This window comes from Helianthus annuus, chromosome 8 (genome assembly GCF_002127325.2).
Source record: "Helianthus annuus cultivar XRQ/B chromosome 8, HanXRQr2.0-SUNRISE, whole genome shotgun sequence".
Classification (NCBI taxonomy): domain Eukaryota; kingdom Viridiplantae; phylum Streptophyta; class Magnoliopsida; order Asterales; family Asteraceae; genus Helianthus; species Helianthus annuus.
This window is the reverse complement of record NC_035440.2, coordinates 144,592,959-144,665,047: the sequence shown is the minus strand read 5'-3', so window position 1 is coordinate 144,665,047 and position 72,089 is coordinate 144,592,959. Positions and strand designations below refer to the sequence as shown.

General features: G+C 38.3%; 1 protein-coding gene across 1 annotated transcript; it reads left to right on the top strand.

The window, feature by feature from the left end:
• Positions 1 to 51,062: 51,062 nt before the first annotated feature.
• LOC110931637 (BCL-6 corepressor-like protein 1) lies at positions 51,063 to 52,469 on the top strand. Its single transcript, XM_022175022.1, has 3 exons — positions 51,063 to 51,590; positions 51,711 to 52,102; positions 52,220 to 52,469. Exons 1-3 carry the CDS (start codon positions 51,063 to 51,065, stop codon positions 52,467 to 52,469), a joined length of 1,170 nt encoding a protein of 389 aa, XP_022030714.1.
• The last annotated feature ends 19,620 nt before the right edge of the window (positions 52,470 to 72,089 follow it).

Below are 72,089 nucleotides of genomic sequence, written 5' to 3'. Positions count from 1 at the left end.
GGGCAAGGTGCCCTGGTATCCTTTAGCTGGAGCGTCATTCATGGCTGCAAGAGCTTTCGTCTCCTGAGGCGGGTTGGGGTCACGCTTCTTGTTGGAACCCTTGTTGTTACGAGTTGCTTGATTCAGGTTTGCATGTTTCCTTTTCTTGTCACCGGACGACTCCGCATGCGTGTCGGTATTTTCCGTTGGGTTTAGTGATAGCTTCTTCATACGAACACAATCTTCAGTAAGGCTGACAGCCAGAGTTACAGCCTCGGTGATTGTTTGGGGTTTGGCTAAAGTTACCATGCCGCGAAACTCTGGGGCCAGTCCCCAAATGTAACGTTCAACTCGCTTAAATTCCGGAGTCACCATGTAGGGAATCACCCTAGACAAATCATGGAACCTACGAGTATACCCAGTGATGTCAGCACCTACCATAGTCAAGTGCCAGAACTCCGTCTCCAACCTTTGGAGTTCGGCACGAGAGCAGTACTTCTCTCTCATTTTCTCTTTCAGTTCATCCCAAGTCATGCCATACGCGGCATCATCACCCAAGGTTTGAACTTGCAAGTTCTACCAAGTCAGAGCTTCATCGATAAACTACCCTGTAGTAAAAGTGACTTGTTGGTCCACGGCACATTTGCTCATGCGGATAGTGGCTTCAGTCTTTTCCGTCCAGCGTATAAACGCCACTGCTCCTCCAGTGCCATCGTAGTTCAGGGGTTTGCAGTCGAGGAACTGCTTGAAGGTGCAGCCTGTAATTGATCCAACCAATTCACTTGTGAGCAATCGAAGAAATAATGAAACAAGGACCGTTCATTAATTTCTCCATGCTTAGCAAATTGTCTTAAGGTTACCTTGAGCCGCGTTTCCTCCAGAAGAATCTCCATTCCCGTTGCGCCTAGCATTGCTTAGTCCTCCACTGTCTTGAGTATGGTTCGCCTCGTACTAGGCAATCGCAGCAGAGATCCTTTCTTCCAATAGAGTGTTCAGCTCTTCAGCAGTTCTTGGTAGTGGGGGAGGAGGAGGTTGATCACGAGCGTTCACAGCTTTCCCGGGTGCCATGTTCTGACAGAACATAACGCAACAGGGTTAGACATTTATTTGATATCGTCGTACTAGACAGTAGTATATATATATATATATATTCACAGGTATATACCACATAAGTGACATCAAACAATTATTACTCCAGCAGAGTACTTAGTAGGCTGGGAGAGAGGTATTCACCTTTGACCTTTATTTTTTCACTGGGGGAATCTATACGCGACGAGACTTGCTGTGGTTTCTGTGGATTGAATTCCATAATTATGTATGTATCCATAATTACGTAACTCCTTGCACAGTCCGAAAAGTTCGTTTCGTCCTCGTATCTCTTCCTTCAGTTAGGCCATTGTTTTCAGGTAGGGTCATGCATACTAGTGATATTCTACTTATAGTATATGCTAAATATCACACATAATTGCAAGTAATTTCTCAGTTAAAGACAAGTGCTACTTTTGGGCACCCTAAGTCTCGTAGTGTCTCTTCTTGACTCTTTCTAAACAGTTTCAGGCAGTGGATGTCGCGAGAAGTTTTATGCAATGAAAAACCTTTTTTGAAAATTGTTTTCATGATAGGATCCTAGAGATTGTAGACTAGACTCGAGAAGGAATCTGGTTCACTACAATCGCAGCTCTGATACCAATCTGTCACACCCCTTTCTGCGGCGGAAGCACGAGGTGTGATCATGAAAGGTTCTCATTGCATACGAAAGGCAAACATACTACATGCTCATAAAATAACTTTAAATACCAAACATTTCATACTTTGAAAAACATAAGTTAGCGTTTACATCGCGAGGTAGCATAAAACATTGTCTTAAAAGTTTACAAATTCATTTAAAGATAAACATAAGCGACATCCACAAGCATGAGTAAGGCTGCGCGCACATCCACTTCTAGTTACCTGAAATACATGTGAGTTTTGGAAAAAAACGTCAACATAATGTTGGTGTGAATTCATGCAGTTTTTGTATTGGACGTTTGTATACTTTGTATGAAAAACATGGTATGTATTTTGTTTAAATCACATATTCATGTATAAATCAAGTATGTCTATATGTATCAAGTGTTAATGGGTTGCAAAGTCATTAACATGTGACACGACATAGGAAGTCACCAAACCATAGGCATTTTTCTGTAGTCGATTCACGACTGAGACACAAAAACACTACTTGGTTCTAGTGGTCACCAAGAGTGGGGCTGCCCTGAAACCCATTAGATCTAACCTTTTGTTCTGCGGTCTAAGTATGTACACGATTAATGGTGCTTATGGTACCCTATTCGTGACACGATTTCTCGTATCAATTCTTGGCACTAGTTTTCACCAAGAGTACTTCTCGTTTTAGTACACATCATACCATTTTGTAAATATCGAAGTATTTGTAACATGTATTTCACCCCCGTCGTTATAAAACTGAAAACAGTTAAAAGAAAAAGGGGGAGCATGAACTCACAACTTTGCGTTCCTTGCGTCGCAAACTTCACCGGATTTGCTTATAGTGCGTCGTGACCTAAACGTGTTTTATTATCGTTAGTCACTAGACTTGTATCGTACAAGCACAAGTCACTATCTTTTGTATATGTGTTGTTGTGTTAAAAATATTTTATATTTTTAAATATGTATCTTACTTATATTATTTTCTCAAAATTTAATATAAGTATTTTGTATTTTGTACTTTGCACCCGAATTATGTATTTTGTTCAAAACTTCATTTTATGCCCATAACTTGACCAAGTTATTTATTTCTATCAACTAATATATTTTTCACAAATATATTTTCTTGTATATGTCTAAGTATGTTATATGTGTATTTTTGTGTTTTTACTTCTCAAGAGTATTTTGTGTATTTTCATGTCCTAATACACTAGTACGTATAATACATACTACATACACTTAGCACAAAATTAGGTGGTAAAATAATATATATATATATATATATATATATATTTCTAAAAAATATACACACTTAATACCAATTTTAGTCTTGAAGAAATCATCACTTCTTATCACAAAAATTAGGGAAACCTTGGTAACTTTTCTAGGCACATTTTTAGGAGATAAGTTCCTCAGAACTTATATTTTTCTAAGTGTCAAAATTTATAGAAATTTCGACAGAGTTTCCCCTAAAAATGGAGGTTTCTCATGTGTTCAAAACATGTGTTTATTTTCTTTTAAAATCAACAACCATATCAACAATGTTGGTGCATCCGTCTGTCGTCTTCGTCTTGTTTCGAGTCTTGTATAGAATTGTTTAGATTAGGGCACGAAATGTTGATTTCCCACGAAATGTTGATTTCCCACGAAATGGACATGACATTTTCGTAGGGAATTAGAAAATTGTCATTTCGTGGGGAATCAGAAAGTTGCACTTTCGTGGGGACTCAGAAACACTATAAACAGGGTAGTGATAGTGTCATTTGGTGGGGAATCAGGATTTTGTACCGAGGTGCTGCCAAATTGTCTCCAGCCATTGTATCGTCACGTTTATCAATAAAAGAGACCGTTAAAGTGTATAACAAGCTGAACGAAGATCAAATCTTTGTATTCCGCCTCTGATTTGATCCGAGAACTCTTTTGAACGACTTGTTCGGGTCCGAAATCGATCCTACAAGTGGTATCAGAGCTCAGGAGGAAGAGTTCTTACCGATTTAGCTTGTTTTCACTGAAAATTCTGACTTCTACTCATTCTTTCACGTTTTTAACCGAATTTTTAAAAATTGAACGGGATTTTACGGTCCGAATCGGCTGATTTTTTGATATGTTGTGCGAAAACACCTGATCTATAACCCTACCAAGTTTCAGATCCAAATTCCTAGCTGTTTAGGAGAAATCGAAGGTTTTTGGTCCAATATCACGTGACATCAGTCTGATTCCGCTCGAAAATACTGATTCCGCTTGAGATATACCTGATTCCGCTCGAAAAATCGCTGATTCCGCTTGAAATACACTTATTCCGCTCGAAATTGTCCATCTTAGTTCAAGCGAAATCAGATTTCGCTCCGAACTACACCTTATTCCGCTTGAAAATCAAAACTGTTGATTCCGCTCGAAGTTATTGACTGATTTCTCTTGAGCGTCAGATTCCGCTTGAAACTTTATTGCCAGATTTCGCTTGAGCTCATAATTGCGTGTGTCAGTTCATGTGATTCAAAGATATTGTCCCAATCAGATTTGAGTGAAACTATGGTTGTAAAAGTCCCGCCTAGGCTCCGAGTACTCGCTACAAGGTAGGCTGCCGAGGCCCGAGTACTGCTCACCTAGGCCCATTACTCCCTGATTAATCTCCGCCTAGGCCGAGTACCTCCCGAATACTCCCGAATCCGACTTGGGAGCGCCTAGCGACTTTTGCAACCATGAGTGAAACATCAATGTTGTCGGATTAGTGGGTTTTGTTGGTCCAATAGAATCAGCATATTAAAATCAATCGGTCCAATCAAACTGTAAAAGTAAAGTGTTGACAGTCTACTACATCGAAAACCATGTAAATTCATAAATAGTTCCAAGGAATTTTGAATAATTGAACAAAACTAAGCGGCCCAATCATCAAACAAAGTTTGCATGGCCATTATTATGTTTCAGCATAGTGGAGTTTTTGGTCCAATAAGGTTTTGATTATTGATCTGATCATCACGTGAATGAGACTTGAATTATAGTTTGCATGTGAGCATGTGATTGTCAAGGTGATTGTCAGCCCAATTAAATTGAAAATTAATGATTGTTGGCTATTAAACTCAAGTAATTGCATAAGATTGTTTGCTTTGGGACAATACATCACGTGAACAATTGTTGTCGGCAAAAGTATTTTTAATAAGCAGTTTACATGTGATAGAAATTGCTTAGATATAGGCCAAGTCAAAATATTAGAATCAATATTAACAGCCCACGTGAAACAATTTAGTACACCGGCCCACTTGTTTTAATAGATCCATTTGTGTTGAGTGTTATAATTGCCGGCCACGTGAATTGAATAGGCAGCCCATGTGACTTCATGTGTTAGCGGCCCAATCAAAGTGTTTTAAATTTGAAACTTGTCGACCCAAATTTGAAAATAGTTTGTATGTGGTAGTATTGGGTCAGGCCATTTAAAACTTTTGATTAAAGGCCCAATACTGTTCATTGATTAATCGGTTCTTTCAGTCAGTAATTTTACGTGAACTACATTGAACGAGTCCGCGAATCTTTGACACGGGTCTTAGATTGATTTCACAAACACACACTTTTACGTATTTAGTTCGTTTTGAACTGATCGTTTATTGGTTTGATTGCAGGTGATCCGAGGTGTTAGTCAAGCATTGAATACTCACCCGAGCGAATTCACACTCGATCTGCTGTAGTCAGATTTTTGTCACTAAATCGGATATTCATCTGATTCAGTTGATTAATAAAGTGATTGAACTGATTTTAGTTTGTGTGAATTATCGTATCATTCGAAAACCCGTCTTTGAAAATCTTTTAAAACCGAAACATGGGTTCTGAATTTTATATTGCACGGAATAAGTTTGATAGTTTTACAGGTATCAAGGGAGAGTCTACAAAAGATTTGATCGAGAGGTATGCTAAGTTGTATAGAGAGATGAGAAATTTGAAAATTAACAAAATGAATGAGGAGTGGCTTGATAAGTTGGCGAATGCTTTACCAATTGATGTGTGGGGAATGTATTTGTTAGCTTGGAAGAAGAGCGGAGAATATTGTAGTTTCAATTTGAGCGATTTCGTCAAGAAGATTCAAGCTCAAGAACTTGAGTTCCAAAAGATTAGAAAATTGAAGTTTGATTCAAGAGAGAAGAGTAAAGCAGCAACTAATGAAGTAACAGTCAAATCTAAGGAAATTGTTCAAGAGGTAGAGGAGCAAGTTAAAGAAATTTCAGCTATCAAGGTTGAGAAGAAAGCTGTAAAGATGACCGAGAAGTGCTCAAAATGTGATAAATTTGAATCAGACAATGTCAAACTCTTGAAGGATGTGGAGCGTTTGACATTGGAAATCAAAATTTTGAAAGAAAATGAAAAAGTTTTTAAAGATAAGATAAAATCTTCAGAAAACAAAGATCTTTGGATAAAATTGGAAAACAAAAATCTGAAACAAAATGAAGAAAAATTTCAAGAACATATAAAAGTTTTAGAAAATGAAAAATCTGTTCTTGAAAAGAATATAGTGGAAAATAAAAATGCAATTACTTCTCAGCTTGAAAAAATCTCTCAGCTTGAAAATGAAGCTAAGAGTGCAAGAAATAAAATTGCTGAGTTTGAGAAGAAATTGAAAAGTTTTGTGACCTCTTCAGCAATGATTGATCAACTTTGTCCAAAACCGATCAATGCTATTCCAATAAGTGACAATGTCACAAATTTTGACAAAGTCAAAATTGAAGATTGCGATGATAAAACTGATGATGAAAAAGAGAAAAGGAAAATATTTTTGGAATTAAAAGAAAAATTTAAAGAAACTGTTTTACATTCGACTGAAATAGGTGAATGCTCAAAGCAAAAACCTATAAAGAAGAATGTGGAACAAAAACAAAATGTTAAAAAACCGAAAAATCTTCAAAATTACAATAAAAGCTCATCAGTGCAGTCATCGAATCATTATAAAAAATCACAAAAAGTTGAAAATCAAAACTCCCAAAAAGTTGTTAATAAGTGGTGCAGGTTTGACCACAGTGCTCAAGCATCAAATCAAGCTTATAGGAGAAGTCATGAGTACTACAAATCAAATCAGTGCTATGATTTGAGTGTTTGGATTGATGGAGGAGATTGGTACGATAACAGGGTGTGTTACAACTATGGTTTTCAAGGACACATTGCTGTTAACTACCAGAGACAGAGATTTGAGACAAGAAGATGTTATGAATGCCAAATCAAAGGACATATTGCCAGAGATTGCCCAATGAGATCAAATGAAAGATCAAGGGCTGAATTTCAGAAAATGGCAAAGAAATCAGTCAAAGTCAAAGAGAAGCCCAAGGAACAGAAAGTTCCAGAAATGAAAGTTAAGCTTTCACAAGGGCAAAAAGACAGACTGAGGAAGAAGTGGAAGAAGGCAAGAGAGTATCTGGAAAGGATTTTGTCCTCAGATACAACTGGTAAAACAGATAAAAGATCTGATAAATCGTCTAGCTCGCCAAAGAAAGACAAGTCTAGTAAAACAATTCATCAGATACAAATCTGAGGACAGAAGAGAAAGGGAAGAAAGAGAAAGTGGTTAATCAAAAGATTAACAAAACAAAGAAAGTGAAATTTTTACTTCCTGGTAATGAATTTGTTTCCGCTGAAACAAAAGAGCCAGTTGTTGGCAATGATCTTGACTCAACAAAGTCAAAGGAGCCATGTTCCGGCAATGAATCTAGTTCATTAAAGCCAGAAGAGCCATGTGTTGAGGTAAAAGTTGAGAATTCTGGTTTAATAATGGATGATGCAAATTTTCCATCATTGTTTAACAAGAATTCAAAAATACCCAAGAAAGGTCAGGCTTGGGTAGATCTTTTCAAATGAAAAACCTGACTTGCCGGAACTGTGACAACTGGCACCAAACCGGTAATTTCCGTACACTTTAATTATTACTTAATGACTACAATTATGTGCTTAAACGTCAACTTTGTCTGATAACATACTATACAAGTGAATTCATGCACGTTTTATACTACAAGAATACATTATACATTAAAGAACCGCGTTGCGTCAGAAATACTAGTAAACTCACAAGTAAAACACAGTGTGTCAACAGAACTGCAGAAAGCAGTCAAACATTAGAATTGTGGCCTAAGTGTAGGTCCAATGACAAGAATGCATTAAAACCCAAGTGTACATACAAGGGTTTACATATAGACGCTTCAAAAGCTAAAATACACACTAAAAAGCACCCGAAACGCACTTTAAGTGTAAATTTTATTAAATTCAACTATGATCAACTTTTAAACATATAAATATTATGCAGAATTTACGTTCTATCGTCCAGAATATTTCCCTAAGTGTCGGGAATTGAAAGGGGTGCAAAAGGGTACAAGAAAGACACTAAACGGTGCAATTTAGCACTTTAACGGAGCGGTATCTAACCGAATAACCGGACATTACCCGGGACACTAAATTTTTGCCAAACACATTATTTATTTATTTCTTGGCTAGTCGTGCTCCCCGAACACCCTAACACCCACTACATATCAAATAAATACCATATGTAAGTAACACTTGGATTCTAACTTATCTTTACCATTTGGTCACAAGTTTTACATAACAACCCCCCCCCCCCACTAAACCGATTTTCAGCCATAAGTGGACCCACACATTCACCAACATAACTTCCATAATATTTTTCCCATATTTTAGTTGATATGTTGCTTGTAATCTTGAACATAATATTTGGAAGGAACCTTATAAGTAAGGTGCATGTCCTTTCATATCTTCACACAATCAACACCCCACTCCCTCACATCTCTCCTCTCTCTTTCGGCTCACCCCCAAACAGCCCCCATCACCACCACTAACCCACCATAATCATCCAACTTTGAGCTCCATTCAAGTGTAGAAGGTGGATACAAGAGACTTGCAACTTGTGGTGCTTCAAAAGGGCTTGTTCCTTGCTTAATCTCCATCTTTTTCTCATCATCTTCATCACTAGATCCTACCCTAGCCTTGTGCTAGTAGTAGGTTACTTATACACCCTTGTTCATCTTGTTTTGGGTGATCAAAAATTGTATTTTGATGTTTATGTTTAAATCACAAGAACAAGAACACTAAGATGATGAATATGAAACTTTACATGAAACTTGAACATAAAAGATTATTTGAAGATGAAATCTTGTTGGATAAGGGTTGGGTTAAATCATACATGATATTTGATCGTTGGTTTCTTGATAAACCCGTTATTCGGACATTGGTTGATACGATCTAGTAGCGTTGAAACTCTAAAGAAACATGCTGAACTACATTTTCAGCCAACTTCTAAGGGCTGTAAACCGACCATAATAAATCGAAAAACAGAATTTCTGAAGCCTAAGTTATGAATTTTCCAAAAACAGGTCAAATGGCACAGGAATCGTAATTTTTCGAAGTCGTTTACTATTTTTAAAGGGTCGTTTCGTAACAGCAGCTCAAGCTGCATTTTCCTGCTGAAAATATGTGTTATATTTTTCATCATAACTTGAAACCTGAGTAGAACCAGCCCCTGAAATTCATACAGTAGATGGTCACTGATGTCAGTGTGACCCTCCAACTGGAATTTCGTAAAACGTACTTACGATAAATTTTAAACGAATTATTCCGTAGGCTGTGGTCAGAAAGTAACAAATCTGACCGCAGTTCGGTAAATGATTTTCTATAAAATATTGATGATGATCTGGACCCCGAAATTTTCACACAATGATAATTTGATTCGAAAAAGAAATTCTGTAAAAATTTGGGAATTATTGGAATAAGCTAACCATTTTATTAAAATGTCCGAAAACAGTCCAGTTTTATATATTAAAACTGAAACGACAAAAGTAGTATCTTGCATGTCAGAATGTCGGGTCGACTATTTGAGAACGATCTAAAGTGTTATATGCTAAAGAAAATGATGTGCTACTTAGCATGGACACCTCCATTCACAAAGGAGACCATGGCGAAATTTTCTAAAAATCCTCACACTTAATAAATTTTTTCTAGAAAAATGTTGCTAGTGTGTTCTAAACTATGCTTTTCGAATATAAACCTCGCCATAATTTTTGTAACAAAAACACATATACAACATACAAGAGACATAACTCGGGTGCAAAGTGCAAAATACAAGAAACTTATATTTATTTTCGAGAAAATAATATAAGTAAGACACTTAGTTAAAAATACGAATTATTTTTAACACAAGAAAACATATACATAAAAGACAGTGACTTGTACTTGTACGATACAAGTCTAGTGACTAACGTTAAGAAAACACGTATAGGTCACGATGTTAATTAAGCAAATCCGGTGAAGTTTACGACGCAAGGAACGCAAAGTTGTGAGTTCATGCTCCCCCTTTTCTCTTAACTGTTTTCAGTTTTTATAACTTCGGGGGTGAAATACATGTTACAAATATTACTATGTTTACAAATGGTATGATAACAAGAAGCACACTTGGTGAGAACGAGTACCAAGCGTGATGAGATATAAGAATACAAGAAACGCACTTGGTGAGAACGAGTACCAAGTATGATGCGTTATGAGAAATGATACGAGAAATCGTGTCATGAATAGGGTACCATAAGCACCATTAATCGTGTACATACTAAGACCGCAGAACAAAAGGTTAGATCTAATGGGTTCCAGGGCAGCCCCACTCTTGGTGACAACTAGAACCAAGTAGTGTTTTTGTGTCTCAGTCGTGAATCGACTACAGAAAAATGCCTAAGGTTTGGTGACTTCCTATGTCGTGTCACATGTTAATGGCTTTGCAACCCATTAACACTTGATACATATGGAGATACTTGACTCATACATAAATACGTCATTTGAAACAAAATACATACCATGTTTTTCATACAAAGTATACGAACGTTCAATACAAAAATTCCATGAATTCACACCAACATTATGTTGACGTTTTTCCAAAACTCACATGTATTTCAGGTAACTAGGATAGATGTGCGCGCGTTTTTACTCATGCTCTTGGATGTCGCTATGTTTATCGTTAAATAAAGTTGTAACTTTTAAGACAATATGCTATCACGTGTTGTAAACACTTGACTTATGTTTTCAGTAATGTAATGTTTGAAGTTATTTTTGAGCATGTAGTATGTTTACCTTTCGTATGCAATGAGAACCTTTCATGATCACACCTCGTGCTTCCGCCGCAGAAAGGGGTGTGACAGATTGGTATCAGAGCTGCGATTGTAGTGAACTAGGATTCCTTCTCGAGTCTAGTCTACAATCTCTAGGATCCTTTCACGAAAATGATTTTTCAAAGTGTTTTCATTGCATAAAACTTCCCGCGACATCCACTGCCTGAAACTGTTTACATGAGTCTAGAAAAGACACTACGAGACTTAGGGTGCATAGGAGTAGCACTTGCCTTTAACTGAGAAATTACTTGCAATTATGTGTGGTAATTAGCACGTACATGTACTAGATGTAGAATACCACTAGTATACATGACTTTACCTGAAAACAATGGCCCAACTAAAGGAAGAAATACGAGGATGAAACGAACTGTGCGGACTGTGCAAGGAGTTATGTAATTATGGATGCATACATAATTATGGAACTCAGTGCACAGAAACCACAACAAGCCTTGTCACGTATAGCTTTCCTCAGTACAAGAAAAAGGTCAAACGTACACTCTTTGGACTGATGACTTAGGGTATTAAGACAAGAACCGCCAATGTAAAGTAAGGTGTTTACCTAAATATACATGCCTGTTGCTGTATGAATTGACTTTTGCATTGTGCGGATTGTTTGATGTCACTTATGTGGTATATGCCCGTGTATATATACATACTACTACTGCCTCGTATGACGATATCAAACAAATGTCTAACCCTATTGTGTTGTGTTCTTTCAGAACATGGCACCAAGAAGAGCTGTGAACGCTCGTGATCAACCTCCCCCTCCCCCACTGCCAAAGACTGTTGAAGAGCTGAACGCTCTACTGGAAGAAAGGATCTTTGCTGCTATCACCCAGTATGAGGCGAACTGTACTCAAGACAGTGGAGGACCAAGCAATGCTAGGCGCAACGGGAATGGAGATTCGTCTGGAGGGAACGCAGCTCAAGGCTGCACTTTCAAGCAGTTCCTCGATTGCAAACCGCTGAACTACGATGGCACTGGAGGAGCAGTGGCATTTGTACGATGGACAAAGAAGACTGAAGCCTCTATCCACATGAGCAAGTGTACTGCGGATCAGCAAGTCCCTTTTGCTACTGGGATGTTTGTCGATGAAGCCCTGACTTGGTGGAACTTGCAAGTCCAAACGCTGGTGATGATGCCGCGTATGGCATGACTTGGGATGAACTTAAAGAGAAAATGAGAGAGAAGTACTGCTCTCGTGCCGAACTCCAAAGGTTGGAGACAGAGTTCTGGCACTTGACTATGGTAGATGCTGATATCACTGGGTATACTCGAAGGTTTCATGATTTGTCTAGGGTGATTCCCTACATGGTGACTCCAGAATTCAAGCGCGTTGAACGCTACATTGGGGGACTGGCCCCAGAGTTTCACGGCATGGTAACTTCAGCCAAACCCCAAACAATCACCGAGGCTGTAACTCTGGCTGTCAGCCTTACTGAAGATTGTGTTCGTATGAAGAAGCTATCACTGAACCCAACAGAAAACACTGAGACGCATGCTGAGTCGTCCGGTGAAAAGAAAAGGAAACATGCAAACTTGAATCAAGCAACTCGTAACAACAAGGGTTCCAACAAGAAGCGTGACCCCAACCCGTTTCAGGAGGCGAAATCACTTGCAGCCATGAATGACGCTCCAGCTAATGGATACCTGGGCACCCTGCCCAAATGCAATAGGTGCAAGCGTCATCACGAAGGAGCTTGTCGCGTTCCAAAGTGCGACATGTCACACCCCGGCCGCGTGTAACATGCAACCGTGGCGGAAACGCCGGGGAGTGTTGTGGACAGAATTAATTGTTATACAACCATGGAAATTAAAGTTACATTTTATTTATTGACAAGAGTGTTCCATTGTTTCAAAACAGGAAAATACAAAGTTTATAGCATGATTAAACTAGTCTAGCTTCGTTTTTAGTCTCTAAGGCACGGGTCCGCCCTAGTGTCATGATCATCATCCTATGGAATAGCTCCTGAAAACACATGTGAAAGTAGGTACGTCAGCATAAAAATGCCTGTGAGATACATAGTTTTTGTGAAAATGGGATTCATGACTTGAGCTTAAAGAAATGTTTAATAACAGTCAGTCATGAACCTTGTAATTTGTTTTGCTTTGTAAACCATTTGAAAAACGATAACATCAAACGATATGTATAGATAAGTGCAAGGTTAAATGAATAACTAAGTAAAATGAGTTGAATAAGATAAGTTGTTTGTGAAAATAATGTCTTGTGAAGAATATGTTATTTATGTAAAATGTAATGTGTCTAAACTGAAATGACTTAGATAACGCCACGATATGTAACATTATACAAACATTTATATATAGGAAGTACCAGCGGCGTATCCACCATGTTTGTATCATATTACATATGCCACGTTACTTAAATCATTTACCCAAACCAATCCACCATGTAAATTGTTCATGTGTAAACCAAATGTCAAGTGTTATTGTAAACCATGTCAAATGTTTATGTTCAAATGTAAACCACCAAATGTGTATGTCAATGTCGACGTGTTTATGTTCAATGTAAATCATGTAATGTGCATCCCAAAATGTATCATGTATGGTAAGCGAAATGTATCAACTTAAACCATATGCACAAAACAAGTCGTTGAAGTAAAACGTGGTTTAAATCAACGTTATGTTCTGCGGAAAATGCATGTTCTATTGATATTAACATTTATGCGGTATTGTAAACTATGCATACATCCAAGCCTTGAGACTGCGGCGATAAACCCTTAAACAAATTAAAGGTTTATCTAAGTTATGTATATCGAATTCGGTCATTCCTTCCAGTCCTATCAAACCCAGGACTTCAGGAATGGGAGTTGTCAATTCCTATGGTACCACTACCTACTAACGAACGGCGTAGCTAATGTTAATGAATGTATTGTCCCATGTTAAACAAACCAAATGTCATAACAAAATGAAGGCATGTGATGTAAACAATTGTACTAAGTATGCTGAGTAAACATACGAAGCAGAAATGTTCATGTAAATCAATGTGTCCATATGCTGAGTAAACATATGCAACAGAAATGTTTATGTAAATCAATGTGTCCATATGCTGAGTAAACATATGCAACAGAAATGTTCATGTAAATCAATGTGTCCATATGCTGAGTAAACATATGCAACAGAAATGTTCATGTAAATCAATGTGTCCATATGCTGAGTAAACATATGCAACAGAAATGTTCATGTAAATCGATGTGCCCATATGCTGAGTAAACATATGCAGCAAAAATGTTATGTAAATCAATGTACTAAGTACGCACACAATGGGCATACATAGCATAAATTGTAATGAAATCATGTACTATAATGTACTAATGAGCATAGCAGATATACGATGTGAAAACATGGAAAGCATGAAAGTAACAGATAGGCACATGTGTTTCACCCCAAAACAGTTTAGAAAACAGTAAAAGAGGGGTTCTATGTACTCACCTGAGATTGCTTTGAGTTCCTTGTATAATAATCAGATAGTGATAAAGATCACGGAATATCAACGGCACCTAATAGGTAGCTTATGTTAATATACCGGACCAAATCGGAAGGATCGGACAGTACGCGGGTTCGAAAACCAAACGAGTATGGAGACTCGAGTAATATGGTTTAACAAAGCCTACATACTAAAATGAAACTTAACCTAAGTGCTTACGGTCCATCACGACCCGTTTAGGTAGCTTACGCTACCCTAACGCGTCGTTCGCGTAGAACGCGTCTGGAACGCCTAACATCGTGACCACAAGGTATAACCTCGGAAGGTTATAGCTATGGTCACCTAATGTGTTTGGTCAGGTCCTAATGACCGACCAAATGGGTCGGGTTCGAAAGCATAAGCGATGGTTTAGATCGCTTACCTTACGACCCTATATAAGCACTAAACTTAAAAGTGACGAGCTAAGCATGTTAGAACATGCTTAACTAAGTTTAGAAACAGGTTTGACATCAAAACAAACGGCTTTGATGCCCACGAGTAGTTTGGTTACAAAATATGCAAGAATGCACATTTTGGCCGAAACTACGACTCGTCACCGAGCCTAGATAACGTGGTGATCAGTAGGTATGGTCACTACGGACCATGACCATCGTGATCACGCTCACGTTATGAAGTTCCATGAACTTCGCATCGACCATAAGCTGGTCAATGCAGAAAGTCAACAAAACGTTGACTTTCGCACTCGAAAAGCGAATAAAAGAGCGAAAGAAGACTTACGGAGGGTCCCCGAGTGCAAATCAAGACCAAATAGCTCAGGTATGAAACAATGGTTTCAACTTAGAGCTCTAGATCTGATTTTGTGGGTTTTTACTAAAATGGGGGGGGGTATTTATAGGAAAAGTGGAACCGTTAGGATCGTTTTATCGAATATCGTGCCTTGATCTCGTGCGTACATGTGTCCAGGGGTTAAATTCAGTGAACTTGACCCTTGGCCCTTCATTTGGGTGAAAAGGCATCGCCCTTTGATCGAACGAAAGGCCAGATTCTGCATTAAATGCAAAATCTTCTGTCAGACATGTTCACGCGGCCCGCCTAAAGATTTGGCAAATCTTTACGCGCCCCGCCTAAGGTTCCCAGACCAGAATTTTCAATTTTGGTCCCTGCACTTCAGAAACACGTATTTTGGCCCATTTTTGGCACGTTTAAGCCCCGTTAACCTCATTTCAAGGCTCTAAGATGAAGTTAAAGTGTAGGGGACTTGAAATATGCTCAAAAATATTCCGGATGTCGGTTCGTTTGGCCGTACGATCGCGATGTTCGCTTAATTACGACGGAATGCGCATAAGCGTGAAAGACGATCCAAATGACGCGACGAATGGATTTTTCTTATGCCAAACACTAAGGCATAATACAAGGATGCTTACATAAATTTTTTGGATGTCCGGATGTATTCAGAACGTAAGTTATGCGCGAAAGTGCAAACTTAGGCACTTTTTGACACTTTTAGTCCCTGAATGATCCAAAAGTTTGTTTTAGCATACCAAACCTCTCAAAGCCTATTTCTAAGCTATGTAAAGGATATTTATGGTATGTTTAACTTATGGACATGTTCCGGAATGTTCGTTACAGTTCAAATTGGCATACTTTTACAGTTTGTCAAGTTTAGTCCCTGTAAGCGAATTAACTTGTTTTTGCCATACCAAAGCCTTTAAAACTTATTTCTAAGTTATGTAAAGGTTATTTAAGGTATGTTGAGTATATGTTGATGTTCCGGAGTATTTGTCGCATTAAACTGAGTATGTTTACGCACTAGTTAACGTATAACTCTCCAGAAAGCGATGTAGAGTTTGAAATTGAACAAAAGTCAAAACACGAAAAATGTAAAACACAATGAAACAAACATTGGGATCAAATAACATTATTTTATTGATAATTGAACTGTTCATGATGATTACAAGCACAAATGTTACAGTCTCCCCTACTTGTGGAAATTTCGTCCCGAAATTTATTTAGAGGAAACTGATTGAAAAAGATGCGGATATTTTGCCTTCATTTGATCTTCACGTTCCCAAGTAAACTCGGGTCCACGCTTAGATTCCCAACGAACCTTGACCAAAGGAATGCGCTTGCGTTTGAGCCACTTGACTTCACGTTCCATGATTTCTACCGGTTTCTCAACAAATTTCAGTGTTTCATCAACACGAATTTCGTCAAGCGGTATGTGGAGGTTTTCATCAGCTAAACACCTCTTGAGATTGGACATGTGAAAGGTTGGATGAACATTTCCAAGTTCAGGAGGTAACTCAAGTCTGTAGGCTACCTTACCGATTCTTTCGACGATCTTGAATGGTCCAACATATCTAGGTGCAAGTTTTCCTTTCTTTCCGAATCTGATCACACCTTTCCAAGGTGAGACCTTAAGTAATACACGATCACCGACTTGAAAATCCAAGGGTTTGTGTTTTAGGTCCGCGTAACTCTTTTGACGGCTTCTAGCTGTCTGAAGGTTATCACGAACTTTCTTTACCTTTTCTGTTGTCTCTAAAATGAGGGCAGGTCCAGTAAGTTGAGCCTCACCGATCTCATTCCAGCAGACTGGTGAACGACATTTTCGACCATAGAGAGCCTCGAAAGGAGCCATGTTGATGCTGGAGTGATAACTGTTGTTGTAGGAGAATTCAATCAATGGAAGATGTGAATCCCAACTACCACCAAAGTCGATCACACAAGCTCTAAGCATATCCTCCAGTGTCTGGATTGTTCTTTCAGATTGACCATCCGTTTGCGGATGATAAGCTGTGCTCAGATTAAGTTGGGACCCCATAGCGGATTGCATGGTTCTCCAAAAATGAGAAGTGAAACGAGCATCTCTGTCAGAAATGATGCTCAAAGGAACACCATGTCTAGCTACAATTTCATCTACGTAGATTTGAGCAAGTCTGTCAGCTGAATAATCCTCACGGATTGGCAAGAAATGTGCTGACTTGGTAAGACGATCAACGACTACCCAGATGGCATCGTGACCTTTCTTTGTGCGCGGGAGTTTAGTAATGAGATCCATAGTAATGTTTTCCCATTTCCAAACTGGGATCTCTGGTTGTTCCAATAAGCCAGAAGGACGCTGATGTTCAGCCTTAACCTTAAGACAAGTAAGGCATTTTGATACGTATAAGGCAATGTCTTTCTTCATACCAGGCCACCAATACTGAATACGAAGATCCTTATACATCTTATCTGAGCCAGGATGAATGGAATAACGAGACTTATGGGCTTCATCCATAAGCAAGGTACGAAGATCATCTTGGCTTGGGACCCACAAACGGTCCATGAAATAGTACGATCCATTGTCTTTCAATTCAAGAGCAGGTGTTATGTGATAAGGGAATTCCTTATCCATTAAACCTTGTGAAACACAAGCTTGTTGAGCCTGAGAAATACGTGCTTGGATATCGGTTTGAACAACAGATTGGACACGTACACAATGAAGTTTAATACGTTCCTTGCGACTCAATGCATCGGCTACGACATTCGCCTTACCAGGATGGTAGCGAATCTCGCAGTCGTAGTCGTTTAGAAGTTCAACCCAACGCCGTTGTCTCATGTTGAGCTCTTTTTGATTGAAGATATGCTGAAGACTTTTGTGGTCTGTGAAAACCACACATTTTGTACCGTACAAGTAGTGTCTCCAAATTTTGAGAGCGAAGACAACTGCACCTAACTCAAGATCATGAGTGGTGTAGTTTTTCTCATGTACCTTCAACTGCCTTGATGCGTATGCTATGACTTTGTTTCTTTGCATTAGGACGCAGCCAAGTCCTAATTTAGATGCGTCGCAATAAACGACGAAATCATCGTTGCCCTCAGGCAATGTTAGGACAGGCGCGTCGCAAAGCTTTTGTTTCAAAGTCTGAAACGCTTCCTCTTGTTTGACTCCCCAATCAAATGGCTTGTTCTTCTGAGTTAGAGCAGTTAGAGGAACTGCAATCTTCGAGAAATTTTCTATGAAGCGGCGGTAATAACCCGCTAGACCAAGAAAAGAACGAACTTCAGTAGGGGTAGTAGGTGTATCCCAATCCTTAATCGCACTAATCTTGGAGGGATCTACATGAATACCTTGTTCGTTGACAATATGTCCTAAGAATTGAACCTCTTTAAGCCAGAATTCACACTTGGAGAATTTGGCGAAAAGTTGTTCTTTCTTTAGGAGTTCCAAAGTAAGACGGAGATGTTGCTCATGATCAGCTCGCGTCTTAGAATATATCAAAATGTCGTCAATGAAAACAATGATGAACTTATCTAAATAAGGCTTGCAGACCCTATTCATTAAGTCCATGAAAACAGCAGGAGCATTAGTCAAACCGAATGGCATGACTGTGAACTCGTAATGTCCATAACGAGTACGGAACGCTGTCTTTGGAATATCTTCTTCATGCACACGGAGCTGATGATACCCAGATCGAAGATCAATCTTCGAAAAATAAGAAGCGCCTTGCAATTGATCAAAGAGATCATCAATGCGAGGTAGGGGATATCGATTCTTGATGGTAAGCTTGTTAAGCTCGCGATAATCGATACACATCCTAAAAGATCCATCCTTCTTCTTTACAAAGAGAACTGGAGCACCCCAGGGTGAAAAGCTAGGACGGATAAAACCTTTGTCGGAGAGTTCCTGCAACTGTTTAGATAATTCTTGCATCTCGGACGGCGCAAGACGATATGGAGCTCTGGCAACGGGATTTGCACCAGGTACGAGATCAATACGGAACTCGACTTGGCGTGCTGGAGGTAGACCAGGTAAGTCTTCAGGGAATATTTCGGAATAATCCCGAACGACAGGAATATCTGAAATAGACTTACCCTTGCCTTTATCTGCTGTAACATGTGCTAAGAAAGCCACATAGTGCTTTCACAGATACTTCCGTGCTTCAAAACAGGACATGAGTTTGAGACCACCGGAAGGCTTCTCACCACGAATTTGTAGGATCTCGCCTGTCGACAGCGGTATACGAACAATCTTCTCAGAGCAAACTATCTCTGCGCGATGCTTGGATAACCAATCCATTCCCACAATAACGTCGAAGCTTCCAAGTTGCATTGGCGTGAGGTCAATAGGAAAAATATGGTCGTTAAGGTTCAACTGACAGTTGCGCAGAACAGAATTTAGAACAATGGGTTCACCACTGGCAACCTCTACTGTCAAAGGTTTACCTAGTTTCGTTCTAGACACGCGAAGCATTGTCTCAAAAGACAATGACACAAAGCTCTTGTCGGCACCCGAATCAAAAAGAACAGATGCTGGCTGATTATTAATAAAGAACGTACCGTTCACCACCTCGTTGTCTGCTTGTGCTTCTTGTGCATTCATGTTAAAGACTCGACCTCGAGCCGGTGCCGGATTCTGGTTTGCAGTCTGGTTCTGGTTGACTAGTCTTGGACACCGATTTCTGTAGTGGGTCAGATCCCCACAATTATAACATGCACCTGGTGGGTAGTTTGGTCGTGCAGCCTGACCCTGTTGTTGAGCAACTTGTGGAGCAGGGTTCTGGACTGCGTGATTCTGAGCAAATCGACAAACATTGGCAAGATGACCTGATTTCCCACAGTTAGTACAGAAACGGCACTGATATTGCGGCTGATGGTGACTGTTGCATTGATTGCACAAAGGTGCACTTCCTGAATAGGGTTTCTTTGCTGGAGGCTGGTTGGGAGCTGCCTGGTTAGCTTGGGCAGTCACAGCAAAATTTTGGGAAGCCTTACGCTTCCTTGACCCCCTTGAGGAACCAGAGTCCTTTCCCTTCTTGTTCTGACCTTTCTTACTATCCTCCTTGTCAGCCGACTGCTTCTTGCCCTTGTCACCCTTCCTGTGTAGTTTATTCTTTCGGATCTGCGACTCAGTCAACGTCGCCGATAACTCGATTGCCTGACGGAGTGTGGTAGGGTTGCTACCAGTGAGAATGTCTTGTACTGAGTCAGGTAGGCCGTCGATGTATCTTTCGATGGCCTTATCGAGTGGGGTAACCATAGTCGGGCAAAGAAGACTCAGCTCCTCAAACCTATCTGTATAAGCCCTGTGCTCGCCACTATCTTGCTTCAACACATCAAATTCTTTCTCCAACGCTCGTTGCTCATGACGAGGACAAAACTCCCTCATCATAAGAGCTCTCAGTTCAGCCCATGTTTGAGCTAGAGCAACTTCTGCACCTTGATCTCTCATAACCCCATTCCACCATGTAAGAGCCCTCTTCTGAAACACGCTTGAAGAAAACTCGACTTTGCGATTGTCAGGACACTGCACATGACGGAAAGTGTTCTCGATGCTCTCGAACCACTGAAGAAGCCCAGTTGCTCCATCAGAACCACTAAACTTGAGTGGCTTAGCCGAGCTAAAATCCTTGTATTTGCATGTACCATTGTTGTTGTTGGCCTGGTTCCATTGAGCAAAGAGATTCGGAAATTGAGCAGCCATCTGCTGCGCAATAATCTCCGCCAGCTCGGCAGTAGCTATCTGGTTGTCGCGTCGAGGAGGCATTCTAGAAGAGAAAAACATGAAATGAAACGAGTGAGATGATTGGATGAAGAGAATGAGATGAAGCAAAAGCAATCAAAAGCAAAGATGGCGGTTATGCATCGCAAAGCAAATAAGCGACGTGAAATGTCTAGTCAAAGTAAATGGGTCAGGATTAGTGTATCGCGAAGACATGCTCGCCTATAAGTGAACACTCACCCCAAGAGTTCCCAGGTAAGAGTGACTGGTCCGATTATGTGGATTTGTACGAACACTCTAGCCTTAGACAGAAAACTCAGGGTACAGGCATTCACCCTTCCAGTTCGCACGTGTTCACACTATTAACCCAAAACTTTGACGGGATTTTTTTTTTGAAATCCAAAGAGGTTCAAAACCATATAACAGAGGGTTCAAAACCTTATAATAGAGGGTTCAAAACCTTATAATAGAGGGTTCAAAACCTAGTAATCAATCATCCTAGAACAGATGATTAATTTTCAAAGCGGATTCGGAACCGAAGTTCCCGTTGTGGTTATCACCTAAGGATAGGTGATGTGCATGTTTTAAACTCTAAACACAAGATAACTTGTGTTAGGGTCCTAGAAAGTTATAGTCTAGGTCAAAGCATTACTAATAACCTAATTCCCTATAACCAATGGCTCTGATACCAATTCTTCTGTCACACCCCGGCCGCGTGTAACATGCAACCGCGGCGGAAACGCCGGGGAGTGTTGTGGACAGAATTAATTGTTATATAACCATGGAAATTAAAGTTACATTTTATTTATTGACAAGAGTGTTCCATTGTTTCAAAACAGGAAAATACAAAGTTTATAGCATGATTAAACTAGTCTAGCTTCGTTTTTAGTCTCTAAGGCACGGGTCCGCCCTAGTGTCATGATCATCATCCTATGGAATAGCTCCTGAAAACACATGTGAAAGTAGGTACGTCAGCATAAAAATGCCTGTGAGATACATAGTTTTTGTGAAAATGGGATTCATGACTTGAGCTTAAAGAAATGTTTAATAACAGTCAGTCATGAACCTTGTAATTTGTTTTGCTTTGTAAACCATTTGAAAAACGATAACATCAAACGATATGTATAGATAAGTGCAAGGTTAAACGAATAACCAAGTAAAATGAGTTGAATAAGATAAGTTGTTTGTGAAAATAATGTCTTGTGAAGAATATGTTATTTATGTAAAATGTAATGTGTCTAAACTGAAATGACTTAGATAACGCCACGATATGTAACATTATACAAACATTTATATATAGGAAGTACCAGCGGCGTATCCACCATGTTTGTATCATATTACATATGCCACGTTACTTAAATCATTTACCCAAACCAATCCACCATGTAAATTGTTCATGTGTAAACCAAATGTCAAGTGTTATTGTAAACCATGTCAAATGTTTATGTTCAAATGTAAACCACCAAATGTGTATGTCAATGTCGACGTGTTTATGTTCAATGTAAATCATGTAATGTGCATCCCAAAATGTATCATGTATGGTAAGCGAAATGTATCAACTTAAACCATATGCACAAAACAAGTCGTTGAAGTAAAACGTGGTTTAAATCAACGTTATGTTCTGCGGAAAATGCATGTTCTATTGATATTAACATTTATGCGGTATTGTAAACTATGCATACATCCAAGCCTTAAGACTGCGGCGATAAACCCTTAAACAAATTAAAGGTTTATCTAGGTTATGTATATCGAATTCGGTCATTCCTTCCAGTCCTATCAAACCCAGGACTTCAGGAATGGGAGTTGTCAATTCCTATGGTACCACTACCTACTAACGAACGGCGTAGCTAATGTTAATGAATGTATTGTCCCATGTTAAACAAACCAAATGTCATAACAAAATGAAGGCATGTGATGTAAACAATTGTACTAAGTATGCTGAGTAAACATATGAAGCAGAAATGTTCATGTAAATCAATGTGTCCATATGCTGAGTAAACATATGCAACAGAAATGTTTATGTAAATCAATGTGTCCATATGCTGAGTAAACATATGCAACAGAAATGTTCATGTAAATCAATGTGTCCATATGCTGAGTAAACATATGCAACAGAAATGTTCATGTAAATCAATGTGTCCATATGCTGAGTAAACATATGCAACAGAAATGTTCATGTAAATCGATGTGCCCATATGCTGAGTAAACATATGCAGCAAAAATGTTATGTAAATCAATGTACTAAGTACGCACACAATGGGCATACATAGCATAAATTGTAATGAAATCATGTACTATAATGTACTAATGAGCATAGCAGATATACGATGTGAAAACATGGAAAGCATGAAAGTAACAGATAGGCACATGTGTTTCACCCCAAAACAGTTTAGAAAACAGTAAAAGAGGGGTTCTATGTACTCACCTGAGATTGCTTTGAGTTCCTTGTATAATAATCAGATAGTGATAAAGATCACGGAATATCAACGGCACCTAATAGGTAGCTTATGTTAATATACCGGACCAAATCGGAAGGATCAGACAGTACGCGGGTTCGAAAACCAAACGAGTATGGAGACTCGAGTAATATGGTTTAACAAAGCCTACATACTAAAATGAAACTTAACCTAAGTGCTTACGGTCCATCACGACCCGTTTAGGTAGCTTACGCTACCCTAACGCGTCGTTCGCGTAGAACGCGTCTGGAACGCCTAACATCGTGACCACAAGGTATAACCTCGGAAGGTTATAGCTATGGTCACCTAATGTGTTTGGTCAGGTCCTAATGACCGACCAAATGGGTCGGGTTCGAAAGCATAAGCGATGGTTTAGATCGCTTACCTTACGACCCTATATAAGCACTAAACTTAAAAGTGACGAGCTAAGCATGTTAGAACATGCTTAACTAAGTTTAGAAACAGGTTTGACATCAAAACAAACGGCTTTGATGCCCACGAGTAGTTTGGTTACAAAATATGCAAGAATGCACATTTTGGCCGAAACTACGACTCGTCACCGAGCCTAGATAACGTGGTGATCAGTAGGTATGGTCACTACGGACCATGACCATCGTGATCACGCTCACGTTATGAAGTTCCATGAACTTCGCATCGACCATAAGCTGGTCAATGCAGAAAGTCAACAAAACGTTGACTTTCGGACTCGAAAAGCGAATAAAAGAGCGAAAGAAGACTTACGGAGGGTCCCCGAGTGCAAATCAAGAACAAATAGCTCAGGTATGAAACAATGGTTTCAACTTAGAGCTCTAGATCTGATTTTGTGGGTTTTTACTCAAATGCGGGGGGGGGGGGGGTATTTATAGGAAAAGTGGAACCGTTAGGATCGTTTTATCGAATATCGTGCCTTGATCTCGTGCGTACATGTGTCCAGGGGTTAAATTCAGTGAACTTGACCCTTGGCCCTTCATTTGGGTGAAAAGGCATCGCCCTTTGATCGAACGAAAGGCCAGATTCTGCATTAAATGCAAAATCTTCTGTCAGACATGTTCACGCGGCCCGCCTAAAGATTTGGCAAATCTTTACGCGCCCTGCCTAAGGTTCCCAGACCAGAATTTTCAATTTTGGTCCCTGCACTTCAGAAACACGTATTTTGGCCCATTTTTGGCACGTTTAAGCCCCGTTAACCTCATTTCAAGGCTCTAAGATGAAGTTAAAGTGTAGGGGACTTGAAATATGCTCAAAAATATTCCGGATGTCGGTTCGTTTGGCCGTACGATCGCGATGTTCGCTTAATTACGACGGAATGCGCATAAGCGTGAAAGACGATCCAAATGACGCGACGAATGGATTTTTCTTATGCCAAACACTAAGGCATAATACAAGGATGCTTACATAAATTTTTTGGATGTCCGGATGTATTCAGAACGTAAGTTATGCGCGAAAGTGCAAACTTAGGCACTTTTTGACACTTTTAGTCCCTGAATGATCCAAAAGTTTGTTTTAGCATACCAAACCTCTCAAAGCTTATTTCTAAGCTATGTAAAGGATATTTATGGTATGTTTAACTTATGGACATGTTCCGGAATGTTCGTTACAGTTCAAATTGGCATACTTTTACAGTTTGTCAAGTTTAGTCCCTGTAAGCGAATTAACTTGTTTTTGCCATACCAAAGCCTTTAAAACTTATTTCTAAGTTATGTAAAGGTTATTTAAGGTATGTTGAGTATATGTTGATGTTCCGGAGTATTTGTCGCATTAAACTGAGTATGTTTACGCACTAGTTAACGTATAACTCTCAAGAAAGCGATGTAGAGTTTGAAATTGAACAAAAGTCAAAACACGAAAAATGTAAAACACAATGAAACAAACATTGGGATCAAATAACATTATTTTATTGATAATTGAACTGTTCATGATGATTACAAGCACAAATGTTACACGACAAGTGTGGAAAATTGGGTCACCGCACTGAAGACTATTGGGGTAGGGGAAACCGAAACGGAATTGGAAACCGCATTGGTACTGGAAACAACGGTGGGAACGGTAACGGCAATGGTAACCGGGTTGGGAATGAAGCCGGACGAAACCTAGGATGCTTCAGTTGTGGAAGCAATGAACATTTCATGAAGGACTGCCCGAAGAGAAACAATGCTCAGGCTCGAGCATTTGTGATTGGAGCAAGGGACGCACGCGAGGACCCTAACGTGGTCACCGGTACGTTTCTCATTAACAATCACTTTGCATCCATATTATTCGACACTGGTGCCAATTTTAGTTTCATGTCTGTAGAATTTAAACGTATGCTTGGGCTTGGGATAGAGTCTAGTAGATTGGATATTCCTTACTCCATAGAACTAGCCAATGGTAAACTTGTTGAATTGGGCGAAGTTGTTAGAAGCTGCACACTAGAACTTGGTGAACGAAGATTTAGCATCGACCTCTTACCTATTCAATTGGGTAGCTTCGATGTAGTGGTCGGAATGGACTGGTTGTCCAAGAACAAAGCTGAAGTCATTTGTCATGAGAAAATCATTCGCATCCCTTTGGCGCATGATGAAACCCTCATCGTACATGGAGAAAGACGAGACGCGCCTCTGCGTATCATCAGCTGCATGAAAGCACAAAAGTGCTTAAGGAAAGGATGTGTCGCTTTCCTGGCACATGTTGTAGATAAAAAGGCTGAGGAGCCGAAACTCGAAGACATTCTTGTGGTGAAAGAATTCCCTCAGGTTTTTCCCGAAGATCTACCTGGACTACCTCCGCAACGACAAGTCGAATTCCGTATAGACTTGGTCCCAGGAGCCGCTCCTGTAGCCAAGGCACCCTATCGACTTGCACCATCCGAGATGCAAGAATTATCTACACAACTCCAGGAGTTGTTGGATAAAGGATTCATAAGACCAAGCTTCTCGCCCTAGGGAGCTCCAGTATTGTTCGTGAAGAAAAAGGATGGAACTCTACGGATGTGTATCGATTACAGAGAACTGAACAAGCTCACTATCAAGAATCGGTACCCACTACCGAGGATTGATGAATTATTTGATCAGTTGCAAGGATCAAGCTACTATTCCAAGATCGACCTTCGATCTGGGTATCATCAGTTAAGGATACAAGAAGAAAGCATACCAAAGACTGCATTCAGAACACGCTATGGGCATTATGAGTTTCTTGTAATGCCATTCGAACTGACGAACGCACCAGCGGTCTTTATGGATCTGATGAACCGCGTATGCAAACCATATCTAGATAAATTCATGATTGTATTTATCGATGATATCCTGATCTACTCATGGACGAAAGAAGAGCATGAGCAACACCTCAGAACCATACTGGAACTACCGAAGAAAGAGAAACTCTATGCAAAATTCTCAAAGTGCGAATTCTGGATTCGCGAAGTACAATTTCTGGGTCACGTTGTGAACAAAAAGGGCATTCACGTAGACCCGTCCAAGGTTGAAGCCATAAAGAATTGGGAAGCTCCCAAAACCCCGACTGAAGTTCAGCAATTTTTGGGCTTAGCAGGCTATTATCGGCGATTCATCGAGAATTTCTCCAAGATAGCTCAACCGCTAACGAGCCTTACGCAGAAAGACAAGAAGAACGACTGGGGTGTTAAACAAGAAGAAGCCTTTTAGCTACTCAAAAACAAGCTATGTGATGCACCAATACTGTCATTACCCGAAGGCACAGAAGACTTCGTGGTATACTGTGACGCTTCATGACAAGGTTTGGATTGCGTGCTCATGCAACGCCAGAAAGTCATCGCTTACGCTTCAAGACAATTGAAAGTACATGAAAGGAACTACACCACGCACGACTTGGAACTGGGTGCGGTGGTATTCGCCTTGAAGATCTGGCGACACTATCTGTATGGTACTCGATGTACAATCTTCATAGATCACAAAAGTCTGCAACACATACTTGATCAGAAGGAACTGAACATGCGCCAGCGGCGATGGGTCAAGCTGCTAAATGACTATGACTGTGAGATTAAGTACCACCCTGGAAAGCTGCTAAATGACTATGACTGTGAGATTAAGTACCACCCTGGAAAGGCAAATGTGGTAGCAGACGCGCTAAGTCGAAAAGAAAGGGTTAAAACCCTAAGGGTTCGAGCACTAGAAATGACGATTCGAACGAACCTCACAGCACGTATTCGTGACGCCCAACAAGAAGCCCTTAAGATGGAAAATCGAAGAAATGAATACCTCCGGGGTGCATTAAAATACATGGTGCCAAATGAAGAGGGAGCCTTATACCTTAAGAAGCGTATTTGTGTCCCGCTCTATGGTGGCCTACGAGAAGTCATCCTTGATGAAGCGCATAAATCGAGATACTCGATCCATCCAGGATCGGATAAGATGTATCAAGACTTAAGAGAATACTATTGGTGGCCAAGACTCAAAAGCAATGTTGCTGTTTATGTTGGAAAATGCCTAACCTGTGCCAAGGTTAAGGCAGAATATCAGAAACTGTCTGGCCTACTACAAGAACCAGAGATACCCATGTGGAAGTGGGAACAAATCTCGATGGACTTCATAACAAAGTTACCCAGGACCCCGAGAGGGCACGATATGATATGGGTAATAGTTGATCGATTGACAAAATCTGCACATTTCCTACCAATCCGAGAGAAGCATAGCACTGGAAAGCTTGCAGAGATATACCTAAAAGAAATCGTGACACGGCATGGAGTGCCTATCTCAATTATTTCAGACAGAGATGGACGCTTCGTCTCAAGAATCTGGCGATCCTTTCAGGAAGCCTTTGGATCTTAATTAGATCTGAGCACGACATTACATCCACAAACAGACGGCCAGAGCGAACGAACCATACAAACGTTAGAAGATATGCTTCGCGCATGCGTCATGGACCTAGGCGGCAGCTGGGATACTCATCTACCCTTAGTTGAGTTTTCCTACAATACCAGTTATCATACAAGCATAAAAGCCACACCGTTCGAAGCTCTGTATGGCCGCAAATGCCGATCGCCCTTATGTTGGGCAGACGCCGGAGATAAACGTATGGTTGGTCCTGAACTTGTACAAGAGACAACCGACAAGATTACGCAGATCCGAGAGCGCATTAAGGCGGCTCGAGATCGACAAAAGAGTTACGCTGATGAAAGACGAAAGCCATTGGAATTCGAGGTAGGAGACAGGGTTTTGTTGAAAGTCTCACCTTGGAAGGGCGTAGTCAGGTTTGGAAAACGTGGAAAGAGGAATCCACAATACATCAGACCATTCAAGATTCTGGAAAGAATTGGTACCGTAGCTTATAAGTTGGAATTACCGGAAGAGCTTAATGGAGTACATGATACGTTCCATGTATCCAACCTCAAGAAGAGTCCAACACAAGAAAACGTGATCATCCCTGCGGATGAAGTGCATATTGACGACACCCTCCGATTTACAGAACAACCCGTTGAGGTTACCGACTGGAAAGTCAACAAGACCAGAAGGAGTAGTGTCAAACTTGTCAAAGTACGTTGGAACTCTAAACACGGACCTGAGTACACGTGGGAACGTGAAGACCAGTTCAAGGAGAAGTATCCCCACTTGTTCAAGAAGACTCCTACCAGAGCTAGTTCAGCCTGGATTTTGGGACGAAATTCTTTTAATGGGGGGGAGACTGTGACAACTGGCACCAAACCGGTAATTTCCGTACACTTTAATTATTACTTAATGACTACAATTATGTGCTTAAACGTCAACTTTGTCTGATTACATACTATACAAGTGAATTCATGCACGTTTTATACTACAAGAATACATTATACATTAAAGAACTGCGTTGCGTCATAAATACTAGTAAACTCACCGGTAAGACACAGTGTGTCAACAGAACTGAAGAAAGCAGTCAGATATTAGAATTGTGGCCTAGGTGTAGGTCCAATGGCAAGAATGCATTAAAACCCAAGTGTGCATACAAGGGTTTACATATAGACGCTTCAAAAGCTAAAATACACACTAAAAAGGACCCGAAACGCACTTTAAGTGCAAAATTTTATTACATTCAACTTTGACCAGCTTTTAAACATATAAATATTATGCAGAATTTACGTTCTATCATCCAGAATATTTCTCTAAGTGTCGGGAATTGAAAGGGGTGTAAAAGGGTACAAGAAAGACACTAAACGGTGCAATTTAGCACTTTAACGGAGGGTATCTAACCAAATAACTGGACATTACCCAGGACACTAAATTTTTGCCAAACACATTATTTATTTATTTCTTGGCTAGTCGTGCTCCCCGAACACCCTAACACCCACTACATATCAAATAAATACCATATGTAAGTAACACTTGGATTCTAACTTGTCTTTACCATTTGGTTACAATTTTTACATAACACCCCCCCCCCACTAAACCGATTTTCAGCCATAAGTGGACCTACACATTCACCAACATATCTTCCATAATATTTTTCCCATATTTTAGTTGATATGTTGCTTGTAATCTTGAACATAATATTTGGAAGGAACCTTATAAGTAAGGTGCATGTCCTTTCATATCTTCATACAATCAACACCCCACTCCCTCACATCTCTCCTCTCTCTTTCGGCTCACCCCCAAATAGCCCCCATCACCACCACTAACCCACCATAATCATCCAACTTTGAGCTCCATTCAAGTGTAGAAGGTGGATACAATAGACTTACAACTTGTGGTGCTTCAAAAGGTCTTGTTCCTTGCTTAATCTCCATCTTTTTCTCATCATCTTCATCACTAGATCCTACCCTAGCCTTGTGCTAGTAGTAAGTTACTTATACACCCTTGTTCATCTTGTTTTGGGTGATCAAAAATTGTATTTTGATGTTTATGTCTAAATCACAAGAACAAGAACACTAAGATGATGAATATGAAACTTTACATGAAACTTGAACATAGAAGATTATTTGAAGATGAAATCTTGTTGGATGAGGGTTGGGTTAAATCATACATGATATTTGATCGTTGGTTTCTTGATAAACCCGTTATTCGGACATTGGTTGATACGATCTAGTAGCGTTGAAACTCTAAAGAAACATGCTGAACTACATTTTCAGCCAACTTCTAAGGGCTGTAAACCGACCATAATAAATCGAAAAACAGAATTTCTGAAGCCTAAATTATGAATTTTCCAAAAACAGATCAAATGGCACAGGAATCGTAATTTTTCGAAGTCGTTTACTATTTTTAAAGGGTCGTTTCGTAACAGCAGCTCAAGCTGCATTTTCCTGCTGAAAATATGTGTTATATTTTTCATCATAACTTGAAACCTGAGTAGAACCAGCGTCTGAAATTCATACAGTAGATGGTCAATGATGTTAGTATGACCCTCCAACTGGAATTTCGTAAAACGGGCTTACGCTAAATTTTAAACGAATTATTCCGTAGGCTGTGGTCAGAAAGTAACAAATCTGACCGCAGTTCGGTAAATGATTTTCTATAAAATATTGATGGGAACTGGACCCCGAAATTTTCACACAATGATATTTGATTCGAATAAGAAATTCTATAAAAATTTGGGAATTATTGGAATAAGTTAACCATTTTATTAAAATGTCCGAAAACAGTCCAGTTTTATATATTAAAACTGAAACGACAAAAGTAGTATCTTGCATGTCAGAATGTCGGGTTGATTATTTGAGAACGATCTAAAGTGTTATATGCTAAAGAAAATGATGTGCTACTTAGCATGGACACCTCCATTCACAAAGGAGACCATGGCGAAATTTTCTAAAAATCCTCACACTTAGTAAATATTTTCTAGAAAAATGTTGCTAGTGTGTTCTAAACTATGCTTTTCGAATATAAACCTCGCCATAACTTTTGTAACAAAAACACATATACAACATACAAGATACATAACTCGGGTGCAAAGTGCAAAATACAAGAAACTTATATTTATTTTCGAGAAAATAATATAAGTAAGACACTTAGTTAAAAATACGAATTATTTTTAACACAAGAAAACATATACATAAAAGACAGTGACTTGTACTTGTACGATACAAGTCTAGTGACTAACGTTAAGAAAACACGTATAGGTCACAACGTTAGTTAAGCAAATCCGGTGAAGTTTACGACGCAAGGAACGCAAAGTTGTGAGTTCATGCTCCCCTTTTTCTATTAACTGTTTTCAGTTTTTATAACTTCGGGGGTGAAATACATGTTACAAATATTACTATGTTTACAAATGGTATGATAACAAGAAGCACACTTGGTGAGAACGAGTACCAAGCGTGATGAGATATAAGAATACAAGAAACGCACTTGGAGAGAACGAGTACCAAGTATGATGCGTTATGAGAAATGATACGAGAAATCGTGTCACGAATAGGGTACCATAAGCACCATTAATCGTGTACATACTAAGACCGCAGAACAAAAGGTTAGATCTAATGGGTTCCAGGGCAGCCCCACTTTTGGTGACAACTAGAACCAAGTAGTGTTTTTGTGTCTCAGTCGTGAATCGACTACAGAAAAATGCCTAAGGTTTGGTGACTTCCTATGTCATGTCACATGTTAATGGTTTTGCAACCCATTAACACTTGATACATATGGAGATACTTGACTCATACATAAATACGTGATTTGAAACAAAATACATACCATGTTTTTCATACAAAGTATACGAACGTTCAATACAAAAATTGCATGAATTCAAACCAACATTATGTTGACGTTTTTTCAAAACTCACATGTATTTCAGGTAACTAGGATGGATGTGCGCGTGGTTTTACTCATGCTCTTGGATGTCGCTATGTTTATCGTTAAATAAAATTGTAACTTTTAAGACAATATGCTATCACGTGTTGTAAACACTTGACTTATGTTTTCAGTAATGTAATGTTTGAAGTTATTTTTGAGCATGTAGTATGTTTACCTTTCGTATGCAATGAGAACCTTTCATGATCACACCTCGTGCTTTCGCCGCAGAAAGGGGTGTGACAGGAACTCTCAGGTTGGTAATTGGGGAGTAGGAATCGGCATCTTTCTTGAGAAATTCACAGGTTGGTAACTGTGATATTTCGACTTACAAGTGGTTAATCAAGGACATTAAGTTGTACTTGATTTAACTATCTTACAAATGGTATGATTATTGGAAACTGGGTTTGTGATAAACCTACAAATGGTTGAAAACAATGTGATGATAAAACCCGATGTTTGTGAACTGGCAGACAAGACTAATTTTCCGGAAAAACCATTTTGATTAAAACAAACTTAAGTGTTTTGAAATCATAATGGGAAAATAGTTTGTTGTCAGGGGGAGTTCTGATTGTTTACGCCAAATGGATGGCGAATTGAAGCGATTTGATATCAGTTGTCAAGTTTACTTGTACAGTTTGTTTTTCAATTTCCTTTAATGTGTTTGCATTTTAGGGAGAGTAGAAAATTTCAGAAAATCCAAAAAAATTAGAAAATTTGAAAATTCAAAAACATTGAAAAAATCAAAAATGAGTTTTGTTATATAGAAGAGGAAATGATAGTACATCAATGGACTGTCACAACATGCTAAAGAAATGGAAAGTTAAAATGTGATAAACAACTCACTGCGGATATGCCAGTAGGTTTTTGCACATTTGGTAGATTGTGACGAGGTATAAACGTAAATTTCAAACTTGCTTATATCGTGGGTAACAATTTCTTGGATATATGGGTAACCCCCAAAATCTTGTTTGAAAGGTCCCTCTTTCTGAGATACTAGGTCTTTATGCTTAGTGATATCTGGGGTATTATCCTGGGACTTCTGCTGTATGGAAATACTGACCTAGTCCCCATATAATACTTTCCGCAAATGCTTGAAAAAGCGCAGCCCTCAGTAAATTGATGAAACAATAAAATTGATAGTCATTGTTGTTGAAAGAAAAGATCCTCTAAAGGGGACATACCAAAAGTCGAACCGTCATCTCTCTGCTGAACGGAAGTTCTGACCTGAGCTCTCACGGTTTCGCACCTAACCCCTTACAGATATCATCTAGGTATACTCACCTGTAAGACTGAATATTGGGATCTGGATATGGGAGTATATTCAAGTAGTGGACACGCGAATAAGTTTAAGTCTCTAAAACACTAATATCGTATCTCAGATCAGTTGAACTTTGTGTGAAAATTTAAGTGGACCAGTATACTGACAATCTAGGTGAATTGTTTAGAACTTAAAATGAAATGAAGCTTAACGGTGTTGGTGATTTGTCTCAGAAACTGATATGATCCCCTTACACGAACTCACAAAAATATTGTATGTAAATATTTCTTTACTGCATTACATTTCTCTTATTACAAAATCCAAAAATATTTTAGTGTGTTTTAGCATAATTTTTTTTGAAAAATTCAAAAAGATTTTCGACAACTGGTGTTGAAAAGCTGATTTTCAAAATTCCAAGTGCTAAACTTGATGAACTGGTTTGGAAGCAGTGTGTGTTAAGGATTTAAAGTTAAAATTTACAAGTGGTAATCAAAAGATTTAAATATATTTCTCCTGCAAGTGGTTCATTAGAAACTAATTGATAGATCAGATTGTGATAGGATCTACAAGTGGTGTATGAATGCTTAAATGTTTTATCATAAAACTTATGTTTGTGGTAGAGTTTTATGCAGGTTGAATTAGAGCTAGGTTTGTTGATCCTAAGCAAGATTCAAGAATCAACATTTGAGGGGGAGTGCAGGTTGAATTAGAGCTAGGTTTGTTGCTGATGAATTTGAAGACGTCAACATCCAAGAGAAGGAGTTTGTTGAAGATGAAAGAGAAGAGATAGAGATTGAGGATACTTACAGCGTCAAATACTTCAAAGAGAAGCCTAGAGACTGATAAAGACTGAAGATGCGAAGAGTCGACACTGAAGACTCCGTCAACATCCGAGGGGGAGTTTGTTGGTGCATCCGTCTGTCATCTTCGTCTTGTATCAAGTCTTGTATAGAATTGTTTAGATTAGGGCACGAAATGTTGATTTCCCACGAAATGTTGATTTCCCACGAAATGGACATGACATTTTCGTGGGGAATTAGAAAATTGTCATTTCGTGGGGAATCAGAAAGTTGCACTTTCGTGGGGAATCAGAAACACTATAAATAGGGTAGTGATAGTGTCATTTGGTGGGGAATCAGGAAATTGTACCGAGGTGCTGCCAAATTGTCTCCAGCCACTGTATCGTCACATTAATCAATACAAGAGACCGTTAAAGTGTATAACAAGCTGAACGAAGATCAAATCTTTGTATTCCGCCTCTGAATTGATCCGAGAACTCTTCTGAACGACTCGTTCGGGTCCGAAATCGATCCTACAAACAACACAATCTTTATTTACCAAACTTGTCAAAACAAGCATATACCACAAACTTATGAACTTGAAAGTTTGTAAAAATATGTAGTAAGTTACTAACATGTTTAGTAGGTCTTGTTATCTTTAAAAATAAGTTTACTTTCTTAAAAACTTTATTTTTAAAGGAAGTGCATTTTCACATCTTCTAGTCTTATTTTCGAAAAATATTTCTTTGTGGGATTTTTTTTTGTTACACAAGTGTTTATACACTTGTTTACTTACTAAAAATGATTTTAGTTCATACAAGATCCGGGTTTTTAACAATCTAGTATTTTCCACTTGGTTCTTCCGAAAAACCACTTGTAGATCTTTAGATCTACAAGTTTGTAACCTTATTTTCCAAGAAAAATTACATTTATTCAAGTTTCAAGTTCATGGGTGGATGGTTTCATCATCCTTCATATTTCTAGCATTTACATCTTGCTAGTTCATGTTCTTAAACATGAACTAGTATGTCTAGATGATGATCCATCCCACTTCTACTAACAAACATCATCAAATAATCATAACTACACAAGATTCACATGATTTACCCATATATCTTCTATTTATCCATCATTTATCACTTTATGTTCAAGACTTAGCTTATATTCATTAGAGTTTTCATCATTTAATCATTCTATCATCTATTAACCACCAAAATCAAGAACAAGATGAAGTTTTAGAGCACTTACCACTAGCACAAGGCTAGGGATGTTCAAGGGAAGAAAACGAGTGGATAAAAGCAAACGGTTGAGGTTCTCCAACTTCCGAAAGCTCCTAGCTTCACTATGCACCTTCTAACACCCTTGAGTATGCTTGAAGCTAGATGATAATGGGTGAATGATGGTGGTGGTGGGGTTGTTGTTTGCGGCCGAGAACAAGCAAGGAGGGAGGATAGAAGAGTTGGTGTTGAGTGAATGAAAGTAAGAACTCTATGTGTTTATTTATAACCCATTTAATCTCTTTATCCCATGGGCATCATGTTCTTAAAGAGCCAACATGATCAAATTAATTAACAAAAGAAATCAAGGTGGGCCACCCTTGTCTAAAACCGGTTATGAGGGGGGGGGGGTAGCTAGTTAGGTTCCAATTCTAAGTTACAACTTCTAGTTACACTTCAAGTGTATATTTTTGTGTTAAGTGTGTCTAGGTGTTTTAGAATATAATATGATGTTTAAGGCCCATAACTAGCTTGGTAATGTTAAAGCAATGCCTTTAATAATATTTTGATGTTTCGGGTATAGTCCGGTTGTTCAGTTAGATACCGGTTTGTTAAAGTGCTAAATTGCACATTTTAGTGTCTTTTAAGTACCCTTTCGTAACCTTTTTAATTCCCAACACTTGGGGAAGTATTCTGGATAATAAAACGTAATTTCTGCATGATATTTATGTATTTAAAAGCTTATTTGAGCTGAATTTAATAAAATTCTGCACTTAAAGTGCGTTTCAGGTGCTTTTTAGTGCGTATTTTAGCTTCCGTAAAGTCTATATATAAACCCTTGTATGTACTCTTGGGTTTTAATATATTCTTGTTGTTGGACCTACACCTAGGCTCTAATTTTATTGCCTGACTGCTTTCTGCAGAGTTGTTGGCATATTGTGTCTTCCCGGTGAGTTTACTAGTAGTTCTGACGCAACGCAGTTCATTAATGTATAATGTTATTCTTGTAGTATGAAACGTGCATGAATTCACTTGCGCAGTACGCTATCAGATAATGTTGACATTAAAGCACATAATTACAGTCATTAAATAATAATTAAAGTGTATGGAAATTACCGGTTTGGTGCCAGTTGTCACAACAAGTAACTCCTGTCAGTAGTTGATGTAGCGCGTAATACGGAAACGAAGATCAAACACGTTGATTCAAAGAATACCCGTGTGTTCTTCCCCAACCCCCAAGATTCCATCCAAAAGGCACGGAATTTGAAGTGAAAAATCAATTATTTTATAAAACTCAAAAACTATCCCCCAATACAAATTACATGAGAATTTATATAGAGTTTTAATGATCAACTCAATGGACATAAATTAAAACAAAACTTAATGAACACTAAATGTGGATTTATTTCATTACATAATTGAGTCGACACTTGATATTCCCGCATCATTAATGAATCAACGTGTTTGATCTTCCTTTCCGTATTACGCGCTACATCAGATATTCATCCATGTCTTCTGGGACTATGAAGCCTATGAGTGAAGGGAATCTTCTGTTTGAAGGATCATCATCGGTGTAGAACTGTCTCATCTCTTTTTTCTAGCTTCTAGTTCCAGTGGATATTTTGCAGCAATAGGATCATATTTGTCCTCGTTTGCCTGAGTAGTTTTCTTTTTCTGGTGTAAAGCTTTGTTGGATGTGATGTAGGAATGGTGAGAACAGTGGTGGATGGTTGACTAACAGCTGTTGAAACAACAGGTGTTTCAACCTCTGTTGTCATTACAACTACTGATGTGTCAGTAGATGTCTTCCGTTTTTGAGCAGGGATTGGAATGGTAGTGATTTGAGAGGTGGTTTGTGATTGACTAACGTTGTTGAAACAACAGGTGTTTCAACCACTGTTGTCATTACAGCTACTGATGTGCCAGTAGATGTCTTCTGTTTTTTAGCAGGGATTGGAATGGTAGTGATTTGAGAGGTGGTTTATGATTGACTAATAGTTGTTGAAACAACAGGTGTTTCAACCACTGTTGTCATTACAGCAGATGTTGTAACATCTGCTGTCTTCTGCTTTTTGGCAGGAGGTGATGATGGGGTGGTTGTTTTTGGTGGTGAATTTGGTTTTGGTGATGTGATCACAGATGATGATGATGGTGGAGCAGTGGCTGTGGTGGTGTGTGGTGATGTGGTGTGTGTTGATACTGCAGCTTTGGTTTGGCTATTCTTTTCTGGCTCAATATAGATACCATCTTCAATTCCCTTCTTCTTGCACTTGATTTTCTCCCCCTTTTTGGCATTATCTGGGAAAGGTTCATTCATGAAAAGGACAGTGGAAGGAATTTTTCCAGTGGTACTTTGGATATGAGCCTTGATAGCTTTGATGTCTAACTGAGTATCTTTAAACCTTGATTCCACCATGTTTGTCAGCTTTTGTACATGTATAGCATGCTGCTGATCAGCCATATGTTTTTGTCTTTCCAGCAGTGGTTGGAACATATTCCATAACTCATTTGCAGCATGTGCAGGTTGTGCAGGTGCTTGAGCTGGAGCAGCAGTGGATTGTGCTTTTTGAGCTTTTAACAGCTGTTGCACCATATCCTTTATTTCAGCAACTGAGGTCTCTAGATTTTCAACTCTACCCGTCAATTCCTGATATTTTGAATCATCACCTAAGTTAATGGGATCATCTGAATCCCCACCAGCAGTGGTTGTATCAATGTGTGACTTAGGAAATGAATCCCAAAAGTTATTCATTGATGCCCCTTGTTCTTGGTACTAGGGACTTCTTTCTTCAGCACTTGATAGCCTATTGAGGGTACCAGTGGGCAGAACAACCTCACTGGTGGTTCTTAGAGGTGCTATTGAAGAAATTGCCTTCAAGGGAGTCTTATGAATGTAACCACTGTCCAAATATAACCAGTGGGTTCAACATTTGTAGTGGCTGCTCCACTTGAACTACTGATGCGGGAATATCAAGTGTCGACTCAATTATGTAATGAAATAAATCCACATTTAGTGTTCATTCAGTTTTGTTTTAATTTATGTCCATTGAGTTGATCATTAAAACTCTATATAAATTCTCATGTAATTTGTATTGGGGGATAGTTTTTGAGTTTTATAAAATAATTGATTTTTCACTTCAAATTCCGTGCCTTTTGGGTGGAATCTTGGGGGTTGGGGAAGAACACACGGGTATTCTTTGAATCAACGTGTTTGATCTTCGTTTCCGTATTACGCGCTACATCAGTTGGTATCAGAGCCAAATTCCTGGCTCAAAATGGCTTGTGAGAGGGATTATCGCTTGTACCACACTCTACCATGTTTTGATGAATACGAGGATGAGCAATGGTATTCTTGGGCATGCGACGATGATTCGGGTGGTACCAGTAGTGTGCTCACCATTAGACATGACCACAAAAAAGAGTCGACGATCATGGGAGCTGGTGATGACGAATCAAGTTTCAAAAGTCATAGCGTTAAGGGTGATGGTCCTACTATGGTAACGGGTGGTCCAGCGGCTACATTTGGAACTCAACCTGTTAGCATGGGGGGCTTGCAAAAAAATTTCATGAGCAAAGCAATGAAGTCGAAGGCATTAAGAAACACAATAGATTTTGGTGCTTCTCAAATTTACTTTTGTACAATTTTAAAAGGTAATTTTCCAACAAATAGTTTTGAGGAAATTATTTTGGACAAGAAATGGTCCTATGCTCCGTTCGACCCAGGTGGTACAGGTTCAGAGTCAAATAAGATAACCCGTGAAGTAGAACTACTTGGGCGGGCCTTGATAATAATCGAAAAGAATCGGATTGATGTTCCTTTCGATCCAGGTGGCTTTTGCCTGGGACAAAACTCGAGGTCGAGTTTTTCCAAAGGTGGGGAGAATGATGCGGGAATATCAAGTGTCGACTCAATTATGTAATGAAATAAATCCACATTTAGTGTTCATTAAGTTTTGTTTTAATTTATGTCCATTGAGTTGATCATTAAAACTCTATATAAATTCTCATGTAATTTGTATTGGGGGATAGTTTTTGAGTTTTATAAAATAATTGATTTTTCACTTCAAATTCCGTGCCTTTTGGGTGGAATCTTGGGAGTTGGGGAAGAACACACGGGTATTCTTTGAATCAACGTGTTTGATCTTCGTTTCCGTATTACGCGCTACATCAATATCTTGAGCTCAAAGCAAGGCAGGCTAAGATAAGAGCCAAGATTGAATGTGAAGGTCAAAGTGACGAAGCCATCTCTGAAAGATTGGAATTCTTGCTCACAAAAGTTAAGCAGATGGAAGATTTTGCACAAGATCTAAGCAAAGAAAAAGCAGATCAACGAAATAAAATGAGAAAAGAATATATGGCTTATATCATGAAAGAAAAATTCTATCCTGCTAAAGAGAATCAATTTGAAGAATGGCCAATAGTTGCTCTAAAGCATGAGGCAAACAGGATTGAAAAAAATAAAAATGATCCAAGAAAGAAGAAGACAACTCCAAATTGGACCAAATACAAAAAAGCTCATTGCTGACCTCACATCTGAGTATAAAAGAAAGAAGCAAGAACTGGTGGAAGCAAAGGTGGACACTGCCACTGCCATAGCAAAATGGACAAAGCAGTACACTAATGAAGCTTATGAAAGGCTTAAGAAAAGGAGGATAACTGTCTCAGACACTCCAAAGAGGCCTGACTACAAAAAGCTAGAACAGCAGATTGATGGTCTTAAAACACTGCTCACATCAACAGATAATCCTATCCTTGTGGCAAACCAAGAAAAGGAAAAAAAGGAGAAAATGCTGACCAGTGTACAAGAAAAGGAGAAAGAAGCTGGATACTTCACTGATGCCATCAAGAAAATGGATCTAAAAGAAGACAGATCAGCAAAGTTTCAAGACCTTGCCAAAAAGGTATTGACCAAACCTGCATCATCAATGACTCAGTAGAAATATCAGACATTGAGCCAAATCAACAAAAGAGACAAGAGCAGATTGAAAAGGAAACTACAGAAGACATAGCTGCAGCAAATGATGTCATTGAAATGGCCCTCAAACAAATGTCTGATAGCTTACAACTTTTCACAAGGCCAACATCTCCAAACTCATCAGGAAATAAATCTCTCCCAAGAAACCCATTAGGATTAAAAGTACTAAAGTGGATGTCTGATCAAAAGACCCACGTATTGACCTTGGTCAGATCCAATGGCGAAGTGAAGTACATATCAAGGAAAGAATCACTAGGCCTTAGTGTTGAAGATTTGCTGGATCTCCTTGAACTTACACTGTGTAGGGATGAGGATGACTCAAGTTCCAAGGATTTTGAAGTGGAATTTAAAAGAAAAGCTAAGGAACTTCTGATGAAAAATAAAAATCCAGAATAATGAAGGGTTTTGGCATTATCTGTTCCAGAGGGAGATTATTGGGATTGAGCCCTACCAGAGGAACATATAATGAAAGCCAAAACCGGATCATGACAGTGGACTCAAAGTAAGCAGCTGTTTACATTAAGCTTTCTCATTGACAGTGGTTATCTAACAGCTGATAGATCTCAAGTACTGCTCAATAGAACAACTGATGACCCAAACACTGATGAAATTCTAAAGATTGCTGAAGACAAACACTGATGCTCTATCTACTGCTGTTTCCTAAGTACTGCTGAAGGCACAAGCACTGCCCATTCAAGGACTGATCACCTTTGAAGAAAGCACTGATGCTCAACATCAGTGCTTAGGCTACATCAGTGGAAAGTGAAGCAGTAATTTCCTATGTTTTGTATTTTAATTATAATCAGTTGTTAGACATCAGTAGTTTGTATAGAACAGTGTTTACAGGTTGTTAGGTTGTTAGATGTCACTATCATGGTGACGTCAGCCGAGATGCCTCAGTGGTTTGGTTTGCCTATAAATGTAACAGTACCCTGTACTGTTACATTTGATTGACTGAGTGGGTTCTTCTCCTCATGTCTAATCCTTTCATGTTGTGCAACCAACCTTGGAGTATCAGGCTGAGGGGGAGCTTAGTTTTGTAAGCATGCTTGTAATCATTTGCTTTGTAATTCAATCATTCGAATCAATGTGAAGCATTTGTTTATCAAACTATTTTCTTCCTTGATTATGTTTACAAAGTTTGTATACATTTCCGCTGCACTTTATATTTTTCATACTCTCTTAATAATCAAATCATACAAACAAACACAATCATGATAGCCTCCGATCCTGACACAATGTTTCATCATTTTTTATACTGAGGGCTGCGCTATATTTCAAGCAAATGCAAAGTATTATACAGAGACTAGGCCATTGCTTCCGCAATATCAGAAGTCTCGGGATAATACCCCAGATATCACTGAGTATAAAGACCTAGTATCTCAGAAAGAGAGACCTTTCAAACAAGATTTCGGGGGTTACCCATATATTCGAGAAATGTTCCCCACGAGATAAGTAAGTTTGAAATTTAGGTTTATATCTCGAAAACAATCTACTAAATGTACAAAAACCTACTGGCACATCCACAGTGAGATTGTTTATCACATTTGACTTTTCAATTCTTTAGCATGTTGTGATAGTCCACTGATGTACTATCATTTCCTCTTTTTAACAACAAAACTCATTTTTGGATTTTATCATGTTTTTGACCTTTTCAAATTTTCTAATGTTTTTGATTTTGTGAAATTTTTACTCCCCCTAAAATGCAAACACATTTAAAGAAATTTGAAAACAAACTATACAAGTAAATTGACAACTGTTGTGAATCGCTTCAATTCGCCATCCACTTGGCATAAACAATCAGAACTTCCCCTTACAACAAACTATTTTCCCATTAAGATTTCAAAACACTTAAGTTTGTTTTAATCAAAATGGTTTTTTCGGAAAATAAGTTTTGTTGATTTTAGCACTTGTAGGAAATGGGAATCAATTCATCATCTTGTTTTTCAACCACTTGTAATGGGATTACATCAAGTTCAAACTAATGACCTTGATTAATCACTTGTAAAAACAAAACTTTGTACCACTTGTAAGGCGAAATCACTTTTCGTGAATTTCTCAAGAAAAATACCACTTGTAGGAAAAACAGGTACAACTTAATGTCCCTGATTTACCACTTGTAGGTATGCACAATCGGACCTGATATAAAAATTGATGCCGATTCATGCTCCACGATTACCAACTTGGGAACTCCGGCAAGTCAGGTTTTTCAGTCAAAGAATATATCCACCCAAGCCTGACCAGCCTTGGGTGATTCCGAGTTACCAACACTCGGTTTCTTACCATTCATCTTCTTCTCATAAAATTCTTTAACCCCTTTGACTTTTCTGTCAATCATTTTTCTAAAGATGTGTTTCACTTTGGGGTTAAAGGTCTTTTCAACATCAAAAACCTTTTTATCAGAATAAAATTGATTTGAAATTTCAACTTTACCAATTTTCTTCTTAAAATTTTCAGCTGGAAGTGGTGGAAAGTTCACATCATCCACTATCGGCACTGATTTTTCACCTTTTGATTCAACCTGTGGCTCCTCTGACTTTGTGGAATCAGATTCATCGCCAGAAGATAACTCCTCTGATTTTGATGAATCAGAATCATTGCTAGACCCATCATCAGATTTCTTAACAACCCACTTTTGGTTGTCAGAATTAGCTCTTTCTTGTAAAACCTCCTTAAACACTCACCAATTTCAAATTTTGAGTTTTTGAAAAGTTTAGTTCTGTCAATTGGTGTTTCAAACTCAATCACTTTCTCTTTCAGTTTAGAAACTCCCTGTTTTGATTGTATTGCCTGTGAACATTTCATGGCAATATGACCACTTTTTCCACACTTGAAACAGGTTCGAGTTTCCTTTTTCTGATCAACAGTCTGCATCTCTTCTTGCTTCTTCACAAGGAAATCTTTGTTTGACTGCTTTCTGAACAACTTTTCTTTTTCTTCTTCAGAAGATGTACCTGAAACAAATACCATTTTTGATTTAAAATCTCGAACATATTTTTCGTTTTTATGATTTTCTGGTGGAATAAATCCTAAGCCTTTTTTTTGAAATTACCGTTATGGTTTGGTTTCTTTCAATAACCAAAACCAGAACTGTAACCTTTTTTCTTGTTTTCTCTTTGTTGAACTCTTGAGGTGTATTTTTTAGGTTTTTTTTTAGAAAGATTTATATCTTTTATTTCAGAAATGTTAATTTCTATTAGTTTGAAAACCTTTTTGATCATTTCTGGTTTGACACCTCTTGTTGGAAATTCCTCATCAGAATATAATTTGTCAGAATCATTCAAAGTGTAAGCCACTTTGAATGTTTCGTCATCCAATTTAGATTTTGATAACATGAATTCATTATTGTATACTTTTTTGCCCTGTTTGGAGGTTTGACTTGACGTGTCTGACTCAGGCTTTGACTCTGGTCTTGACTCCGACATTTAATCCTCTGAGTCATCCTTTTCCAACACATGATCGACCACTTTCTTTATTAACTCGGACTCATGATCAGTGTCAGATGATGTAAAAGTGATGTCAATATTTTCTGGCAAATTAACTGTAGGCCCAGACTCCCATTGTAAGTTTGTTGCCTTTTGGACTCTTTTTGAATTTTGATTTCTTGGCGAATATCCATTTTCAAGCGGGGGTGGACACTTGTTGTAACTGACACCTAGTTTCTTACCAGATGTCTTTATTTTAGTATCCTTCTTCTTTTCTTTCTTCTTTTCAGGAGTCTTTTTTTCAGATGGCTTCTGTTCTTTAGTTACTTCATCATCCTCAAATACCTTCATGCCTTCAACAGTCGGATAAATCCTGTCAATGACATAAGAAGAACATGAGTAACTTTTCAACAATTTATTCACTCTCTCTGTTTCAATTCTTTGTGTCTCAAGTTTCTGCTCCAGCACAGCACACTTCTTGATGTAATTATTCACAATTTTCTGCTTTGTCATGAAAGCTCCTTGTTCAACACATCATAAGATTCCTTCAACCTCTTCATGTTGTTAATCAATTCACTGTTTTTCTTTTTCATGATCTCACAGGTTTCATAATTCACTGGAATCTTTCGAACATCAGCTTCTTCATCAATTTTGAACTTTGGAACTTCTTTTACTTTTCTTTTGATCACTGGAACTTCTTCATCATCATTGCTGACTGGTGTTTTGATCTTTTTCTTTTTAGCTTTATCATCTTCACTATCACTTTCTGCCATCATTTTCAAATGATCTCTCATTCTTTTTGCGTAATACTCATTATCATCATCACTATCTTCTTCAATTCGAGCAACAAAAGCTTGATGACTTGAAGTTTTGTTAGGATCATAATCGTCCCAATTAAAATTTTCCCAACTAAAACCTTCAGGTAACTTTTCATCATCTTGATCTATCAAACATGCTTTTCCATCAGCTGAAACATATTTGTCCCAACTGAACCCTGTTGACGATTTCTCCTCATCATTATTCACCATACATGCTCTCTTTGAAGAATCTTGAATCACCTTTCTCCCATGTGCAACTTGTGGTTCTTGTTGATGTGATTGTTGAGCAACTTGATGATAGATCGCTTTCTGATAGTAGTCATTGTTGTTGAATGGGTTCTAAGCTCCACTTGCTTCGTGGTTTGTGCACTCCCTCTTGAAGTGTCCTTTTTCCCTGCAACAAAAACAAGTAACTTTAGATTTATCAAAACCTAAAGTAGAAACATTAGCCTCACGGAGATCATCTCGTCCCGTGATCTGTTTGAATTTCTCAGCACTTCTTAACACACTCGCCAAACACCACTTAATATCCATCAATTCCATCTCCTCAGCATCTATTTGATCATAATCCTCTTTTTTTAAGCATTGGATTCCCGATCCTTCCTGCTACAAAACTTCCATACGACTCTAAAACAGTCCCCAACAAAGACATGTGGCTTTTTGCAACTTCTTCTGTGTAATCTTATCATCCTCAAGATTCAATACAATATTGCACTGTAACTTCTTGCCATTCTTTGTTGTAGAAAGGTTAGGATCAAATGACGGATATGATGAAAAACTTGTTTTAGTGCTTGATCCTTTGGATGAACTTCCCGATGAACTCTTTGCGTTGAATGCAGTTTCAACTTTTGGTGACACGTTTGTCTTATCATTCAACCCTGCTTTGTAATACAGCCCAATATCTTGTTCACCATCAAACACTTTCATTCTCGAAATCTTCTTTTGCTCCATCTCCTGAGCTTCAAGTTTTTCAATGAATTTGCTCAAAGTTAAATTGCTAAAACCTTTTTTATTTCTCAACATCATCAAGTATGTGCCCCAAGTCTCATGTGGCAATGCATCAGCCAGTTTCTCAATCAACTCTTCATTATCTTTATTTATGCTAACCCTCTTCAGGTTTACCAACAAATTGCAGTATCTTTCAATTATATGCTTTGTGCTTTCATTTTTCAAACCACGGAATAGATCAAACTCTTTTTTCAGAAGCGACTTTTTATTTTTAATCATTTCTTGGCTTCCAACAAACTTGGATCTTAACGCTTTCCAAATTGAATATGCACCCCCGCTGTGTTGCAATAAGACTAATATATCTTCCTACACAGCTTGTTGCAATAAACTGATCATCATTTTCTCATTCTTATATTTCTTTTTCTCATCCGCACTAAGACCTTTGATAGCAATCTCTTCTTCATCATCATTTCTCGGTCTAACGTATTTTGTTTCAATGCATTCCCAAGCATCCAAATAATTTGCTTGCACCCAGTTTTCAAACTGTTCCTCCCAACCCTTATACTCCTCGATATTCATGAGCTTAGGTGGTTTCTGCATCGTGCCCGTTTCATTTTCCAACATCGTGTTTTGTACAATGGAAATTGGAGTAGCAAAGGCGTTGTACAATTCCTCTTCCATGTTTCAGTTTTCAAAATTCACAAACTCAGACAGTTCAAACGGAATTACACTTCAAACGGAATATCAGTCCAAACGGAATTAGCCTTGGAACGAAATTAGGGAAATTACCCTAATTTCGTTTGAGGTTGCACTTTTTCAAACGAAATTATTATTCTGTGCGGGATTATCAAACGGAAATACAACTTTCAAGCGAAATCACTAATTCCGTGCGAACCTCTCAAACGGAATTAACCAACTGATGCGGAATTAGCTAATTCCGTGTGAATTTTCAAACGGAATTTACTTTCAAGCGAGATTACCCCTAGTTTCGTGCGGAATTATGCTGATGTCATCATCTCGAAACGAAATTTTTCAAATTGATCAAGTTCTAGGCCGATTTTAGTTCTAAAACTTTCTAGGGTTTGTTGAAACAGTAATGCACACATGATGTGTGAAAATCAAAGCATTTTGACCGTAAAATCAAGTTCAATTTTAAAAATAAGGTGTAGAAATCAGAATTTGCAGCTGAATTGGAATGAACTCTTCCTCCTGAGCTCTGATACCACTTGTAGGATCGGTTTCGGACCCGAACGAGTCGATCAGAGGAGTTTATACTCAAAACGAATGGCGGAAACAGTCGTACTGAGGTCAATTCAGCTAGAATATCACTTTAACTGTTGATTTTATTGATATGATGACAAATTACAGCGAGACGACACTTCGGCAGCACTTCGTTGCACAAACCGAAACTGTTACAACTAATCTCGCTTGAACAGGTATATATAGACTTCTGATTCCGCTTGAAATGGTTACAAATGGAATTAGATTTCACACGGAATCTAATTCCGTGCGGAATTACATGAAAGACTCATTCAAGAGGAATTACCTTTACAAGCGGAATTACATTAATCTCGAACTACGTGCCCTGATCTAACATTCTAAATACAAGACTCGATACAAGACGAAGTCGACAGACGCATGCACTAACATTTACCATAATCTAAATAGTTTAGTTTAACCTAGCCGACATACCCCCCCCCCCCCACCACCTATGTAATCGGCCAACATGGCCCCCACATAGAGATTTCCTTCAATATTATATTAGATTGTGTTTCTCTATTAAGAGCATAAGATCCATGAGTTAAATTGTTAAAATGGACAATAAGTAAACATAAGAGTTCTAACTTTTCATTCTACACATACTAAAACACACACAACTCTCTCCTTCTTCCTCTTGTGCTCTCGGCCGAAACTCAACACACACACACTCACCATCATTCAATCATTCTCATACAATACAAGCATATACAAAGGTGTTAGAGGTTACACAAAGGAGATAGGAGCTTTCGGAAGTTCAAGGCATTTGCTTTTATCCATCTCTTATCTTCTCTTGATCATCCCTAGCCTTGAGCTAGTGGTAAGAACCTTGATCTTTCCATTTCACTTCTATTTTAAGTGGTTAAAAGATGTTACATAATGTTAATCATTAAGAACACTAAGAATCAAAGGAATTAAACTTGAAACATAAGCTTAAATCATGAAGAAATCTTAACATTTAGGTGTTGTTATGCTTGATGATTGTTGTTTATTCATGGATTTGATGTTGATCATCATATGATCTTGCTAGATCATGATTAAAAACATAATATAGCAAGATGAGAGGATGAAAATGTTGTAGGATTATAGATCATCCTCACATAGAACATGAACTTGAAAGAATATGTGGTTTTCATGTAAAATAATGATCAAAGTAAGTTGTAATACTTGTAGATCTAAAATTTCATGGATGATTTCTCAAGAAACCAAGTTAAAAATTCAAGTTTTACTTAATCTTGGTTCTTAAACAAATAAACCTTATTTTTGGTGGTTAATAAAGTGTAGAAATATATGTGTAACAAGAAAAATCCATGAAGAAACATTTTTAGAAAATAAGATTGTAAGTTGTAAAGATCTAAATTCTTTAAAAATGATGTTTTTAAAGAACCAACCACACTTTAAAGGGTAACAAGACTTATTAAGAACACTAGTAAGTTACTACATTTTTTTGTGAAATTTCAAGTTCATCAAATAGTAGTTTATGCTTGTTTTTGCCAAAATTGGTAAGTAATGATTGTTTGTTGTTGATTTGGATTAATTGTGGTGATTTTACAAAAGAAAATGATATACCTTGAAGGTATGGAAACCTCCATTTTTAGGGGAAACTATGGCAAAATTTTTCTAAAAATTAAACACTTAGAAAAATATTTCTAAACAAATATTTACAAGTGTATTTCAAACCATAGATCTTTACATATACTTTGCCATAAATTTTGTTACAAAAATTATAAATATTGGAGGTTGGTTTTTATAAATAAAAGTGACTAAATATGTATTTAGGAAAATATATATTTAGAAGTCACCATATGTGTGATTATTTGTATACTTTGTGTATTAGTTATATTATTTTAGGACATGAAATAATAGAACTCACTAAAATACCAAAAATTACAATCCAAAATATTACCAAAATTCCAAGAATATGAATATACAAGTTATACACAAAATATTTGTGAAACCAAACAAAAGAATGTAACTTACAAAATATTCCGGAAAATTTATTCACAAGCATATTTTTGGTAAATAATATTTTGGACACCAAGGAAATGAAGATATGATTTTTACAATTACTACAAGAATATATCATATTCTTGACAACGGAAAATTATATTATTTTTGGCAAGCATAAATATATATATTTCTCTTGAAATTTTTAGAAGATATATTATTTTTGAAAGAAGGAAAATTGGTTTTTAATAAGCCAACCTTTGTCCCGTTGGTAAATAATAATCTTACCTACGTAATTGGTATACAATAATCCTACTTATCAACATGTTGGTACTCAATGAACTTCCGTTAATTTTTTTTAACTGAAGTTAGTTTTTAAGTTTTATTTATTACACAAACAGTCCCTGTAGTTGTAATTTACTAGTTTTAACTATTTTAAAACTAGTAAATTACAGTCCCTTGAGGTTTTTTTGTTTTATAAAATAGTTAAAACTAGTAAATTACAACTACAGGGACTTTTTGTGTAATAAATAAAACTTAAAAATTAACTTCAGTTAAAAAAAATTAACGGAAGTTCATTGAGTACCAACATGTATGTTGATAGGTAGGATTATTGTATACCAATTACGTAGGTAAGATTATTATTTACCAACGGGACAAAGGTTGGTTTATTAAAAACCAATTTTCCTTGAAAGAAATATATATTTTCTCAACAAACATGAACCACAATATTTTTGAGGTTAAAGATATATTTTCTCAAATAAATATGAAATATATCATTTTTGGAGAAAAATAAGTTTATATATATTTTCTAAGTTAGACATGAAAATATATTATTTTTGGAACTTATATGAAAATACAAATATTTTTGCCAAAGGAGAATTATAAAGAGTATTTCTTAAAATATATATTTTGAAAATATATATTGGTGAACTTTTATTAAAGATAATATTCCGGAAAAATTAATACGAAATTGAGTATAGGGATACTTAATGAATACAATAAAAATATGTATTCTCATACATATAAATTCACACCGGAATACGACCCCCACACATAGCAGTAATATACAAATACAAGAACACGAATACACCCATCCTTGGGAAGGAAATACATGTGTAAATACTTGAAGAGTATCAAGTTAAAATATATTATTATTCCAAAAATTTAATAAATATAAATTAAGTTAAAATATTTAATATTTTAACAAATAATTATATAACTTGGAATAATAAAAAAGACACTAATTAATACTAAGTCAAGGCACGACCCGCTCGTCTATTAGACATTAGTACATTGTAGGTAGTCGTATACACCAGGTGAAGCTTTGAGTTACGGTGTTTACGAAGGCGTAAATCTGTGAGTTCATGTCCCCTTTTTTGTTTAACTGTTTTCGTTTTATAACTTCAGGGTTGAAGTACATGTTACAAATGATTATGATTACAAATGGTTAACTAAGAAATGAACTGTTAGATCATGTGAATGGGTAGGCGTTAACCTGAGACCATTAATCCTTTATAAGGACCGAGGGGAATGAGTTATAGATCTATTTGGGTGTTGCGAGCCCCACCCGTTGGTCCGCGAGTTGACCGCATGTGGTGATTATGTCGTTCCTGCCGGGAGGCCCGGTTTGAAATACGCAAAGGATTGAGCCTTCCTACATCGTTGTACACACGTTGATGGCCTTGCAAACCATTAATTCATCTGTTCATATTCTCTTTCATACCATGATTTACAAACATACTTACATACTTTCACTGATTCAAAGGTTTATTCGTGCACACAAAACAAACACATGAACTCGCTCAACTTTTGTTGATGTTTTCAAACTACATGTATTTCAGGGAATTAAAGGTGGATGTGGCCGGGCATTGAAAGGTTTCAAGTTATGTTAAGAATAAAAGATGTCATCAACGGTATTAGGGTTTGGTTAGTGTGTCTTATCCGGGACAAGACACATCTTCCAAAGCCTAGTTTTATTTAAAGTCTTTTGTGAGTCCTTATGGAACTCTAAACAATTCGTGTGGTTTGTAATTCGAATTTGAAGTTTATGTGTCAAGACAATGCTGTGATGTTTTTAATCTTATTTAATGGATGATCATCGTTAGTTTTATGATATAGATGTTGTTATGATTGAATGCAATGATATTAAGCCAGTCACACATAATCACGCTTCCGAAAAAGTCAGGGTGTGACAGTTTGGTATCAGAGCTTCGATTGTAGCGAACTCGGATTCTTTTTCGAGTCTAGACTACAATTATTAGGGCTCTCACGAAAATATTTTTACAACACGTTTTTCATTGCATACACGAAACGCCTAGATCCATGGAACAAACATTTTTACAAATAAAAGACAAGAAACACAATGCACAGTTACCTTGTTGGTTTAGTCTGGGAGACTGGTTGGTTTAATCTGGGAGACTGGGTGGTTTAGTCTGAGAGACTAGGAAGGATACATGATTACATTGACTTTTCTTGCATACTTAATCTTAGTGGTTAATATATGTGTACATGTTGTGATTGTCCTGTTACAGACACTATGTCATCATCCGAGAGTGGATTGTCCGATACCGATGACCCTATGGCTATGGTTTCTGACGATGAGATCGCCCCAAAGCCAGAGATCTTTACATCCGACACTGACAGTGAGCCAGACATGATACCCGACGACGAGGACGACTTCCAGCCATTCGCGTTACCTGATTTTGGAGACGACTTACCGCTTGCTGATGGTATCCCAGACGAAGATCCTTTTGTTATTCCCATTCCAGTTCACGATCATCTTATCATCGATCACTCCGATAGTGAGCATGTCGTGGCACTGATCCTCGCTCCCGTTCCTCTCATGGTCATCCTACCTGAGGATTGGCCTTTCGATGATCTTTTTGACAATGATTTTGCTCTGTTTGTTGATGGTCCTCCCGATGATGCCCATGGTGATGGAGAGCTCAATGAGGACGTTGTTGATATTCCACTTCTTGGGATCCCCGTTATTGAGATTTCTTCTGATTCTAGTTTACACTCTGTCTCAGATTCCTTTGAGTCTGTGACCTCTTCTGCTTTGCAGGCAGTTGGTTTGCGACGTTATGCCACTGATTCTGATGACGATACGGCCATGTCAGCTGCACCGTCTCCTCCACATGACTTTGAGCCTGGACTTGAGCCCGATTATGTCCCTGTTGATTAGCCTGTTAATGCACCCGCTGATCCTGAGCCGATACCTGCTCCTGAGCCTTTACCTGATCTTGACCCTATTCCATTTGGATTACCTGACATTGCACCCCTCATACCTGATCCAGTTCCTGCACCTGTGGATCCTCCTGTTATTGAGCCAGTCACTCCTCCACTTACACCCGCACCCGCTGATGTTGCTCCTTTTCACCCAGTGGAGTCTGATGTTCACCGTCTTGATCTCCCTATCGTTTTCTTGCTGTACATACCCGCACCCCTTCCAGGGGTGGGCACTTCTGGCCAGCAGCCTAGTCATGACCCTCATGTTTCAGCAGCTTTCCCACACATACCTCAGTCTGTACCTTCTACTCATTTTACTTCTTCACCACTTGATGAGCCACTCAGATGGTTCTCACCGTACACCATGCCGATTTCTGATCCCTACCATCCTTCGCACTTTACTGGTTATACACGGGATGAGCTACTTTTATCACTTCAGCTTTAATATGAGATCATGAGTCGTAGGATGTTGGAGCTTGAGATGACACCGCGTCCTTTACCATATCCGTGTCAGTCTGCTTTTGTTCCCCCTCGTTCATCACCGTCCCCGTTTTCGCATCCTCCTGCACCGCTTACTCCATTTCCTGAGTTTGATACTTCATTTCTTACAGTTGAGCAGCAGATCAGTTATCTGTTGCGTCATGTTTATCAGCTTGAGGAGGAGCTTGCGCATGTGCGCAACTTGTTTTTTGTTCCTCCACCACCATCAGCATAGTTGTTTTTTGTTTTATGTAGGTTGCTTTGCATTTAATGAGAGCACTACTATTGAGCTGAGGTAGTGAAGCATTTTGGAGACCACCTTTTGACTGTATGACTTTTGGTAGATTGATAGACAGTTTGGGGAAGGGTAGTGTAATCATGTGCTCCCTTTTGATACGATACTTTTGTAAAACATGTAACAATATTTGTGGTCGATGATTAATGAAAGCTCAATCATCATGTTCTCATTAAATACGTGGTTAATTTACTTGTTTGTGTTATGATTGTGATGATTACATGCTTACTTGTTATAGTAAACACTAATATATACATACTATATATTTATCATACGAATATGACCTGACCTAGACAATCTTCTTTATAGAAGATGCCTCCTTGAAGGAATACTCAGTTGCCCACAACAGAGGCAGAATTGCAAGAACGGATTTCACAGGCAATCGCACAACATGAGGCCTTGCGCTCTGAACACAGCGGAGGTACCTCAGGAAATAACCCACCTCACAGTAATGTTTAAGTCACCTAAGACACATTACAATGCGTTTGGACATTCCATGTGCATTTGGTAATGCTTTCTGTGAATGATGTTGCTTGTACAGGTTGTACTTACAAGCAGTTCCTAGACTGCAAGCCTTTGAACTTTGACGGCACTGGTGGTGCTGTAGCTTTTGTAAGATGGGCTGAGAAAACAGATTCTATGCTGTGAATGAGCAAGTGCGCGCCAGAGCACCAAGTCACTTACATTTCTGGACTATTCCTAGATGGAGCTTTGTCATGGTGGAACCTTCAGGTCAGACTCTAGGCGAGGCTGTAGCGTATGGTATGACTTGGGATGAGATGAAAGAACTGATACGCAAGAAGTATTATTCAAGGGCAGAGATTCAGAAGTTGGAAACTGAGTTCTGGAATCTGAAAATGGATGGACCTAAGATTGCTGAGTATATACAGAGATTCTATGACCTGTCTCGTGTTGTCCCCTACGTGGTAGAGCCAGAATTCAAGCGGGTTGAGCGTTTCATTTGGGGATTGGCACCCTAAATTATGAGCATGGTGACTACTTCCAAGCCTCCAACGATCACTGAAGCCATTGATTTGAGCATGGCATTGACTGAAGAAGCAATTAGGTTGAACAAGTTTTTAATCTCTGAGGGAAAGAAGAAGGAGACTCATGTCGAGTCATCAGGAGAGAACAAGAGGAAGTTCTTGAATTTTAAGAATGGTACCCAAGGAAACAACAACAGTGGTAACAAGATAAGAGATGCAAACCCACCAGCCGAGGTCAGGACTGGTGCTGCAAGTTCTGAGAACAAAGGGAAAGGTTACATGGGCACCCTGCCCAAGTGTAATATTTGTCAGCATCATCACACAGGGCGATGTAGGTATGGGAAATGTGAGAACCGTGGCAAGGTAGGGCATGCCCGGGAGGCGTGCTGGTATGGTACTGGACGAAGAAATGGAGGATCTGGTGGAAATGGTAATGGAAACCGTGGTGGAAACGGTAATGGGAATCAAACTAGGAACCGCAATCAAGGAGGAAATGGGAATTTCGCTGGTAACGGAAATTGTGGTGGTTCTGGAAATCAAGCTGTGAACGGAAACCATGGAGCAAACAACAACCAAGGCGGAAATGGAAATGGAAATGGGAATGGTCGAGGCCAAGGTTGTTTTGGTTGTGGTGATGTTGGCCATTTCAAGTGGTATTGCCCGAAAAACAATCAAGCTCAAGGAAGAGTTTTCAACATTGGAGCTACGGAAGCTCGTCAGGATCCGAACGTAGTCACTGGTACGTTCCTTATCAATCAACATTTTACATCTGTGCTATTTGATACTGGTGACGATTATAGCTTCATATCTCCAGATTCTAAGAATATACTTGGGTTAGTTGCCAGTAAGTTAGATATCTCGTATTCAATAGAACTAGCTAATGGAAACTAGTAGACGCAAACCAAGTGATTAGAGGCTGTGTAATAGAGCTTGGAGAGCGTGAGTTTACGCTTGATCTTCTGCCAGTCGAATTGGGAAGTTTCGACGTAGTAGTTGGAATGGATTGGTTGTCAAGTAACCGAGATGAGATCGTATGCCATGAGAAAGTTATCCGCATTCCGATGATAAATGAAGAGACAATTGTGATTCATGGGGAGAAGCATGATACGCCTCTACGGATTATCAGTTGTTTGGCCCGAAAGTTTTTGCAGAAAGGATGTGTTGCCTTCTTGGCTCACATTGTTGATAAAGAAGCCGAAGAGCCGAAGCTGGAAGATATCCCTGTTGTAAGAGAATATCCTGAAGTCTTTCCCGAAGACTTGCCAGGATTGCCGCCTCAACGACAAGTCGAATTCCATATTGACTTGGTTCCAGGCGCCGCGCCTGTAGCCAAGGCACCTTATCGACTTGCGCCTTCCGAGATGAAAGAGTTGTCGACGTAGCTTCAGGAGCTGTAGGATAAGGGATTCATTAGACCAAGCTTCTCGCCTTGGGGAGCTCTAGTTCTATTTGTAAAGAAGAAGGACGGTAGTTTTCATATGTGCATTGACTACTGAGAGTTAAACAAGTTAACCATCAAGAATCGGTATCCTTTGCCGAGGATTGATGATCTCTTCCATCAACTTCAGGGTTCGAGTTATTACTCCAAGATTGATCTTCGATTAGGTTATCACCAGTTGCGGATTCAAGAAGAGAGTATACCAAAGACTGCCTTTAGAACTCGTTATGGACATTACGAGTTCCTAGTGATGCCGTTTGGTCTGACAAACGCACCGGCAGTGCTTATGGATTTGATGAACCGAGTTTGCAAGCCATATCTCGATAAGTTTGTGATTGTGTTTATCGATGATATTTTGATCTATTCGCGGACGAAGGAAGAACATGAGCAACATCTTAGAGCCATTTTAGAGCTGCTTAAGAAGGAGAAACTGTATGCTAAGTTCTCGAAGTGTGAGTTCTGGTTGCGTGAGGTACAATACCTTGGTCATGTAGTGAATGAAGATGGAATCCATGTGGATCCCACTAAGATTGAGGAGATTAAGAATTGGGAAAGTCCGAAGACGCCAACCAAGATCCGACAGTTTTTGGGTTTAGCTGGGTACTATCGCAGATTCATTGAGGATTTTTCTAAAATCGCTCAACCGCTGACCTCCCTTACACAAAAGGACAGGAAGTATGAGTGGGGAGATAAGCAAGAGGAAGCTTTTCAGCTGCTAAAGAACAAGCTTTGCGATGCACCTATTTTATCCCTACCCGAAGGTACCGACGACTTTGTGGTATACTGTGACGCCTCGCGTCAGGGCTTGGGCTGCGTGCTGATGCAGTGACAGAAGGTTATCGCTTATGCTTCGCGCCAGTTAAAGGTTCATGAGAAAAACTACACCACACATGATTTGGAATTAGGCGCAGTGGTGTTTGCTTTAAAGATTTGGCAGCATTATTTGTATGGCACCTGATGCACAATCTTTACAGATCACAAGAGCCTTCAGCACATATTCGATTAGAATGAGCTTAACATGAGACAGCAACGATGGGTTGAGTTGCTAAACGATAATGATTGCGAAATCAAATATCACCCAGGAAAGCCGAATGTGGTGGCAGATGCCTTAAGTAGGAAGGAGAGGATTAAGCCCATAAGGGTTAGGGCTTTGGAGATGATCATTCAGACAGACCTCTCGTTGCGCATTCGTGCTGCGCAAAGGGAAGCCCTTAAGAAGGAGAACCTTAAGGATGAATATCTACGTGGGATGGACAAAAATCTGGTACCCAATGAGGAAGGAACTTTGTGTTTTATGGGACGAATTTGGGTTCCCCTCTTTGGTGGTCTTAGAAATGTTATCTTTGATGAAGCTCATAAATCGAGGTACTTGATCCACCCAGGATCGGACAAGATGTACCAAGATTTGAAGGACTATTATTGGTGGCCAAGACTGAAGGGCGATGTTGCTACCTATGTTGGAAAGTGCTTGACTTTTGCCAAAGTGAAGGCCGAGTATCAGAAGCCTTCAGGCCTTCTGCAGCAACCTGAGATACCCATGTGGAAATAGGAGCAGATCTCAATGGATTTCATAACAAAGTTGCCAAAGACCCCCAGAGGTCATGATACGATTTGGGTAATCGTGGACCGTCTGACAAAATTTGCGCACTTTTTGCCTATCAGAGAGAAGGATAACACAGGTAAGCTAGCTGAGCTGTACCTAAGGGAGATAGTCACACGTCATGGAGTGCCTATCTCGATTATATATGATAGAGATGGGAGATTCATATCCAGGATTTGGCAATCCTTCCAAGGAGCGTTTAGTTCCCAGTTGAATTTGAGCACAACATTTCATCCACAGGCGGATAGTCAAAGTGAGAGAACGATTCAGACGCTTGAAGATATGTTACGAGCTTGCGTAATGGAGTTGGGTGGTAATTGGGACACTCACCTACCTTTGGTTGAGTTCTCCTATAACAACAGCTACCATACAAGCATTCAAGCTACACCGTTCGAGGCTCTCTATGGACGCAAGTGTCGATCACCATTGTGATGGGCAGATGCAGGTGATAGACAGCTGGTTGGTCCCGAACTGGTCCAAGAGACAACTGATAAGATCATGCAGATCCGAGAACGCATTAAGGCGGCTCATGATCGACAAAAGAGCTATGCGGACCAAAGAAGGAAACCTTTGGAATTTGAAGTGGGTGATACGGTTCTGTTAAAACTCTCACCTTGGAAAGGTGTGGCACGCTTTGGGAAGCGTGGTAAGTTAAACCCACGATTTATTGGACCGTTCAGAATTCTGGAAAGAGTTGGTACAGTAGCATATAAGTTGGAGCTACCAGCAGAACTTAATGGCGTTCATGATACATTCCATGTATCTAATCTGAAGAATAGTCCAACCAAGGAAACAGTGGTCATTCCTGCTGACGAAGTTCACATTGACGACACACTCCACATTACCGAAGAACCTGTTGAGGTTACCGACTGAAAAGTTAACAAGACTCGGAGGAGTAGTGTTAAACTGATCAAGGTTCGATGGAACGCGCGTCATGGCCAGAGTTCACTTTGGGCGTGAAGACCGAATGAAAGCTAAGTACCCGCATTTATTCCTTAACACCCCTGCAGCTAGTTGTAAAGCTTAAAATTTCAGGACGAAATTTTCTTAACAGGGGGAGAGTATGACAACTGTCAAAATTCCAGGTATTCGTACAACTATTAAACCATGATTAGTGCTTAATGACTGTGCTGAATTACAAATAATGACTTGAATTGTTTTCTGATTAATGCCATATACATACATGTGCATCATATATTGTTTAATGTCATATCATTATTGCGTGAGAACTTTAGTGACACAAATGATGCACGAAACACAGTTAGCACAGTTATCAGACAAATTGGGAAAATGCTGACGGAGTTCAGTACATAGACAGACAATGTGATGAGACACAGAATGAGCCAGAAACTAAGTATCACACTAGTATAGTGTGTAGGAAAGTAAAGATCATAAAACTGCCTTCCTAGTGATAGTTTAAGAGCCGAAAAGTGCCTAAAACTCACCTAAAGTGCTGAATTCAGCAATAATCAGCATTTAAACACACTAATATTATGCAGAAATATGGTTAAATGGTCCTGAATGCTTTCCTAAGTGTCGGGAATCAAAAGTGTCACAAAATGGTTCATAAAGCACACTAAACTGCATAGTTTAGCACCTTAACGAACCGGTAACCAACTGAACAACCGGACACTACCCGAAACACCAAATTTTCACTAGAAGCGCTGTTTTAACATTACCAAGCTAGTTATGGTTCCCAAACATCATAACACTATATAAATATCTAGTAACTAAAACACTTAACTTATACTTGGATTTTTACCATAATCTAACTAGTTTAGTTTAACCTAGCCTACATACCCCCACCCCCCCACCTATGTAATCGGCCAACATGGCTCCCACATAGAGATTTCCTTCAATATTATATTAGATTGTGTTTCTCTATTAAGAGAATAAGATCCATGAGTTAAAATGTTAAAATGGACTATAAGTAAACATAACGGTTCTAACTTTTCATTCTACACACACTAAAACACACACAACTCTCTCCATCTTCCTCTTGTGCTCTCGGCCGAAACTCAACACACACACACTCACCATCATTTAGTCATTCTCATACAATACAAGCATATACAAAGGTGTTAGAGGTTACACAAAGGAGCTAGGAGCTTTCGGAAGTTCAAGGACCACTTTCATTTGCTTTTATCCATCTCTTATCTTCTCTTGATCATCCATAGCCTTGAGCTTGTGGTAAGAACCTTGATCTTTCCATTTCACTTCTATTTTAAGTGGTTAAATGATGTTACATAATGTGAATCATGAAGAACACTAAGAATCAAAGGAATGAAACTTGAAACATAAGCTTAAATCATGAAGAAATCTTAACGTTTATGTGTTGGTATGCTTGATGATTGTTGTTTATTCATGGATTTGATGTTGATCATCATTTGATCTTGCTAGATCATGATTAAAAACATAATTTAGCAAGATGAAAGGATGAAAATGTTGTAGGATTATAGATCATCCTCACATAGAACATGAACTTGAAAGAATACGTGGTTTTCTTGTAAAATAATGATCAAAGTAAGTTTTTATACTTGTAGATCTGAAATTTCATGGATGATTTCTCAAGAAACCAAGTTAAAAATACAAGTTTTAGTTAATCTTGGTTCTTAAACAAATAAACCTTATTTTTGGTGGTTAATAAAGTGTAGAAGCATATGTGTAACAAGAAAAATCCATGAAGAAAGACTTTTAGAAAATAAGATTGTAAGTTGTAAAGATCTAAATTCTTTAAAAATGATGTTTTTAAAGAACCAACCACACTTTAAAGGGTAACAAGACTTACTAAGAACACTAGTAAGTTAATACAATTTTTTGTGAAATTTCAATTTTTTGTTGATTGTGGATTAATTGTGTTGATTTTACAAAAGAAAATGATATACCTTGAAGATATGGAAACCTCCATTTTTAGGGAAACTATGGCAAAATTTTTCTAAAAATTAAACACTTAGAAAAAATATTTCTAAACAAATATTTACAAGTGTATTTCAAACCATACATCTTTACATAAACTTTGCCATAAATTTTGTTACAAAAATTATAAATATTGGAGATTGGTTTTTATAAATAAAAGTGACTAAATATGTATTTAGGAAAATATATATTTAGAAGTCACCATGTATGTGATTATTTGTATACTTTGTGTATTAGTTATATTATTTTAGGACAAGAAATAATATAACTCACTAAAATACCAAAAATTACAATCCAAAATATTACCAAAATTCCAAGAATATGAATATACAAGTTATACACAAAATATTGGTGAAACCGAACAAAAGAATGTAACTTACAAAATTGTAGGATCGGATTCTGACCCGAACGAGTCAATCAGAGGAGTTTGATCAGATACAGGTGCGGAAAACAAGTACCTGATGTAGAAACAGCTAGATATTCTCTTAATTCTCTTTGTTGATTAATTTGACAGCGTTTACAATCGATTCTCACACCGGCAGCACCTCGGTATGGAATTTCAGATGTTATAAATGAGGTCCTCTTTTGTGGTATATATAGGTGAGTAGGTTCCCTTATACGGCATGTCCGTATAAGCGGACCTGACACAAAAGAGGATCTCCTATGTCTGTATAAGCGGACCTCCTCTCTAAAACACATAAACTCTCTAGTTTTCTCGTAAAACGCGCCCTAATCTATACATTACAATGAAAGACTCGATCTAAGACGAAATCAACAGATGTAGTGCACCAACAGACTCCCCCTCAGATGTTGATGGAGTCGACTATCGAGTCACAACAATGCTGTGTCTTCATATCTTCAGTCTTGATCAGTCTTTGGGCTTTTCTCTCTCTCTATCTTCTTCTCTTTCTCTTTTATCATCAACAGACTCCCTCACTCTGAAGTTTGACATCTTTTGAGTTTATCAAGTCCAACATGTGCTCCCCCTCAAATATTGATTCTTCCTACACAACAACTCAACCACAACATAAGTTTTATGATAAACGTTTAAGCATATAAACATCACCAAACAACAAACTAACCAGCCAATCAGATACTGATGAACCACTTGGAATTGTGACGTTTTTCTTATAAAAACAAACACAAGCACCCAAACCAATTGTTCATCATGTTTAGCACTTCGAATTTTGAAAATCAGCTTTTCAATATCAGTCATCGAAAATCTTTTTGACTTTTCAAAAATTTATGCTAAAACACATCAAAAATATTTTTGGATTTTTCTGAAAGAAAATGAAAATGCAGAAATAAACTATTTACAGACAATATTTTTGTGAGCTCGTGCAAGAGGATCATATCAGTTTTGAGACATATCACTAACACCGTTAAGCTTTAAACATACTCAGTTCTAAACAATTTACCTAGATTGTCAGTATGTTTGTCCACTTAAATTTTCACACAGACTTCAATTGATTCGAGATATGATATTAATGTTTTAGAGATTAAACTTAATTGTGTATCACTCCACTTGAATATACTCCTGTATCCAGATCCCAAATATTCAGTCTTACAGGTGAGTATACCACAGATGATATCTGTAAAGGGGTTATGTGCGAGGGCCGTGAGAGCTCAGGTCGATACTTCCGTATACGCAGAGAGATGACGGCTTCGACTTTAGGTGGGTCCCCTTTAGAGGATCTTTTGATTACAACAGCAGCGACTATCAATTTTATTGTTTCATCAGCTTGCTGAGGGCGATGCTATGTTTCAAGCATTTTGCGAAAAGCATTATCCGGGGACTAGGTCAGTACTTCCATACAGCAGAAGTCCCGGGATAATAACCTAGATATCACTGAGTATAAAGACCTAGTATCTCAGAATACGGGACCTTTCAAACAAGATTTCGGGGGTTACCTATATATCCAAGAATAGTTACCCACAAATCAAGCAAGTTTGATTTACGTTTATATCTCGTTTCAATTTACTAAATGTGCGAAAATCTACTGACACATCCGCAGTAAGATTGTTTATCACTTTTAAACTTTCCAATTCTTTAGCATGTTGTGATAGTCCAATGATGTACTATCATTTCCTCTTTTTCACAACAAAACTCATTTTTGATTTTATCATGTTTTTGGTTTTTTCAAATTTTCTAATGTTTTTGGATTTTCTGAAATTTCCTTACTCCCCCTAAAATGCAAACACATTAACGAAAATATGAAAACAAACTGTACAGAAACATGACAACCGATATCAAATCACCTCAAATCGCCATACACTAGGCATAAACAATCAGAACTCCCCCTATCAACAAACTATTTTCCCATTTAGATTTCAAAACACTTAAGTTTGTTTTAATCAAAATGGTTTTTCCGGAAAATAAGTTTGATTGATTTTACCACTTGTAGGTTACCACTTGTAGGTTTATCAAACAAATGTTCGGGGATGTGGTACATCATCTTGTCTTTCAACAACTTGTAGGAAAATGCAAGTACAAATTAATGTCCTTGATTTACCCTATGCAATCAAATCATCTAACCACTTGTAATTATAACCAACAAACATAAACAAACCTCTTTACCGTTTGTATGATTGACGTTACCGAATAAAATTCAAGAAAGATGCCGATTCATGCTCCACGCTTACCAACCTGGGAGCTCTGGCAAGTCCTGAGACTTACTGTTCATAATATGTACCATCCCAGTCACAAACCAGGGATGGTTCAACCTTTTCTTTCGTTGTTTTCTTCTCATAAAATTCCTTAACCCCTTTGACTTTTTGATCAATCATCTTGCCAAAGATGTGTTTTACCTTGGGGTTAAAGACCTTCTCAGCATCAAATTCCTGTTCATCATGATAAAATTGGTTAGAAATTTCAACTTTACCAATTTTCTTTTTATAATTCTCAGCCCGAAGTAATGGAAACTCCTCATCATTAACAATCGGAACTGATTTTTCAACTTTTACATCAGCTTCACATTTTGAAACAACTTGTGGCTCAACTGACTTTGTGGAATCAGTTTCATCGCCCGAAGATAGCTCCTCTGATTTTGATCCATCAGAATCATTGCTAGAGCTTTCACCAACCTTCTTAACAACCCATTTCTGGTTGTCAGATTTGGCTTTCTTCTTGTAAAACTTGTTTGAACTCTCACCAATTTCAAAAATAGAATTTTTAAACAGTTTGGTTCGATCAATTGGTGGTTCAAACTCAACCACTTGTTCTTTAAGTTTACGAGATACTCCCTGTTTTGATTTTATTGCCTTAGAACAATCCTTGGCAATATGTCCAACATTCTTGCACTTGAAACAGGTTCTCGAGTCTCTCTTCTGCTCAGCTATCTTCTTCAACTCAACTTGCTTCTTCGTCAGAAACTCACTGTTTGATTCTTTCCAGAAGTTGGTCTTTTCTTCTTCATCAGTTGATGTACCTGAAACAAATGACATTTTGGATTTAAAATCACGAACATATTTTTCATTTTTCTGTTTTTCTGTAGGAGTAAAACCTAAACCTTTCTTTTTGAAATTACCGTTATGGTTTGATTTCTTTTGGAAACCTGAACCAGAACTGCAATTCTTTTTCTTGTTTAATCTCTGTTGAACTCTTGAGGTGTATTTTTTAGGTTTTTCATTAAGACATAAGTCTTTTATTTCAGAAATATTGATTTCTGTGAGTTTGAAAACCTTGTTTATCAATTCAGTTTTGACACCTCTTATTGGAAATTCCTCATCAGAATATAACTTGTCAGAATTATTCAAAGTGTAAGCAACTTTAAACAACCCATCATCCAAATTAGATTTTGATAACAGGAATTCTTTGTCATAGACTATTTTTCCCTGTTTTTCTGTTTGACCCGGAGTGCTTGACTCAGACTTTGACTCTGACGCGGACTCCGACTTTGACTCCTCTATCTCATCGTTTTCTAACACATGATCCACGACTTTCTTCATTAATTGAGATTGTTGATCAGTGTCATACGATGTAAACACAACATCAATACTTTCTGGTAGATTGACTGATGACTCTGACTCCCACTGTAAATTTGTGGCTTTTTTGACTCTTTCATCGTTAGGATATCTAGGCAAATATCCATTTTCCAGCGGGGGTGGACACTTGTTATAACTGACACCTTGCTTCTTACCAGATGGCGTCTTTTCAGTGTCTTTTTTCTTGTCATTCTTCTTCTTGTCAGCAGTCTTTTCATCAGCACCTTTTCCAACTTCTTTCTCTTCAGTTACCTCATCATCTTCCCATACCTTCATACTTTCAACTGTCGGATAAATCCTGTCAATAACATAGGAAGTACATGAGTAACTTTTTAATAAACGATTTACTCGTTCAGTTTCAATTCTTTGCAACTCAAGCTTTTGTTCCAAAGCAGCACATTTCTCAATGTAATTGTTTACAACTTTTTGCTTTGTCATAAAAGCTCCCTGAAGTGTCTTCATTGCTGTGGCTTGTTCTTCACTCGTTTGGTTGTATTGATTCATCGTTTTGTTCAGCACATCATAAGACTCCTTCAAACTGTTCAAGTTGTAAATCAAAGTGCTGTTCTGCTTCTTTACAGCTTCACAGTTTTCACACTTCACCGGAATCTTTTTCGCATCAACTTCTTCTTCAACTTTGAATTTTGGAACTTCTTTCACCTTTTGTCTTCTTACCACCGGAACCTCTTCATCATCACTGCTCACCGGTGTCTTGATCTTTTTCTTTTTCTTCTTGGCTTTTTCATCTTCATTATCACTTTTAGCAAGCAGTTTCATATCTTCTTTATATTTTCTTGCCCAATATTCCGTATCATCATCACTATCATCTACAACCTTTGCCGTAAAAGCAGAGTAATCTGTAGTTTGATCAGGGATATAATCATCCCAAGTGAAATTTGCCCAGCTAAAACCCTCTGGTAATCTCTCATCATCTTGATCAATTATCAAAGCACTACCATCCCTTCTTTTTCCACAATCATAACTACTCACACAAGCCCTCTTTCCAGTGTCTTCAATTACATCTCTTCCATGTGCAGTTTGAGCTTGATGTTTTTGTTGTTGAGATGATTGTTGACCAACTTGGTGGTAGATGGCTTTCCGATAGTAATCATTATTGTTGTTGAACGGATTTTGAGCCCCACTTGCTTCTCGGTTAGTGCACTCCCTCTTGAAGTGTCCTTTTTCCCTGCACCGAAAACAAGTGACTTTAGATTTGTCAAAACCTAAAGTAGAAACATTCGCATCACGAAGATCATCTCTCCCCGTGATTTGTTTGAATTTCTCAGCTCTCCGTAAAACACTAGCCAGACACCATTTTATGTCCATCAGCTCCATCTGTTCAGCATCTATCTGGTCGTAGTCTTCTTTGGTTAACATTGGATTGCCGATACGACCTGCAACAAAACAAGTGTAAGATTCCAAAACCATTCCTAACAAAGACATTTGGTTTTTGGCAACTTCCTCAGAATAATCTTGATCATTTTCAAGATTTAACACAATGTTACACTGTAATTTTCTCCCGTTTTTAGTTGTTGAAATATTTGGATCAAAAGATGAAAATGGTGTGAAACTGGTTTTGCTGTTTGATCAAGATGATGGACTTCCAGATGAATTCTTGGCACTGTAGGCAGTCTCAACCTTTGGAGATAGATTTGAAGATTTCTTTTCATTAACTCCTGCCTTATAATACAACCCGATGTCCTGTTCACCATCAAAACCTTTCATTCTGATCACTTTCCGTTGTTCCATTTCTTGAGCCTCTATTTTTTCAATGAACTTACTGAGCGTCGGATTGCTAAAACCCTTCTTGTTTCTGAGCATCATAAGGTATGTGCCCCAACTCTCATAGGGCAATGCATCAGCAAGTTTCTCTATCAACTCATCAGTGCTCTTCTCAATACTCAACCTTTTCATGTTGGCAAGCAAATTACAGTATCGTTCAATGATCTCTCTAGTACTCTCATTTTTTAACCCACGGAACAAATCGAACTCTTTCTCTAGAAGCGACTTCTTGCTCTTAACCATCTCTTCGCTTCCCCTAAACTTTGAACGTAATGCTTTCCAAATCGAATATGATGTTCCATTGTGTTGTAAAAGCACCATAATATCTTCTTTCACTGCTTGTTGAAGAAGACTTAGCATCATTTTCTCATCTTTTGTACTTCTTCCTAGCATCAGCAGTAAGATCTTTTATCGGAACGGGTTCTTCATCATCATTCAAAGGTCTAACATACTTTGTCTCGACACATTCCCAAGCATCAAGATAGTTTGCTTGCACCCAATTCTCAAACCGACCTTCCCAACCTTTAAATTCTTCGATGTTCATTAGTTTGGGAGGCTTTTGCATCGTCCCTGTTTCGTTTTCGAGCATTGTGGTTTGAACAACAGTGATTGGTGTACTCGGAGTAGCGAATGCGTTGTACAGCTCAGAATCCATGCTTCACACTTGTATCACCTGATGATCTTGAATTACCTGACGATCTCGAATTCACCTGATGATCTTGAATTACCTGATGATCTCGAATTCACCTGATGTAGCACAAACAAACAAAACACAATCAGTTTAAAAATTATCAATTAACAGAAACTAACTGATACTCGAACCGGTGAATATTCTGTGCAGATCGAAGGTTGAAATTGGCAAAACTGTAAGAACTGCTATGACTCGTATCAGTTTCAAACAATTTGACTCAGTACGTGCTTGGACTTTCGGATAACGTAATAGACCTTTGAAAATTGTGAACTCCAACGAATATCAGATCTTTTCACGTGACTTGAATGCACTTCAAAACTTTTTGACCAATTTCAATGGGTCAAGATAGGCCGAAACTTGTATACCAGAAAAATCAATAGGCCTCTCAACAACACATGACCTCAAACCTTTAAGTAACAAATCAATGTGATGAACAGAATATTATTAACTTGGGTCGACAAACTATTTGTTATATCAACTGATTTGGGTTATATATTTTATCGATGATGTCCTTTTATCACCTTTTGTGCCGCCCACTTATCAAAATTAGATAAGAGAGAAAGGGCTTTCACAACTAGCAATTATCAACTTTTATCACTTTGCAATTATTGGACCGACAAATCAATTAACAACTAGCAACACGATTGGGCCACAAATCCCATATGATACCACTAACTGACAATTTTGAATTGTTTTTATAATATGACAAACATCAACAGTTTTTGACAAACATGCATGGGTCATTAATTTGAAGTCACCTGTTTAATTCTTATTTGACCAACATGTAAACCATTTTTATATTTCACCTTTTGAACACAATGTCACATGGGCCGACAACCTTTTAACCTGTGATTGGACCACCCTTCCACTTATATGAAATATAATAGGGTCACCACATCAGTCATCATATACAACCGTGATTTCTTGGGCTTTTAATTTGACACAGACAAATGAATCACATGGTCATAAAAGCGAATCTAGCTGTTGCCTTATGAGCGGACCTTGGTTGTTTTTATGAGCGGACCTGAATATTAACTCTGACACAAAAGCGAACCACTATTTGTTTTTATGAGCGGACCAGATTTTATAAGCGAACCTAGAGCAATGTTTGGAGCGGACCTATTAGAAAATGTCACTTGGAGCGAACCTACAAACAATTGGAGCGGACCTGATCATAATTTGGAGCGGATCTACCAGAAAAGTGTCCTAAAAGCGAACCAAAAACTGAAATTTGGAGCGAATCTATGTGATACCGTAAAAGCGGACCTAATTCGGAACACGTTTTGACCCACTTTTACTTTGAATTTCAGCCTCAAACTTTTAGGGATTTGACTATACACTGTTACGCATAATCTGTGAAATTTTGAGCGAATTCCGACCGTAAAATCTCGGTCTGACTAAGAAAGAAGGTGTAGAAGTAAGAATATGTGACGAAATCCAGCAAATCTATGTAGAACTCCTCCTCCTGAAGCTCTGATACCACTTGTAGGATCGGATTCTGACCCGAACGAGTCAATCAGAGGAGTTTGATCAGATACAGGTGCGGAAAACAAGTACCTGATGTAGAAACAGCTAGATTTTCTCTTAATTCTCTTTGTTGATTAATTTGACAGCGTTTACAATCGATTCTCACACCGGCAGCACCTCGGTATGGAATTTCAGATGTTACAAATGAGGTCCTCTTTTGTGGTATATATAGATGAGTAGGTTCCCTTATACGGCATGTCCGTATAAGCGGACCTGACGTAAAAGCGGACCTCCCATGTCCGTATAAGCGGACCTGACTGACGTGATGTCGCGGTCACAATCAAATTTAATCCAATTACAACTAATTAGCTAGCGGTAAGTGGGTATCGAACACAGGGAGTTTGTGGAATATGTGCTATCTCGATGTATGTCTAACTTCACTAAAGTAAACTAAATTGAAATAAATGTAAATTTCAATGTTTGGGTTGATTGGTTTTAATTAACTAAATTAAACTAAATTAGATTACAAATCAAGGTTATGTTTTGTAACAAGATAAGAGGATAGTGATCATCCCGAGTTTCAGGTTTTAAGGGACAACTAACGTTCATGTTCAACTGGAAAGAACCACATAGACATGGCTCATGTAAGATCAATTGTTTGTGATGAAAGGGAACTAAGTACTCGGATTCCTAGAACGCGAGGTTGTTACCCGATGACCAATCAACACATATCCAACCCTAATCCCTCCCATGATATCTCGATTGCCAACGGCACCAAGAACGTATGGTTTAGAACTATGATCAAACGTACATCAACAATTTACAAACAACCAATCAAACACCATAATAAACTAACAACACATGCACAGTCTAATATTCCAGAAATTAAAGAACAAACATAATTGTCACAAATAAAACCTTACATCCGAGACGATCACCAAGCAAACCTAGCCGCTCATAGTGTTATGAACCATCATCACAATCGAACCTTTGTCCATTGGAATCAAAAACAAAGTCTTCATGTTTAGATCACTCAAGAACACCTTAGAACACCCCAAATTCGCCCCTTAGGAGTTACAAAACGAATGGGAATGATTAGATCATGAAAAGGCACCATAAACAACCTTAAATGAGGGAGTTACAAGTTTCACGCTGGCCTCCACCGTAAATTACGTTACCACCGTAAGTTACGGTGGCTTAAAATGGTTTACGGTGGAGTTAAACTGAGTTACGGCATCAATTTTTGTTAGAGTCTACCGTAAATTACGGTACCACCGTAAGTTACGGTAGGCTTCAGCAATCAATTTTTGTTTTCTTCATAACTTTCTCGTTTCAACTCCGTTTTCTTCACCGTTTTCGCCTACGTTCTCGTAATTTCATCCTCTATCATGTTATCTTCTTAATTCTTCAATTCCAAAATTTTATTTTTTTCATTTATTCTCCGTCTTTCAATCTACAATCCAGTCGTGTCTATTCTAAGCTTTATTTCCATAATTTTAAGCTCTAAATGTACCTGAAACACAAGCAACCGTAGTTATATAATTCAAGACAATTACATGATCAAATGAGGGATTCACTTGTCTTTTAACACACTTAAGGGTTGTCCCATGGACCACCCGTCACATCCCCACACTTAACCGTTGCTTGCCCCAAGCAACCCATTACAAATCATTTTCAAAACAAGCGATCAATGTAAACCAAGCAAAAACAAACAATCCTTTTACTAACCCCTTTTTAACACCCAACCAATGCACCCCTCGCTATGTCTCTCATCTCGGCAACAAGTAAGCACTAGCAACTATGAGCTAGACACACAAAAGGCAATCGGGTGGTTCACAACTATAGGCTTGTACCTAAATCGGTCCTTCTCCTAACAAGTGCCAAACATGAATGCAAATCAAAGGGCTTTAAGGTTGTAACGTGGCTAGGTGTACGGGTAGGAAATGGAATATATATGTAGTAACGAAGGACTTAACCCGGTCTTTTATTACACAATGAAACAAACAATAAACATGACATAACTTCTATATACAAGACAACTCAACATCACTTTTTTTTCTTTTTCATTGCTTTTTCACTTTCTTTTTCTTTTTTTTCATTGCTTTTTTTTCTCTTTTTTTTTCTTTTTTTTTCTTTTTTTTTTCAATCAAATATTCAACATAACACTATAATATATCTACACACTACTAAAACAACTACTAACACTATAAGACCGGGTTAAGTCGGGTAAATTTTTGGGAAACTAGATAAGGGGTAACAAATGATCGGCTTTTAGGCACAAAATGGGCAACTAAATGTCCAAACCCCCGCCCCTCTCGCAACCATGCTCATATATATAATTAATGAGGTCCAACCCCCCAAATCCCACACTCGCACTCACCAAGACGAGGCTACCTAGTTGCCCTTATCCTTTTTACATTCACATTCAACTAAGGACTCAAACCGTATTAAGGCACAAGTTCTTATGCACCCCCACCCGTTGCCACTCTCATCAAGACAAGTATTATTTATTTACATGTGTGGCTTCAACTTTCACCAAGAACAAAGGGTATTAAGGGTTGCCGGTGCATCATTTGGGGTTAATCCACGGTGTTCAAATTCTCACATTGTTTAGCTTGATTTAAAAATTTTCAAAAACCTCAAAATTTCTCCCCAAAATCCCAAGTGTGGGGATGGGGAGAAATTTGATCGCTTAACTCTTTAACATCACCCAAAAGCTGTTCAACTCAAACCACAAATTTCTTTTTGGTTTTTTTTATATATATAACTAAAAACACCACCAACTTTCACAATCCATAAACACATCAAACACATTAAACACCACCCATCCGCCCAACCGTAAACTTAAACATGAATATATACAAAGGTGCACAAAATGAGAACAAGACACAACCTGATTAGTAAATCAGCAGTGTTAGTAGTGATGCAGCTGCGGTAATCGGACCGGTTCATAAACATCTCTTGGATTCGCTGATATCTCAATGGGGATGTTGCCAAACATCCCCACACTTGAATCATTACATCCGCGAGGGTTGAAACGTAATAACCTGCCAAAACACAAACACAACACCAAAACAAAACCAAACAAAGCAAAACAAAACAAAACAAAACAAAACACAAATACAATACTCTACATCCTCGGGCTGCCTCCCGAGAGCGCTAAGTTTAAAGGTCTTCAGCCAGACCATACCTGATATGCGTTATGGTGGTCTTAATGCACACTTACCCGCAGCATTTCCAACAAATGCCCGGAAATTTACATGCCATCTCCATAGATTTGTCAGTATATTTGGCATGTTAAAGCTGCTCCTACGGGCTTTGCTAGTCCATTTCATGACATATACCTTAATGTCTGGTAGTTTCACCCTTCTCATCTTGTTCCTCGAACCCTCTTCCCCACACTTGTTAATTTGAATCATTGATATGGGAAGAGGTTCGGTGCACATATCCATCCCATCAACCTGCTCTACCTCATAATCTGCACACAACATCTGATCTACAAGTGACTCTTCATCAGATAAAGGACTCATTGGTGTGGTATTATCCTCCACAACCTCCTCCTTCATGTGAGAATAATCTCTAATATCGTCAGGTAATGGTGAGAGGCGTTCTTCTATCTCTATCTTCAATTTTAAAGTATGACACTTAGAAACCAAGCAGCTGATTCGGTCTACATCGGACAGGTTGGGTGTTGCTAAATATTGCTCGAGTTTGGACAAAGTTACTTCCAATACAGCAAGCTCTTTTTCCTCCTCGGTCTCATAAACATAAACACCCTCGGGCTCAGAATATTCTTCGGGATGATATTGTCGATATCCCTGATACGGTCTATAGATGCGTGCTTCCATCATCTTTTTATTCCAATACTTCGGGTTTTCCGAATACACCGGGCACACATCATAATCATAAGTGTGATCGTGACCGCAACAAAAACATAGACCATCCATCCTTGCCTCATAATAAACTTCCTCGTCCCGCTCGTATCCATATGAATAATAGTCATCCTCCATTTCTGATTCATAATCGTCAACGTATGATAGAGGTGGAAGCTGTGAAACATAAGACACCGGTTTTCCATGTGCCCTCCTGTAGTGAGCCTAGTGGCAACCAATACATGGATGTCATGGACCCCCGCACAATCTACACGTAAATAAGCTGAAATTTGTGTAATGCCCTGTCATCCTGCACAACACAACTCAACTACCAAGTGTAAATCATGAACATAAAAGAAATCTTTTTGGTTTTTTTTTTTTATTTTTTTTTTCAAACTAACACACAAGATAAAACACGTTGCGCACTACTCCCCGGCAACGGCGCCAAAATTTGACGTGATGTCGCGGTCACAATCAAATTTAATCCAATTACAACTAATTAGCTAGCGGTAAGTGGGTATCGAACACAGGGAGTTTGTGGAATATGTGCTATCTCGATGTATGTCTAACTTCACTAAAGTAAACTAAATTGAAATAAATGTAAATTTCAATGTTTGGGTTGATTGGTTTTAATTAACTAAATTAAACTAAATTAGATTACAAATCAAGGTTATGTTTTGTAACAAGATAAGAGGATAGTGATCATCCCGAGTTTCAGGTTTTAAGGGACAACTAACGTTCATGTTCAACTGGAAAGAACCACATAGACATGGCTCATGTAAGATCAATTGTTTGTGATGAAAGGGAACTAAGTACTCGGATTC

Excerpts from the sequence above, each read along its gene's own strand:
- LOC110931637 (XM_022175022.1), top strand. The coding sequence starts at position 51,063 with ATGTCATCATCCGAGAGTGGATTGTCCGATACCGATGACCCTATGGCT. Across the intron at positions 51,591-51,710 it reads TGACCTCTTCTGCTTTGCAG|CCTGTTAATGCACCCGCTGA; the intron begins GCAGTTGGTTTG and ends CCTGTTGATTAG. Across the intron at positions 52,103-52,219 it reads CTTGATGAGCCACTCAGATG|GATGTTGGAGCTTGAGATGA; the intron begins GTTCTCACCGTA and ends CATGAGTCGTAG.